The sequence below is a fragment of the Sitophilus oryzae genome, unplaced genomic scaffold, assembly GCF_002938485.1.
Source record: "Sitophilus oryzae breed Bouriz unplaced genomic scaffold, Soryzae_2.0 scaffold_1297_pilon_pilon, whole genome shotgun sequence".
Lineage (NCBI taxonomy): Eukaryota > Metazoa > Arthropoda > Insecta > Coleoptera > Curculionidae > Sitophilus > Sitophilus oryzae.
In genome coordinates this window covers 2380557-2452645 of record NW_022145945.1, presented here as the reverse complement: position 1 = coordinate 2452645, position 72089 = coordinate 2380557, and the positions used below count along the sequence as shown (strand labels likewise).

The 72089-nt window shown below is 31.3% G+C and overlaps 2 protein-coding genes across 2 annotated transcripts; both read left to right on the top strand.

Annotated features, from left to right (window-relative positions):
- Positions 1 to 17720: 17720 nt before the first annotated feature.
- On the top strand, positions 17721 to 47175 carry LOC115874549 (sorting nexin lst-4). The gene is made up of 7 exons (XM_030889725.1): positions 17721 to 18054; positions 34507 to 34828; positions 34902 to 35125; positions 35186 to 35365; positions 39936 to 40376; positions 43199 to 43492; positions 46341 to 47175. Exons 2-7 carry the CDS (start codon positions 34689 to 34691, stop codon positions 46724 to 46726), a joined length of 1665 nt encoding a protein of 554 aa, XP_030745585.1. The 5' UTR covers positions 17721 to 18054; positions 34507 to 34688; the 3' UTR covers positions 46727 to 47175.
- Positions 47176 to 51064: 3889 nt separating this feature from the next.
- LOC115874550 (tetraspanin-11-like) lies at positions 51065 to 62307 on the top strand. The gene is made up of 6 exons (XM_030889726.1): positions 51065 to 51182; positions 51247 to 51398; positions 56463 to 56654; positions 56725 to 56895; positions 59361 to 59516; positions 61994 to 62307. The coding sequence occupies exons 2-6, from the start codon at positions 51324 to 51326 to the stop codon at positions 62180 to 62182; spliced, it is 783 nt and encodes a 260-aa protein (XP_030745586.1). The 5' UTR covers positions 51065 to 51182; positions 51247 to 51323; the 3' UTR covers positions 62183 to 62307.
- Positions 62308 to 72089: the final 9782 nt, after the last annotated feature.

Here is a 72089-nt window from a genome sequence, read left to right as displayed (position 1 = left end):
GTTCGGCTTTTTCCGGAATTATGTCGCCAAATACTATTTATTCGAATTTATTATTAATTTCTTTTAATTTTATAAATAAAATACAGTGTGTTGCATACAAGAAACTTTATTTTATATAAGGACATGTATGAAATACCTATGGAACATTCATAGTATCAATTTCGATGTTAGTCTGTCATTTTAATTCACAAGTAAATTGTATTTTCTGTTATTTTTTACATGTCGTTTGTTGAAATCTTTTTTTTTCAAACGTCACAAAAGTACTAATTTTTGCGACGTGATTGACACTATGAAAAAGTCATTTTAAGACCTAGGCATAATGGGCAATCAATATGGCTAACCATAAAAGTACGCGAAAATATATTATTAAACCACAGATAAAGGAAACAAGTTTAGATTGAAAAGTGCCCATAAGGACAACTCAGATACTTTTTGGCGCTATTCTTACAACGGTCGCTCTTCAAAGCTTTTGATAATTTCAGAGCGGTTCGGCTTTTTCCGGAATTATGTCGCCAAATACTATTTATTTAAATTTATTATTTTTTTTAATCTTTTAAATAAAATACAGTGTGTTGCATATAAGAAACTTTATTTTATATAAGGACATGTATGAAATACCTATGGAACATTGGAAACCGACGTTATGCCAAGATGGTTTTTGCAGTTCACAGTTCACACAGCTTAAGTTTTTTAATACCACTTTTTCACAATTATCAGGGGTTTGAGTAAATAAAATTTAAATTAAACTTACAAGATAACAATAGTTACTTTGAAAATGGACGCTTTAAACACTTTTCGTTATTTTTTCATTGCGGGCGATTTAAATTTTGAAAGATTTTATAATTTTTGAAGATTCTGACTTTGACAAGAGAAAATTCTTTCGGAAAAATTTTTTGGTTTAACCCTTTGAATAAGAAGATTAAGGAAGGAGCATATCAAAAATCTTAGATACACCGCGATGGGCCTCAAATATGGCCGACTTAAATTCCGGTTTATCAGTGCCGTTCTAATTTTATTTAAAAAATGTAAAACTATGATGTAGGGTAGACGTGGGGTAGACTCAATAATTTGTTATTTTATTTTACGTTGTGAATAAATGTTGGTAGTTATTAAAATTATTATAAAAATATATAATTCTAATAAAAATAGATAAGTTATAATAAGTATTTATTAACACAAACATCCGATACGCTACTGAAGCAGGTAAGTCAAATTAACGTATCAAAATTCTTTGACATCTGATCTTTGACAAGTAGTAAATAAAAGCTAAAATGCAAGAAAATATATAATTTAGTTAATTTAAGTGAATTTCATAAATTATCTGTTTACTACACGTATGTATATTATATAGTCACTTACTAGCGAAAAGTTGTTCCATTATTTCACTCAATTTTTGCCGAGATCTACCGCACGCTACAAAACCAACTATTTTAGAGTCTTTTTCGATAAATCGCGATAATGTCACTGTTAATTTAAGTTCTGTCACAATTTCACTCTAGGGTGGGGATCCTTGACAGTTCTGTTTGACGATTCATTTGACACATTTGAATTTGATTTGAAATTTTGTGGATTTGTCAGTCTTTACGGAGCTTATTTTATGTTATTTATTATTTATTCTACTACTGATAGTTGTATAAAGGTAGTAAATCTAGATGGAAATTGTGGCAGAACTTAAATTAACAGTGACACTATCGCGATTTATCGAAAAAAACTCTAAAATAGTTGGTTGTGTAGCGTGCAGTAGATCTCGGGAAAAATCGAGTGAAATAATGAAACAATTTTTCGCTAGTAAGTGACTATATAATATACATATGTGTAGTAAACCGATCATTTATGAAATTCACTTAAATTAACTAATTATATATTTTTTCTTGCATTTTTGCTTTTATTTACTACTTGTCAAAGATTAGATGTCAAAGAATTTAGATACGTCAACTTGATTTACCAGATTTACCTGCTTCAGTAGCGTATCGGATGTTTGGGTTAATAAATAATTATTATAACTTATCTATTATTAGAATTATATACTTTTGTAACAATTTTAACTACCAACATTTATTCACAACGTCAAATAAAACAACATATTATTGAGTCTACCCCACGTCTACCCTACATCATAGTTTAACATTTTTTAAATAAAATTAGAACGGCACTGATAAACCGGAATTTAAGTCGGCCATATTTGAGGCCCATCGCGGTGGACCTAAGATTTTTGATATGCTCCTTCCTTAGTCTTCTTATTCAAAGGTTTAACCAAACCAAACCTAAACAATTATTATACGTTTTAGCGGGAAGCCGAGCATTCCAATCTAAATTTATTTCCTTTATCTATGAGTAATTATCAGATAGTAATTATTAATTTTGAAGTTTCACTTGATATAATGTCAATTTAACAGAACGTCAATGTCACGGTTTTTATACACGTATCTGTTTAAAAAAACTAGTGTTCTTGAATAGTGGTATTTAAATATTTTAAATGTTTTTTTTCTTTGTTCTTTGTATTTTTTTTGCTTCCGACGACGGGAAGAGATGTACTTCCCGAAACAAAAAAGAAAAAAAAATTTGGTTATTAGTAAATCACTGCTGACATTTCGTAATATGACATTGTCAGGTGCGATTCTCTAAATTAATAATCTTTGTACTTCCTGTTTACAAGATCCCTGTATCTGTAGTGTATATTCTTATATTGGACTCCCGGTATACATGATACCAACCATTACACCAAATGCAACAATAGTTATTCGTTTAATTAGTGTAAAAAGGACATATTTGTTGCACGACGCATGAATTTTGCGACTCAAGACGAAGTCGGGAGATGCAATCATGCTGAGGTCAACAAATATGCTTTTTGCACATGTTGCACACATCATTTTTTCTACGATCGAATTGAAATTCTTATTTAAATGTTTATTAAAAAGTTTTTACAGTGTGTCTGTACACTTACACTGAATAATATTACCACTAACAATGACACTTTTTTTATAGTATAATATACCCTGCTGGCAACCGAAACCTTGGGTCGGCGTTTACATGTATAAAAGTGAGTCGCTATGGTAATCTAGTAAGTCAGAGAAAGCAAAAATACGAAGTATTTATTGCATAACCACTTAATGTGACGCTAGATTCCATGAGCTTGGGAAAATACTTGCCTTCTGTCTTTATTCAGTACATCTTATTTTGCTAAGCGTATTGACCGTACTCTTCGTACATATGAAAATCGGCACCCAAGACCAGAAATGCCAGTCCTAATATATAATAAGATTTTTTGGAGTTCATTTTAATTTTCATGTCGCAGTTTTTAATGTCGAATTTCATTTCCAGTAGTCTTTTGAATTTTATTTTCATTTCTGCTCATGGAGATCACGGGTTCTTATCCTTCGCTTAAAACTCTTTTCCGGAATGATGCTGCGAGGTGATAGTACTGGTATTTGGTTTATCTTTTTTTTTTTGGTCTATCTAGGATTTGACAAGTTTTTACAAAAATTTACAATTTTTTTCTCTTTAGTTAAAGTCGTCTTTAATAATGTCAAGGTGTTTTTTGCGCTAGTGCAAACAATAAGTTACTTTTTGAACTAGTGTAAAAATGTGACTTTTAATAGAGTAGATAATGTAAGAAATAGCTACAGTTTGCACGATCGTAGAAAAATTTATTTTTTCATAAAATATCGATCTTTGATATATCGATGTATCTACACATACCTAAGCCATTGTAATTGAGTATTCGTTGTCCAGGTAGAAATCCATGAAAAAAATCCAAACCGGTAGCTAATTCTTCAGGAATTTGATCTTTTGTCTGTAATTGGGGCGAATTTTTCAGCTCAAAACGTGTTTCGTAATTAAAAGTGGGACTCTTTTATGACTATATCGTTTTATTTTTACCTTTTCTGTTTTAAATTTGCTGGAAAATACCTACTAATAAACAATACGCATTCCATTCCACTTGTAAATCAAATACCTATCGATATTTCATCGTCGAGTTGATTTCGGATTTTTGAAATTAAACGTATTTCGTAATAATTAAATGCCCGATATTGTGTCCATTATTCCTACCTACTTTAATTAGGATATTATTTTCTCTGTTTTCTAAGGCTTCTTAATTAAAAATCATGTTTTTTATAGATTGAATTCATATTTTTGAACTTATTTATTTATATTTAATAATTTTAAATCGGGATTCAGATATGGGCTTGAAAACAATAATTATTGATCTCATATACAGGATCCGGCAATAGTGCGTCGGGCATCTGTAGCTTATAGAATAAAGAACTTGAGAATTTTGATTAAGTGCAAGCCTAAAGTATGTACTAGGATGTATTTCAGGAAAATAGTTCTATATATATATATACTATAGAGTGGCTTAAAAAAGTAAGTGCATCGGGATGTTTTTTTAATGGAACACCCTGTATATTATTGCCATTTTTGGCTTCCGTTCAGGGCCCGTATTCTGTAACTCTGAAAACGCTAAGCGCTTTTAGACGCTCACCGTATATGACGTTAATTTTCGCTGAGCGCGCACTTAACGATTTCGGTATTCTCGTCTGACGCGCTTAGCGTCTTTACTGATTGCGCTGAGCGCTTTGAAAACGATTGCCTTAAAGGATCGTTTTGCTTGGTCAGTGAAAATCGAAAAAATTGTGATTTTGGGCGTTATCTTGCTCTTTAGTGAAAATTACTACTTCTTCTATAAATTCCTCAATAAGTAATTGATAATGTACGACTTGGCAGCTATAAATATTGTTCAAAACATCGAAAATGCTGAGAAGCGTCTTCAACGCTTCACAAAAATAGCTTCATATAACTCATAGACTAATGTCACGTACTAGAGATAGATTGGACACTGATATAAAACAAATAAGTCCGTCATTTAGAGCCACCTGGTGATCCGGGAGAAACTAATGGGGAGTTTTGGCATAACATAATTTTACCGTTCCGTTACTTATTAACGCTAACTAAAACGGTAACGTTATTCAAGCGCAAAATTATTCCTTGTAAAATATAAAATAATAAATAGAGACTCGTTTACTATATTTTATGTTTTATTAGATCATTAGAAGTATAACATATTCAAAACTAAAAATAACATTATGAATAGATACATTTTAAACACCAACATAGAGTACATAGCACCTATTTTTTTGATTTAACAAATAAATTATAATATAGTAAAAAATATTATAGACTACTAATTCTTAAAGCACTATATTACCAACTATGTACTTACTTATTTATGATTAAGCATTTTTTTTATTTCGTTCATAAATGTATTATTCATCTAAGCTGTCTAAAAGGTCTTTGCTAAAAAAAGTTTATTATCTCACACGAAAATGATGGTCGATTGTAAATATCAAAATGCACAAACTAATAAAAACACAAACTATAAACACAAATCACCGAACTTTCCGGCAAATCAGGAATATCTGAATTAATAATTATTTAAAATAAATTAACGGATCACCAACATTTTGACAACTAAGTGACAACTAGACCAAAACTAGACCATAGATGGTAGTAAATATAGAGGCTGTCATGTCATCTTCATATATAAATTAGAAATCTGTACTTTAATGTCTTTTGCGCCGTCTGGCGATGCGGAAGAAACTAAATTTGTAGTTCCATAAAATTACCATTGAGTGTCTAGGGCATGATATAACTCAACAATAGGTTATGAAATTCACGTAACATTGACATTTTTCATTGTTACATCCGTCAGTTATCAACTTTTGACTATTAGATTAGCTACATTAGAAATTGTGATGTTGCCAATATCTGCTCAACGCGTATTCAGAACACGATTCGCATGGCAACGAGAATACCAAAATCGACTGCCTTGCGTTTCGCTGATCTAATGGTGCGTTTAGACTTGAGCACGCACGAGCTGAGCGTGCGCGCACGGCTTTCGTGCGCGCTCGCGGCTCCGTTCAAATTAAAAACATATCTTTCGACGAATGAAGTGATCCACTTGTGCGCGCACAGCAGACTTGTGTTGGTGAAAATAATGGACGACCAAGAAATAGCCGCGGCTGCATTCATTGTTATGCACAGCTTAATTATTAAAAAGAAGAAAAATAAAAAAAATGTAAATTGAAATAAATACATTAAAACAACAAATGATACATTTTTCAATACTTGCCATACCTTTTCCTGTACCCATACTACTTTTTATTTTATTTTTTTCTCTCCTGAATGATCCCAGAAGGCTTTTCATTTTTTTTGTGCTTCATTAATATCGACATGTTCAATATTAATTTTATTTACAAGGTCTTGCCATGCGTCATTTTTTTTGGATTTTGAATAATATAAAGAATGTTTAACATCCCATAATATCGGCAACTTTCCATATTCTTGAATTAATAATAACGAGGATTCATTGGTCCACTCCATAATTTTAATAAAGAAAACGAAAAAATCACAGACGCACGCACGCATGCAGACAAAACAAATTGCCGGTCCAAACTGAGCGTTCGCGCACACATAAAAATCCCTTTGAGCACGCACCAAAAACCGACACCAGACGGCTCACGTTCGCGGCTCCTCGCGCATAGACAGATTCAGAGTAAGCGTGCACGCACAGCCGTTTACACTTGAGCCTTCGCGTAGGATCAGTGCGTGCGTGCTCAAGTCTAAACGCACAATAATACTTGCGCTCACTGCTTTGAAAGCGTAACGTTTTTATGTCAAAGTTACAGAATACGGGCCCTGATCACTTTAGACAAAGATAATTCTACTACTGTGTTAACTATAATATTCTTTGCTTTAGATAATCTTAAAATATGAGTAAATATATTTCGATAGTTTCAGAGATATTTTGAAATAAATAAAAATTATATTATATTTTTCAGCCTTTCTTAAAAAAAATTAAAAATAGAAGAACTGTACTTACTTTGATATTAATATGGTAATCGTAAATCATACAGGATGTTCAAAATCCTACGTCAAACTTTCTAAAATATAAAATATTTTTTTTTTTTTTTTAAATGGAACATCCTGTATATTATTTTTTTATTAGATGGAGAGTTAAAAAAGAGCGTTTTTTGTATTTAAAGTATTTCAAAATTTTTAATGGTTTCGGAGATACACGCAGTATTATTTCATATTATGGCTCTTTCGACGGTAAAATACGAGAGAAAAATCATTGGGCGGCTTTGATAAAAATTCACTGTGGAAAATGCCTTATGAAATACAAAATCACGAATATCTTAACCGTTAAAAATTCTGAAATATTCTAAATACAAAAAATGTTTATTTTTTAATTCTCCATCTATTGTAAAAAGAATATACAGTGGTTCATTAAAAAAAACAAAGAAAAATTATTATTTTATATTTTACAAAGTTTGACATAGCATTTTGAACATCTTGTATGATTTACAATTAACATATTTATAGAAAAGTAAGTATAGGCCACATGTTTTTTAGACATTTATTTTTTAAACGTCAAATTTCACAGATACCTGATATTAACAAAGGATGTATTCCGTTGCTTACCTTGGTTTTGGTTTTATATTCTGTTTCTATTGCTTTCCTGAAAGTTTTCTTATTACGGAACACGGTTCCTGAAAAATTCGGTTATAACTGTCACCGAACTAACCAGCGCGAGAAGGCTGGTTTTTCTGCATGTTTTTCTGGTTTTGTCTGTCAATCAATGGCATTTATGAGACAGCAAATATTGGAAGTAAACAAGCAAATATTGGAAGTTCGAGTGAAATTCTCATTTAATTTCTAAAATTTATAATAATATTTTGTATTTACATCCAAAAGCAATGGGGGTAGGCAGTAAAGCAGTAAGGTAAATAAATTTCATTAACTAAGTAGAATTACTTTTTAGGACCATTTAAACTTATCATGCAGCCCTTGTTTCTTAAAGTCAGGAGCATTTAAAGAAAACATGAAAAACAAGACAAGTAATCGTGAATGTTTTGTAAGCTATAAAAATATAAATATTGATTAGATTTGTTTATTTATTATTGATCTGTTTTAATATTGGACCTGCAAATATTCACTTGAGCTGTCTAACGAGTTTAACAGTTTATTAATAGAGAAATATTTTTCAATATTAAACTCCATTGAAAAGAAGAAGCAAACGTAAAAGCAGAGAATAGGTACATTAAAAATGCATAAAAGATAAATTTTATAATACAGGTATTGAAATTTAGAAAGCGTCAACATTTGACGTTTCCAGTATTTTACCAAAGCGTTTCCTATCAAACCGATGTTCTTCAGGAACCGCTCTTTACCGTAGTTTACCGGTCTGGTTCGTCTGGTTTTGCAACGGAGTACAGCATTAGTTTAAAGCAAAAACTAATGCCAAAGTCAAATTTGATCTAAACCAATAAACTTAAAAAACATATTTTTTGATAATACAAAATCAGTTACTCGGATTCAAGTCCAATCAATTAACTCTGAAGCAAAGTTTTTAGTAATTAAATTTTGCCTATTTTTCAAGCTTATGGCGACATCTTTGGAGTCCTTGTCAAACTTAAGTTTGCAACACGCAAGAAACCTCTGATTTATATTTTCGTTTCAGAATAACAACTAACAACTTTGAATGCAAAAGTTTTTCGATTAGAATTCTTGTTGGATGATGACATAGATCATAACTGAGTAATAATATAAATAAACTTCATGTAAAAATATAATGTTATATTATACAAGGTGTAAAATTCTTAGTAGTTCAATGGTTAGCCTTTTTTATATCTATGAATTTATTTAATTAAGTCCTGTTAAAAGTTTTAAAGGTATGTCCATCATTTTTATATTTAATATTAAAATGACTGTTTAAAACTTACAAAATAAAATAGTTCAGGAAAATATAAGCGCGAGTTGGTAAATGAAACCATATCGCAGCGATCTGGTTATAAATTATTTTTTAAAATGCTAGGTATATATCAATTGGTATTGTTAAACTTTTTTCGCTGTAACAGTATTGTTTGTAACTGGACGTAACAATCATTTGAATAGAACTCTCCTATACAAAATTAAACGCGTACAAATACTAGTTGTGCCTTTTGTTAGGTAGGGCCTTTTAACTAACCGGAAAAAGAAATCTGAACAGAACCATAATAGAAAATCGAAAGCCATCACCTAAATGAATCAAACGATTTAAGGATAATCAAATATGGCAAAGACACCGTTGAAAGCTACAAAATAAGGTAGTGTTGGTGTGGTTATAATTAGGGATGGGATTTTTCCGATATATCGATAACTATCCATATATCAATACCTATCCATATATCGATACCTATCCATATATCGATACCTATCATGATATGTATTGATAGCATTTCTAGTAGTATGGATTATTGATAACTTATTGTAACTACCGTATGATCGAAAAAAAACCGCGTCAGCGATGGCTATGAAATAAAGATCGCTGTCATTTTATATGTAAAATTATATGGAGAATGTCATTGATGTTCATTACTCCATTGAAACTGGACGCCGTTTTTTTTCGATCATGCGGTAGTTTGACTACATTTTTGTGTATATTTCATTTAGCTTATTTTTCAAAAAAATGGAACATCCTATATGTATATACAGGGTGGTCCGAATTGTATTCCGGAAACTTCGACAGCATATTCTGCAGATAAAAATAAGTAAAAAAGTTCGTATAAATGTGTGTCCTAAAATGCTTAGTTTCGGAGATACAGGGTGTAGAAGTTTCATTTTTATTTCGATTTTTTCCAAATAATTTCTGAAGTAACGTCAATATTTGGATGAAAATTGGTATCTGGGAGTATTGTGACACGAGAAATTTGATTTTAATGTCAAAATTACTCCTATTTGTAGGGGGCGCCACCTACATGTGTTTTAACTGTTTTGAAGAGTAATAATTTTTCGACCGTACCTGTATAAAACCACTGACTAAAAAAATATACATTTTCATGACTTTTTATGTAAAAAATGTCTCTTGGTAAAAATCGCTACGCGCAACTGTTTTCAAGATATTTAGAATGGAAATAGTCAATACATGTCATTATTGACAAAAAATAAGTACACGTTGAGTATAGTTATTTGACTGAAATAATAAATTTTTATTTTTTTAAATTAATCATAAGTTTTTCTGCGAAAAAATGATGATTAAACAATTTCTTTTGTACTTTTGACACAAAAAGATTTCAAATTTATGATTTCAGTCTAATTACTATTTAGTCATCATGTTTAATTTATGTCAATGATGACAGGTATTGATAATTTCGATTCCAAATATCTCGAGAACCATTACTCGTAGCGATTTTTACCAAGAGACCTTTTTTAAAAAAAAGTCGCAAATGTATATTTTTTTACAGGTGAGGGTTGGAACCTTTGGTGTTACACAGCAAAATAAAACACTAAATCACCACAATACACCAAAACACTTGCTGTGTGCACTAAAGTGTTTTGGTGTATTGTGGTGATTTAGTGTTTTATTTTGCTATATTTTTTTACTCAGTAGTTTTATACAGGTACCGACGAAAAGTTATTACTCTTCAAAACAGTTAAAACACATGTAGGTGGCGCCACCTACAAATGGGAGTCATATTGACATCAAAATCCAAATTTCTCATGTCAAAAAACACCCATCCACCAATTTTCATCCAAATATTGACGTTACTTTAGAGATTATTTGGAAAAAATCGAAATAAAAATGAAACTTCTACACCCTGTATGGAACTTTTTTACTTATTTTTATCTGCGGAATATGCTGCCGAAGTTTTCGGAATACAATTTGGACCACTCTGTATATTGTCAAGATCTATGTGGCGCCATCTGTCGGAGAAGCGAGGAACTAAAGCGCAACGTGTAAAAAAATGGCAAATTCGCAAGAAAGTAAAAGAAATACTACAGAATTCTAGAATAGAATTTTCCGGAAGATCCACTTCTATATAAAAGAGGCGCGACCGGCAGTTGGGACAGTTTGAAGTTTGATAATACCGCGTTTTAAATTGTGAATTAATTGGCGAAGGTGCCAGAAACGTTAGAGTAATAGTAGTTGCATAGATTGTGTTGTAAATAGTATAAGTTGTGTGTACAGAGTGAGAAAAATAAATTCGTTAAGTATTTTATCGTGAGTTTGAATTAGTGGACCCACGGAATCCGTAACAATATAAAAAAAAACAAAAAAAAAGCCTGAATATTAGTTATACATTTCAGAATTGTTAATATACAGTATGTCGTATATCCCCGGATTGTCTTTACAAAATGATTTTTTTTTTATTATCGACATTTTGAGAAACATACATTATTCATAAACATTTTTGCTTTTTTTATATGGTTAATCCCATTTATACTTTTTTCAAATTTCTATACTGTTTTAGAGGGAAAAAAAATATGACGTTAATTAAAATTCTATCAATAAAAATCTATCAAAGGATGAAAACGAAATTATTTTTATTTTTACGAAACACGTTTTTATTTTTAAAATTCAGCTACATTTTCATGTTTTTTTCTTTTGGTATGGAAGTTTGGAAAAGTGTAAACGGGATTAGCCATTTAAGAAAAAACATTTTTTTATTAAGGATGCATTTTTCTTAATAATTCAATAATAAAAAAGTTTTTCCACTTGGGACACTGCATAAAATAATATTTTTATTCAAAGAGGTATATTATATTTTCAGTTCTCCTTAAAATTTCATAAGACTATTTTTTCTGATATATCGATATCGATAACTATCGATAGTTATTGAGTTCAAAATTATCGGTATATCGATACTTATTGATACACATATACAGGGTGTACCAGAAATAAGTGCAGATATTTTAACTGGTAGTATACTTCAACCCCAGAAACACGCCTATGAGGTCTTTTTCGCAAAAAAAAAATTTGAAAATTCCAAATTTTTGGAAAAAAATTTTGGATTATTTTTTAGTTTTTAGTTAAAAAAACATAATTTCTTGATAATATGGCAACATAGGTATTAGATTAAATTTACAAGAAAGAAAATCCAGAACAGATCCAGTGGTTTTCAAAATTTTAGCAAAAAATCATTTTTTTTGGAAATTTTTAAAGTAAAATAACTTTGTTATTTTGGACTTATTTGAAAAACGATAAAGAGAAAATATGTTTCTTTTATCGAGATCTACCACCCCTTAAAATATTTGCACTTATTTCTGGGACACCCTGTATATCGTTAGTAATAGATAGTTATCAAAATATATAGATAGTTATCAATAGTTATCGATATATTAAGAGTTATCGATAACATATCGATGACTAAAATATATCGATAGGTGAATTGCAATACTTATCGATAGGTAAAATCCATTATTGCCCATCCCTAGTTATAATCAATAGGCTTTGTCTATTGTCCTAATAAAATTAGATGCTATTGTATGGCTATTGTTTAGAAGTTAATATATTGCATGATATTTAAGAAATTTAGTTAATATTCAAACCAAATTTACTTTTAAAAAACATATTCACAACTTCGCTGTAAAATTAACAAGAGAGCCAATATCTGGACAGTTCAAAATTTGCATGCGAGTTCCTATGTTTCCAAAGACGATGTACTACCCGGTAGATGTATTAAACGATACATATATTTACAAATTATTGTTGACTTTAATCATTGTTATTCCATGAATGTTACAAGGCAAGAAATGATTTTAGTGGGCGGTTTACCTTCGCATAAAATTGTTAATATAGTCTGCAAATATTGAATTTGTTATCGATAATTTTATAATTATGATAATTTTATATAGTAGTGTATCAGTAAAGCGAATGTCATATTATGCAATAAGTTTGTTTTAATTTTAACCTTTTTTATGTTTATAAAATACAGAAATGAAATGACGTTTATAAAATAATTTATGAATTAGTTACTTACATTTAAAATTCATACAGATATTAAAAAACATATACAGGATGAGTCTTAAATAAGTTCAAATATTTTCAGGGCTGGTAGATCTCGATAGAAGAAACATATTTTATCTTTACTATTTTTCAAATAAGTCCAAAATAACCGAGTTATTTAAGTTTGAAAATTAAAAAAATTATATTTTTTTTGGAAAAATTTTGAGAGCCACCGGATTTTTTCTGTATTTGCATGCCTTTTAGTGCCGTAACCATAGAGAAAAGCTGGAACTATGGTAATATCAGGGTGCAGCCACACTATCCTAAAAACGGCGTATCGGCGTAACGGCGTAACGACCTTGAATCGATTTCCAGTAATTCTATTGGCTGAAATTTTTGACAGATGAATTTGACAGATAAAATTTCTGACAGATGAATGTTTCAGCCGATAGAATTACTGGAAATCTATTCAAGGTCATTACGCCGTTACGCCGATACGCCGTTTTTAGGATAGTGTGGCTGCACCCTCAGAGATTAAGAAATTATACCTGCGGTGAACAGGCAGTTCTAAAAAGTTGTCGAAAAATATACAGGGAAATTTAAAAGAAAATGCACGATTTTCAACATCTTTTTTTTGCGAAGAAAATTCTCATAGACGTGTTCCTGGGGTCGAAATATACCAAGGACTGTATATATTCTAAAGGACTGTTCGATCGCGTCAAATAGTGATAAATAATAGTAGCCGCTGTCGTAGTCGCCGTGGATGCTTACGTCATGCAGGGACCAGCGCTCCACAGTGCAGCGGATGGTTATTCTAGCGGGACAAAATCTCAGGAAAGATGTTTGGGACTTAAAATTTAAGAACGTAGCAAACGGTCTAATATATAGCAACCATATGGTTAAATTTATTTATTTATTAATAAATTAATTTATTAATAAATAAACAAATACAAGATAATAAAAATTATGATATTATTAGTACATGACACACAAAAACCGTACTGTAAAATATTGCCAAATACATAAAATTACGATATCAGGTAAAATACTTTTTAGATATTTTAATTTAACACTCGGTAATTGTAAATTCATATACAGGGTGTCCCAGAAATAAGTGCAAATATTTTAACTGGTAGTATAGTTCAACCCTTAGACTAAAACTTCTAGACGGAGCAAGTCATTCATAAATCTACTACAACCGTGTTCCACTTAGCCTGCTTAGAATGGAATCACGGAGGTTAAAATATCAATGAAAAGCCTTGAGTGGGGATAAGAACTTGGGACAGCAAATTTGGCGCGGCGATACTGGCCGGACTAATCCAATGGCGTACTAGTTTTCGCAATTTCCGAAATATGAATTTAATTAAATTAATATAAAATTAAAATCGATCTTTAAAAAATTGTGTTAGCTAGTATAAATCTCAAAATGTTATTTTTATTTTGATTTACATTTATACAAGACGCCTTAAATTTAAAAGCATAGCATTTTAAAATGTCTTTATTTTATTAATTACCGATTTAACATAACATTTTTTTTCAAATTACTACCATATTAGTTATAATTTTCAAGCTATGTATAAAACTCCGATTTATATATCAATTTAATTTTTATGTATATTTACTAACAGGTGCATTTTTTATTTAATGCTTTATAAAATATTTTTTCATTATTTTATAATCCTAAAACTTTGAAACCAAATTAAAAATAAATTTAAATATCTTTTATGCATGATTTAAATCATGTTCAGTGAATCTTGATTAGCACATACCTTGTGTTTTTCACAAGTGGTTCGCTCCTATAACTTTTTGATTTTTTCCAAATAAAAAAATGAAATTTTGTATGTTACTAAATGACATAAATCGGGATTGATTGTTTTCAATTACTTGTTTCACCGGAAATGATTTAAACTTTTGAATTTTAAATGGTGCTCTAGGAAATTTTTTTCACTTTATTTGATAAAAAATTACATCATGACCATAGCATTCTAGAGTGAAATTTAAAAAATACCAATAAAAAACAACTACAATATAAACAAGCAGGTTTAACTTTGACAATTAATGACAATCGACAGTAATTTTACAATAAGTTTTTACAAATTAGTTGAAGGGTTGTTTTTTACCCTAACTTTAAAACACCCTGTGCAATAATTTCAAGAGCAAATTTTCCTAAAACATTATTTTTTAGTGAGAACCCCCATCCTGAATATCATCAGTCATGTTAACACACGCCTTGGTTAATTTTTAAGAGCAAAATGAACTGGCCACAAACATTTTGCAATGTTTTCGATTATTATAGTTACTTTTTAATGTTATTCTTCATTCATCTACCCGAAGCCCCATCTCGGGATATTAAAATATAACATCATATGCAAATTGTTGCTGGCAATTTCATTTCGCTCTTAAAAATGAACCAAGGCATGTGTTGACATGAGTTAAAAACAAAATGCTCAGGAGACATGGTTTTGATCGAAAAATACTGTTTTACGAAAAGTCACTTACTAAATTATTGCTCAGGATGTTTTAAAGTTAGCGTAAAAAACAGCCGTACAATTAACCCTGTATAATAAACCAAATACTGAAGTTTATAAAAAAGTGAATTTATTAATTAAAGTTGATATATAAAGTTTGCCAAGAATATCATTAAAATAGGGCTAAAAGTAAAAGAAATGTCACATTAAACTTGACGAAAAAATTATCCGTTGGGTTTTTATTACATCTGAGTGTATATTAAAAATATATTTAAAAAATACATAAACAGACACATACATAAAATATAAAATATAGGAATTATTAATATATTCGACTATAAGATGGGTATTTACTTTGTAGGAGCGAAAAAAAACGGGAATCCATGACACTTATCATTAATTGTTTTTGATCAGAAATTTTGAAGGCAACACTGGCGCCTTTTTTTGCGATCATACGATTTTTACGGGAGCATTGCATTAGACAACATAACAAAGAACAAAATGTAGGTATTTCCAATTTACAGATGGTTTACACTGGGCCTACCTAAAGTACCTTTTTTTTGTCTAGGTAAATATTTTTCTTTGTTGTGGTTTATGATTATGATGCAATCTTCCTATGAAACTTCTCATGTAAATAACCATCAACTATAAAATTATTTATATTTTATATAGTATGTAATTACTAAGTTCCAATGTGGTTAAATAATAATTTCTTTAGTTCATCAATCTTGATTTAAAATGAAATGTAACGCTACTGTTTGGAAAGAATCACGTATTTTATGGTAGGTCAGTACTTGCCTGTGAAATGACACATCAGGATTTTTCGAACTATTTTTCTTGCAAACTTGGCACATATCAACCATGATTATACAATATTTATAATTTTTATATCGAATGTCACTATTTAAAATAATAAATTCACTCTTTTCAGTCAGAAAACACAAAAACACCCACAACGAAATAATCGCAAACACACGTGCCGCCAGTTTACTACGTCCAGATAAGAATTCCAATGTTGCCACGTTGACTGAACTATTTTCTGCTGATTAGATTAAATTATTTATTTTTCTATTTTTATTTAAGAGAACTGTTGTTTTACTTGCTTTAATCACTTAGTAAATGCTTATTATATACCATATAATAATTTTTAAACGTAGCATCAATTATAATTTATTGAATAACTTAAAGATAAGTATGTATAATGAATATTCCCTGTTATAACGATAAACTGCATGATATGGCACATTTGTCCCGCAAGACCATTAGACCGTATCTCATCGAAGGAGCCAAACAATGGATCGGCTCGCGCTCTCTATTGTCTTACTCTAAGGTTCAACCCCAGAAACATGCCTATGAGGTTTTTTTCACGAAAAAAAAATTTTGAAAATATTTTTAATTTCCAAGCTTTTTATTCTAGAAGCTATACCGGGTGCGTCTCAAAAGTGGCTCACCCCTATAACTTTTTTATTTTTCCAGATAAAAAAACGAAATTTGCTATGTTAGTACATGATATAAATTAGGATTGATTGACGTATTCAATTGTTTTTGGTGACTTCCTGCCTCACCGGAAATGACTACAACTTTCGATTTTTAAATCGCACCAAAATGACATTCTAAATAGAATGATACATCATATGTGAACTTTTGACATTTTCGCTTAATAAAAAATCGTATTTTAAATTTCAATCCGGCCGAGTACCTTGGCTATGTAAAAAACACTAATCCTTAATCAAGAAGCCTTGGAAAAATAGATTTGATCGTCTAATGTTTTAGTGTCATGTCCTGACCGGTTAAAAGATGCCCGAATCGTATTTTTAATCATATCTCAAACTTTTCAAATGGAAGGGGGGTGGCCATTAGCATATTTGGAAAAAACATTTTTTTACGATTAATTTGATACCACACCCTTGGAATTTCCAGTCAAATTTTCGTTATGGACCGCAAGTTATGGTTTTAAATAAACCATATGTGAAAATGTCAAACGTTGACATATGATATGTCATTCATGAGGGTGCCATTTAAAAATCAAAAGTTCTAGTCATTTCCGATGAAACCGTAAGTGACCGAACACATTATATATAATATGTCATATAAAAACTATATGACATAAAAAAACTAACATACCAAATCTCGTTTTTTTTAACTAAAAAAATAAAAAAGGGTGATTATAAGGGTGAGCCACTTTTCAGACGCACCCGGTAGATGCATTGCCGGATGAGTCTGTATGAATATCAAATTTGAGAGATACCTGAGAACAATAATCCAAAGTAAAAAATTACGCAGACATCAAATTTCATCTTATTCAATTAAAAAAAACCCATGAGATGCGTTTTTTATTTCTGCGACACTGTATAAGATCCAATCGATCTTGAAAATCCTCTTGCCGATTCGCTTCCGCATATTTCACGCCTAAATATCGATTATTTTTCTTATTCTACCGGACTAACGACTAAAACCGCGCACTACGCGCTCTTTAAACTCCAGTCACGTTTTGGAACATCAATGTCAGTGCGATAGTCTAGAACCAAGCTTACACGCGCACGATTTGCTTGCTCGTCTTTTCAATAAGTTTTCCACCAAAACAAAAGAAAAACTCCTTGAACGAGCGTTTGATTCCGATTTTATCGCAATTTTTCTCCGGAAATTTCATATTGCCAATCAGTGACATCTAGTATCGAGTTAACAATGAGCCCTGACAAATAACCGAAGCAGATTCCTTGTTGTTTTAGTACTACTGAGCCTGCGCGGTTTGTGATGGTATTGTTTCTACTGCGAGGAGCCGGTAACGCACATGGGTACTCGTGGTGAAGCCCTGTATTGGTGAGTAGGGTATAATGGGGTGTTTTTTTATATTAAAATGCAATTTCAAACAAAAAATTGTTTTTTATAATTTATAACATTTTTTAATAATTTTTATACACTCAGATGCAAAAAAACGGAACTGAGATTTTTTTCATCAAGTTTACATTTATATTTGTTTTACTTTTAGCCTTATTTTCGTGATTTTTTTAGCAAACTGTATATAAATCTGTCAACATTAATTCATAAACTCAGTTTTTTATAAACTTTAATTACAGGGTAACTTTAAAAGATCATGTGCAATAATTTCGTGAGTTTCAGTTTTTTTAAAACATTATTTTTCGATCAGAACCATTATCTCCTGAGCATTTTCTTTTTTGAGTCACGTCAACATATATGCATTGCTTAATTTTTAAGAGCGAAATGAACTTGCTAACAACATTTTGCAATTTTTAGCCGACCATACTTAGGTATTAGCCGACCATTTTAGCCGACCAATAGGTATGGTAGGTAGGCTATTAAGATCGACAAAAAAAAAGTTTTTTAAATTTCACTCAAAATGAGTTATTCGGGTCATAAATGACCTAAATACAAAATATTTTCATGGTGTCTGTCTGTCTGTCCGTCTGTAACACGATAACTCAAAAACCGCTAAACCGATTTTAACCAAATTTGGTACAAAAATACTGTGGCACCCGAGAATCTGGCCATTAGTTTTGGTGGGGGTGGGGGGTTGGTAAGGGGGTATGGGAGGGGGTTAAAAATTTAAAAAAATCGTAACTCCAAAATCACAGTAGCTAGCGAAACGCGGTTTTCAATTTAAGATTAGGAATATTTTTTTTTTTAGAATTTTAGAATGAGTGGGAGGGGGGTTAATCACTTCGACCTTACAGATCCATTGTGTCCCCCTTTCTTGAATCATAACTCATCATACAGTCCCAGGGCTTTGACAAAAGCCAGTATCTGGGACGGTTTTATAGAGGGTAGTTCTCCATCTCCAATATCAGTCGTACCAAAATTCATGGCACGAATGGTTGTCGTCTCGGCGCACTCAGTGATGAGGTGTACTGGTGTTTCACCATCTTCCCCACAGAATCTGCATTCGCCGTTTCTTTCGTTCTTAGTTTCAATCTACTGAGGTGTTCATTGAGGAGACAGTGTCCTGTTAAACCCCGTGACAATCCGAAGATTGTTCTTACCCAGAGCCAGGAAGATCTGTGATTTTTCTTGATCATAAGCCCTCAGAAACTTCTTCGAGTGTCTTAGACCATTGCAAGATTTCCATTCCAGGTTGCGGATGGAATCTTTCAAGTTCTTGAGTTCCGCCTTGAGTTGGTTACCACTTGGAAAGCAGAACGGTTCTGGTCCAGTTAGTGGAGTGTTCGCTCCTTTCCTAGCTAGATTATTTGCTTTTTCATTGCCTTCTATCCCTTGGTGAGCAGGCACCCAGTGTAGGAGGACTTTGTTTTCTTTGCCTAATTTATTCAGCTTCTCTATGCATTCTTTGACCAATTTCGAATTGATTGATACTGAGTTGATCGCCTTAGGAATAATATTTGCAACAAAATTTGTAATAACATCAAAATCAGTCAAAGTCGCAGTTTTTGGGATAAAAAAAATTGGAAAAATACCTTTACTTTGAAACTAAAAGGACTGCCTACCAACTTTTTATTAACATATTTTAATATACGTGCCTCCCGGCGCCAATTTTTTCAACTACCATTACTTTATGATGTTATTTTTTTATATCACGAGGTGGCTTTGGTCACTATTGTCATAATGTTATATCGACACTGATTAGAACTATATATTAAAATTTAAAAAACTTTAAAAAGTAACAATATAGGCTTGGTTTTAATAAATACTAGTAACACTAACAGAACTAAGGATATTAAAAAAAATAACTGTAATAACTAAGTGTACAAAAAACAAAAAAACTGTAAATAATAATCTAATACTTTGAATTGCCTTCCCCGACTGCTATAACTGTTTGTAGATGTCTGTTCATCCTGGCAAATATATTGTGTTAAGTTTTCCCATTCTTCTTCAAGGACCAAGCGAATATTCATAAGTTCGACCATCTTCAACAAGATCAATGACTTTTGCACAATTTTCGACACTAAGAACCATATTCAATCGTACACAACAATAATCACCAAAGCCACCTCGTCATTATGAAGAATAACATCAAAAAGTAACGATAATTGGAAAAATTGCAAAATGTTTGTGGCAAGTTCATTTTGCTCTTAAAAATTAACCAAGGCATGTGTTGACATGAGTCAAAAAAGAAAATATTCAGAAAACATGGTTCTGACCGAAAAATAACGTTTTAGGAAAATTTGCACAAGAAATTATTGCACAGTGTTTTAAAAATAGGATAAAAAACAACTGTTTAATTATTAACCCTGTATAATAAGTCAAATATTAAAAATGTTTACAATAAATTGAGTTTACGAATTAAAGTTAATATACAGGGTGTCCCAGGCTGAGCGTGCATCAGAAGTTTTCAGAGAACTACAACATCTAGCTTAGAGATTTTTTGCACATCATAGTTTCATAACGAGATCTATCGATTAAAAATATTTTCAATATGGCGGCACTTCCGGAAATACCGGAAGTAGACAGCAATTTTCTTATTTCAAATGGATGCCCCCATTTTTTATTATGTACTTAAATTCACTGTAAAATTTTATGAATTTTGATATTCAACACTCTATATCTAACATTAACCATTTTTGAGAAAAAAAATATTTAAAATTTTTGAACGAAAAAAAACTACCTGTCAAAAATATATGTGTACAGCCTAAACGTCAAATTTAGTGATTACCAGAGCCACTGCGCCATGAGAAGACATGTGGTTATCTATTTCAAAAATTAAATTGTTCCAATGTCATATAATAATGACCGCAGCTGTCATAGAATTGAGCGATTAAAAAATTATCATAAATCATTTTTTCAAATGGAAACCGACTTTTTTTATTTCACTAGTGAAAAGGTTTTTCAATTCTTTACTTTTTAACTATAAATGTTCCTATACCTAAAAGAAATTGTTTTTGAGTTATTTAAGATTTAGTTTTAAAGCATATATTTTTCTTGATTTTAACCAGTAACCTATGACTTTAACCGTCAAGTGATGTAAAACAATAGATCTGGCCATGTCATATTGTGACGCTTTCTTCAAAAAGCAGCATCATTTTCGAGCCCACTTTGCGCCGTTTTTTTTTCGATCATACGGAATATACGAGATATATTTTTATAAATACACTTTTTAAACTCTTAAGGCAGGCAGTATTTATACTATAGGAAATTCAAATAATTCGTTTTCTGACAGATGGAAATAAAATTTCTGACCGTTTGACACTTAATGTTAAAGGAAGCTAGATAAAATCAAGAAAAATATACGTTTTCAAACTCAATCTTAAATAACTTAAAAACAATTTATTTTAGGTATAGGAACATAGTTAAAAAGTAACGAATTGAAAACCGTTTCATTAGTGAAATGAAAAAAGTGGGTTTCTATTTGAAAAAAATGATTTATGATAATTTTTTAATCACTCAATTCCATGACAGTTACCGCCATTATTATATGACATTTGAACAATTTAATTTTTGAAATAGATAGCCACATGTCTTCCCTTTATGTCACAGTGGCTGTGGTAGTCACTAAATTTGACTTTTAGGCTGTACAAATTTTTTTGACAGATGGTTTTTTTCGTCCAAAAATTTTAAATAATTTTTTTCTCAAAAACGGTTAATGTTAGATATACAGTGTTTAACATCAATATTCATAGAATTTTACAGAGAATTTAAGTATGTAATAAAAAATGAAGGTACCCATTTAAAATAAGAAAGTTGCGGTCAACTTCCGGTATTTCCGGAAGTGCCGCCATATTGAAAATATTTTGATGTGCAAAAAATCTCCGATCTATATATTTTGGTTCTCTAGAAACTTCTAATGCACGCTCAGCCTGGAACACCCTGTATATACAGTTTGCTAAAAAAAATCCACAAAAACATTTTTAAACCAGCCCAAAAATGTTCCCGTTGCGGTTTTTTTGTATCTGAGTGATATTCTGTGTTTATACCAAAACTAATACAATACCACAAACTAAATTAGGTTAGTCTGTGACAATACTCAACAAAATAGGAACGTTTGAAAAGTAGTCTGCGAAGGGTCTGGCCAAATATTGACAAAATTTCGATTTCAAATTTATTTTTTACTTCTCGAACCTATCTGAATTTCCTCTATAAAACTTTGGTCATGAGTATTTTGATGTTGGTTTATATAAAACCGGAAATTTTTGGTGATATCTTATACAAGATATAATTGAAAACACTTTTACAGAATGGTTGACAAATGCTAAGAAATATAAACATTTGTTTTTTGCTGCTCTTGACCAAAATGGTCTACAAAATTTACTGAATAAATCAGTTAAATTCGGTAGGTAATGCACATTTTTAATTCTGTGCAAAATTTTAAAGATTATCTTGCAGATGTGTTTTTTTTATTTTTTCTGTCCTTGGCGTTCGACATTCATAGACAATTACAATTACCTTGACCCCTTTCATGTCAAATAAAAATATTATATTTCGTAAGAGGAAAGGTTAATACGTACAGGTGCAGTAATACAATATTATGTAGGAGTGTACACGCGTAGGATTTCTTATAAACTGAGTAATATATCGATTTCAGTAAGTTTCACAATTTATAATATTTTCTTGTTATAATTTAAAATCAGACAGACTTGAATTCAAATACCATCTTCTATACAGACGAGAGAAGTAAAGATAAAATACAAATTTATAGGTAATTAAGAGTCTATTACGCTGTACTGTTCAGGTGGCTCTCAGGGCTCGGGTAAAGCGTGTGTATGGCCGAAAGAAATATATATATATATATATGACATTTCAGAAATCTGCCTAAGGCTTAGCCCGAACCTGTCGTGTTAAGCCATACCAAAGCCATACCTAAAATATCAAACACAGGCGCTTTGATTAAGGCTTGATTATGGCTTGCAGAGTTTCGGCATTTGCCATAAAATAGCGAGCAATTTGTTATAAAACCATATAAATTATATATCACTGTAATAACAAAACTTCAATATATTTCCTTATTGTAACGGAATCTTAAATTATGTCATTATTTTCGAGAAAAATTAGCCCAAACATAAGGAATATTTCGATGATGTTTGACCATCAAAATCTTAAAAATAAAAAGTTGTAGAAAAATGTGCTACAATACGGATATAGTATAATCCTTTATATCTTTAATTTCCTTCTTCATTTGTGTAAAAATACCTAGCTAGTTTTACATAAAACGTTAAATGCCGAACGCTTATTTTGCTACTTTTTCGGAACAGTGAAATTGAACTCTTAATCCAACATTACTATATTAAAATGAGATAATAAATCTATAAAAGACCAAACCAAATCAAACCTAAGTAACACTTACCAGTAGTCAACTAGGTTGATGCTATACAATATTGTTATGTAGTACCTACCACATACTTAATCTTATTTCTAACACTAAACATAATATAAAACATTAAATTTCATTTAGCAAACTAACGTAAAATATGAACCACGTTGCCGAGAAGATGAGCTATATTTCATTTACATTTATAAATTTATAAATTTAAGAATTATCACACAAACAATAATATATTTTTAATTGCATTGCAATAAAATATTAAAACTATTGTAATAATATTCCTACATATTAAATGAAAATGTTTATCGTATAATGACTGCTAGTCATTTTATTAGTATTAAAACAGTTTTAAAATTACATTTCTGTGAAATATGGCAACATTATCACCTGGTGTATGCATACAAAAAAGTTAAGCTTGTATTAATAAATATTTTAGAAATACTCTATGTTAACTTTTTTCTTTGGGCTACTAAAAAACCTTAGATTAAGAATAAAAATAAAAAAACCTAGTAGCAAAATTGGTGCGTAAAACTATGCCCGCTACCCTAGTTGAACTGATCTAAAATGTTTTTTAGCTGGAAAAATAAATAATACAAGTTAGACCTTTGAAGATATCAAAATATTTAGGTACTTTTTTTATTTTTTTTTAAATTTTCCCAAATTATACTTCCTAACACTTTTAGAATAATTAAATAATAGATTTTTCGTATACTCGCTATTTAAACCCGTGTATTTGTATATACCAGTTGTTTACAATATTCTTCGATGGTGGCAGCACCGGCGGAGAATGCAACAAGCCTATAGAGAGAACACTGATTAAACTCTCTGATTAAATTCTAAAACAATGCTGTATGTGGTTGGCTTCCTTTATTTCTACTTTACAACTATATTTTGCCTTTCCAACATTACAGATAGGTAATCTTAGCTGTTTTAGAAAAACTTCTCAAAGCATTTGTATTTATTTGGGTTAGAAAACTTAAACCTTTCATAGCTTATATTTCATACGGGAGGTATATTATAAAAGTTCTTCGCTGTTAGGCTTCAACTTCTATTAAATAATCCTTATATTACAGTTGAGGGTTGGAACCTTTGGTGTTACACAGCAAAATAAAAACACTAAATCACCACAATACACCAAAACACTTTTACTTTTACACTGGACGCGCGTTTCGCTAACCATGTTAGCATCATCAGCAGATGATTATAAACTAAAGTACAATCTACAAGTTGAGCGTTTATATATTCGCCCAGTGGGCACCGAGTGGGCGTGGCAAAATCTAGCCAAGCGAGTCAGAGCCCACTGAGCGTAACAGTTAAATTTCCGCCACTAGAGTAGTAGGAACAAAGAACTTGAAGGAACTGAATCGTTGTCTCTGTTCATACTATCTTTATATTTATTAATTCTGATGCTTTCATATGCATCTAATAATAGTTAGTTAGTTAGTTAAAATAAACTATTGAAATTTAAAACTGGGTATTTTGATTTGACCTATAATTTTAAATATTATTTTATTTTGCCATTTAACTCCGCCTAACAGAAGGCCAAACAGCTGTGACGTAAAAGTCTAATACGACATCGAACAAAGGCATATTGACAGAGATATATATACATACTTACTGCCGTTACTCGGTGACGAGCATTTGACACGCATCAAAATATGGTTATGGAAGGTGTTTCCTTTCATGAGCTTTTCTGTGACTGAAAAGCCCGATACGTGATGTTATCTCCCTTCCGCACTCCGGGACATTCAAAAATCTTATTACTTTGTTGCCTCTTTACTTTTTGATACTCCCACAGAAAATCATAATAGTGCTGTAAAAATCGGAGAAGAACTATTAGAATATGTAGCGGAATTCAATTGCCTCGGCAGTTGATTTCGGAAAAGGCCAATATCGACTCTGAAATTCAGCACAGAATTAGCAGCGCCTCAAGAGCATTCTGGAAATTAAAAGACAGCGTTTTCTACAATCATGACTTGAACACAAAAACGAAACTTGCAGTGTACCGAGCAATAATAATTCCCTCCATGCTATATGGAAGCGAAACTTGGATGCCTTGCGCCGCCGCGCCGCCGGCACATGAACGCATGAGTTGCTACAGACACACCTATAGACAACTGTTAAGAATCAAATATTATCACCATGTCTTAAATGTATCGGTCCTTGAAAAAGCTAGCTGCTAAAGCCATGATTACTAAGTCCTGCTTAAGATGGGCTGGTCACTGGTATGAAAGAAAACCGCCTATCGAAATATATTCTTTACGATGAGCTTGTAAATGGTTGGTTGTCGTTGTTAACTGAGTTTCCAATTCTTCTCCATTGCGTTCTATTGTGCGGTGCTTCCCCGCCATTAATTCAGTGTCCCCTTTAAGTTTTCATGGAAAATATCCTTGTTCCTTTTGAATTGTCCATCCGGTTTCCTCTTACCATCTACAAGCTCACCGGAAAGAAGAGATTTCGGTAGGCGGTTTTCTTGCATCCTGCATACGTGACCTGTCCATCTTAAGCGGAATTTAGTAATCATGACTTCAGCGTTCTAGCACCTAGCTTTTTCAAAGACCGATACTCTTGAGACATGGTGATACCATTCGATTCGTAACAGTTGTCTGAGATATGTCTGTTGCAACTTGTTTAATGCGTTCATGTTCTGGCTTTCATATAACATGGCGGGGATTATTATTGCTCCGTAAGCAAAGAAAGTTGATAAGGTTGAATTAGAAAATTGAATTATATTATATGACAACAGAAGTTTAATCATGGTATTAAATATTACTTGAATTGAATTACTCTATTTGAAGAATTACTCTATACATCAGATTTAGTATAAATGTTGATAAATAATATCGAACAAATTCAGTAATGCAGCCAAAGATCAGGCATATGGCTGGCGAAAAAATGACTGGTTTAAATAAATTTTACGTCATCGTCATTGAACAAACTAAAAACAAATAAATTATTCCATATCGCGTAAACCGAATGTGTTAGCAAGGTCGCACATCAGTTTGATAAGAAAAAAATAATTATTTATAACATAGTAAACATTTTTTTCGTAATATTTCTTTATTTTTATACCTAAGTGTATGTTATACAGGGTGGTTCCAACTGTATTCCGTTAACTTCAGCAGCATATTCTGCAGATAAAAAAGTTCGTATAAATGTATGTCCTAAAATGTTTAGTTTCGGAGATACAGGGTGTAGAAGATTCATTTGTATTTCGATTTTTTCCAAATAAATTCGGAAGCAACGTCAATATTTCGATGAAAATTGGTGTCTAGGAGTTTTTTAACATGATAAATTTGATTTTGATGTCAATATGACTCGTATTTGTAGGGGGCGCCACCTACATGTGTTTTATGGTTTTAACTGTTTTGAAGAGTAATAACTTTTCGCCCGTACCCGTATAGAACAACTAAGTGAAAAATATACATTTCTGTGATTTTTTACGTAAAAAATGTTTCTTGTTAAAAATTGCTACGAGCAACCGTTCTCAAGATATTTAGAATGAAAATAGTCAATACATGTCATTATTGACAAAAAAATAAACATAGTAAAGTAGATAATTATTTGACTAAGATGATAAATTTGGGTATTGATAATTTACGTTCCAAATATCTCGAGAATCATTACTCGTAGCAATTTTTACCAAGATTCCTTTTTTAAGTAAAAAACGTCTTAAATGTATATTTTTTACTCAGTAGTTTTATAAAGGTACGGACGAAAAATTATTACCCTTCAAACCAGTTAGAAAATATGTAGGTGGCGCACCCTACAAGTAGAAGTCATAGTGACATCAAAATCAAATTTCTCACGTGAAAAAACTCCCAGACGCCAATTTTTATACAAATATTGACGTTACTTCAGAAATAATTTGAAAAAAATCGAAATAAAAATGAAATTTCTACACCCTGTATCTCCGAAACTAAAAGCATTTTAGGACATACATTTATACAATTTTTTTACCTATTTTTATTTGCAGAATATGCTGCCGAAGTTTCCGGAATACAGTTCAGACCACCCTGTATAAAAATTTATGTTACAATAATTATTATATGTGGTGTTTTATAGCTAACTAATTAAATATTCGTTTTAGAGCAAAAGAGCAAAAAATGTTGGGCATTATTAGGCACTTTTTTAATCATCATAGTATACGTTTTGGTATACGTTTTGTTTTCAAATATTGCACGCTAAATGTTGTACCAGTCGGCAAGCGAATACCATTTGAAATGTAGTAATTAGTATAAAGAATTTTGGCACTTGAAATTTAAAAGCTACTTAAATGAAAGTTATTTTCAGAACAAATATAAATATAAATATCTACACATGTTTTAGTATTTATTTTTCAGTTAAGAAGAAGAATGTAGATAATGTGGATTTTATTAGTATTAATAAGAGTATATTAAACTTAATTTAATAAAATGCCAACTATGTAATTTATGATATAGGATATAATATGAAAAGGATTATTAAATAAAATAAAACAAATGTGAACTAAATAAAAATACCCTAGTATTGAGAAAATAACGGCGCCATAGTAGCTTTAAAACTAGTAATTACTTCTGTACGATTTTTGGTAAAAATTGATTTAAAACTTGTCAATCCATATACAGGGTGTCAAAAAATATTGTATCTAACTTCGGTAGGTGATTCTACAGATAAAAATAAAACAAAAAAAATATATAAACATATGCCTAAAAATGCTTCCCGAAGAAATTACAGCCCTCCAAAGGTTAATAATTAAAAATAAAATATTTTGTTTATTCTTAAGGAAAATTAAAGATTTTTTTATGTAAAAAGGTGCTCTTCGTTTATGCAGTTTATGTTACTTTTATTCTTTTATCTATGGTTACTTTTAATTTTTTAGATTTATGCGCCACTGTGGTTATTTGGTGAATCCTTATTCTTCTCATTTTTATGTCCACTTTTTCAAATAAAGTCCCATAAGAGATATTTCGCCTCATCTCTACACTCCCTAGCAATGACTAAAGAATCCAAGGACAAATAACACCCGAAAGCAAATTGTGCCGATGTCACCAAACAGTGCCGTGGCACATATTTTTCTTAATCTAGCTGTTTGAAGCAATATTTATATTTTTTGATAATTGTTTTGACTACGCCTATGGTGTATCATACTAATAATTAATTAAAAATAGTATCGACGTATAGCACACATCAATAATTCAATAAGAAAACGCTAAAAAGTTGGAGTTTACTGTTTATTTACCTATGAAACGTAACTCCTGGCTCTTTCTTATCGCTGCTGCTTTTACACTTGAAAACTGAACAACCAATCACCACTGTAATAAAGTTTATACAAAGTTTACTACGCACACAAACTATTAAAAATCGCTAAAATTGTCGTTGGTGACCAAATGATAACTCATTGTTTGCCATCAAAAGAATGGCCTATAAGGTCACAAATTCTACTGCAGCCCGTATATGGGCGTTACGTGTCCTTATATTCTTTAGTCATTGCTCCATAGTTTTAAGCGAAAATGTCAAAAGTTGACATATGGTATGTCATTAGTAGAGGGAGATGGCCGATTCTGCGCCAGGAGCAAGGAGCAGGAAGTTACGTCAAGCAATCAGCTAAGAACATAGAAAATAGGTTAATAAACAAGAATAAACAGGTTTAAACAGGAAACAACAGCTTTAAAACAGAAATAAACGGGTTTGAACAAAAAATGAACAGGTGTTGTTTGAAGCTAAAAAAGCGGTTCAAAGCAGTTCAAAAGCGGTTGTTTCCTGTTTAAACCCGTTTATTCTTGTTTATTAGCCTATTTCACATGTTCTTATGTTATTTTTTCACCTGACGTCACTTCCTGCTCCTTGCTCCTGGCGCAGAATCGGCTATCTCTAAAAATCAAAATTTGTAGTCATTTGCTGTGAAACAGGAAGTGGCCCAAAAAGAGAATTGAATACACCAATCAATCCTAATTTATGTCATATACTAAAATACCAAATCTGGTTTTTTCTCTGAAAAAATAAAAAAGTTATAGGGGGTGAGCCACTTTGAGACGCACCCGTTATTCGTATCCAATTGATATAACCGAATTAGATATCAAAAATGGATAAATCCAAGTTAATTTGTCACCTTAATTAAAGTCCCAGTAAATCCCAGAGCGATGTCACGAAATAGACGCAAAAAGCGACTCCACCCTGGCATTTTACCTGGCTCCATTATTTTCCCGGTGTCTTTTAAATGTTAAGGCGAAAATAGCTCGACTGACCTAAATATCCAAGTGCCTAGCCTTTAAAATAAACGATTTTTATGGCATCAATCTATATAGGTATTTCGCTGCGATTCAAAAATAGCTTTACGATCTTCAAAGTTAAACAGGAAAACTCGACATAGTGCATCACGTCTTTTAAAATATTACTGAAATTGCATTAAAATTAAAAAATAGCTTTTGTTAACATATTACAATTTTTTGTAATACCCTGTATATTTTAATTTTTTTTTTGTAAAAAGTTTAAAAAATATGCATCATATTATATTTATCTAGTTAGCCTTTTAAATTAAATTGTAACAAGTAATAATATTATGGCAGCTTAGAAATTCATCAGCCCCGGATCTACAATTTTTTTCAACCGGGGCAAAAAATTGATAGTAGCGCCCCCTGTCTCCAGCGCCAACCTTTGAAATAAATTAATTTAAAAAACTTACAAATATCTAAATATACAGTTCATATCAAATAAACTTTTAGTCACGTGATTAAGCTTGATGGGCACAGCGTTGTCCACTTTTATATATTTTCTTTTAATCAAAATATTTTAGGTAACAAAAATAAATTAATTATAAATATATAAACAGTTATTATTTACATCAACAGAACTCACCTTCTTAACAGCACTTAAGGGACTTAAAGGGCCATTACTGCTGCTTTCCCATAATAAATTTGCGATGAGTTTGTTACAGCTATTAAGCTATCTTGTACACTTCGCACTAAAAGAGGTTCTAAAAAGAACAATGTTCGACTGCAAGGTCTGCTAGTAAACATTTTCGAGCTTAAAGTATCAAAACACTATTTATTTAACCCAAAAACTCGTAATACAAAACTAAAGTCTTAAAACGAATGACAATGTCAGGAAATAAATAAATAAATGCGGCAACTTGACATTTTTTACAGCAGAGCTACCACCTGAATCCCCAGCGCGAATGTTAAATTCTAGTTAGTCAGCACGGCGTCGAATATGTCCATGGTTGGCACCAATGAATTTAAAAATCGCGCTCTCGATTACGTAACTAAAAAAGGCTAAAAGTTTAATTGATATGAAATATAGGTATTTTTCGTAAACGGGACAGTTAACAGACTAACTGGACGTTTTAAAATTAAATGAATACTCGATAGAAGAACGTTAAGGTGCATATTAGGCGCTTTGTGGAGCAATTTTTTTGATTTTCAACCATATTATATTATGATTTTGGCGCCCCCTGACACTGGCACCCGTGGCAGGCGCCCCGGTTTGCCCCCCCCCCTTAGATCCGGGACTGAAATTCATTATGTACAATTATTATGTAAATTGATATACAAGTTCATACCAAATAAACTTTTAGTCACGTGATTAAGTTTGACCGGCACAGCGTTGCCCACTTTTATATATTTTCTTTTCACGAAACAAAAATAAATTATTTATAAATAATATATAGTCTGTCCAACGAGAAGATCCTTGACAGTGATAGATGTGTCTGTCATTTTAATTTCAAAGTAGTTTATTTTATTTTACAAAGAAATAAGTTGGTACAACTGGAACGCATAGCAGGATATATTTAAAATTTGATTGACAAGATGACAAGTGATTACTTCAAAATATTGTGAAAAAAACTGTATAAAACTGAAAAAATGTAATCGAGTTATTTTATTTAATAAAAACGGTATGTGTTAATACAAAACAAACAAGAACAAGACACTACATACCAAAAAAAATATAAAAAAGAACTATTATTTACTTTCAAGCTTTATGAAACTACCCGCATTTATGATTATATTTATCAATATAACTTATGTACAAGTACAAATTTGTAATATTCCACAGGAATAAATAAAACAACATAGGTAAATAAAACAAACTATTTTAATAATAATAACACCTACCAAATTTTATACCTTAAAGGTTGATTAATTAACTTTAATCTTAATTTTTTTAAACCAGGACCTTTGGCATTATTTTTCTGCAGTACTAAAATTCATTATTTACCTCTCGTGTGATGTCGATATTTTACAACTACTCCAGTTTTTAGTATATGTTTAGTTTGATCCTTCTACCATATACGAGATGCACTTATCTACGACGAAATGGTATACAAACTTTATAGATGGCAACTTCATTGGTGTATAAGACTTTCTGCCTGGACAGCGAGTATTAACCATAAACTAGGGTCTACAGTTAATTTTCACTCGATTTTTCCTCCACTTGACTTCAAAAGACACAAAACACACGTAATAATACGAATCAAAATGCATCATCTTCCAAAACGCAGGGTATTTAACAAAAGTTGACAGAAAATTATAACCTATAATTTGGCAAGACTTTGACAAGCGTCAAAAATGACAAAAATCTAAAGGCGAGTTCATACGCATCGGTGTCCGTTTGTCGTTCATCATTCCGTCAAACCAATAAAAATGAAATACGATCTGTCATTTTTTAAATAAACCAATAAAACTGGTTAAAAACAACAAGACACGACGTATGACGGATTTATATTTAAACCCATCCATAGATAACTTAAAAATTATTAGAAACTTTTTTTAGTAAAATAAATAGATTGGTATGGGACGTCATCTGCTTTTCTTCTGTCATCGTCTGTCGAAATCTTACCTGAGAAAAAAAACAGAGTATAAACGGTTATTATTTACATCAACAAACACTCACCTTCTTAACAGCACTTAAGGGACATAAAGGGTCATTACTACCGTTTTCCCCTGCAAAATATTCGTTGTGATGAGTTTTTAACGGCTATTAAATAAGCTATCTTGTATACTTCGCAGTCTTCGCACTAAAAGAGGTTCTAAAAAGAACAATGTTCGACTGCAAGGTCCGTTAGTAAACATTTTTGAGCTTAAAGTATCACAACTCTATTTATTTAAACCAAATAAAAAACTCGTAATACAAAACCGTAAAATAATTAATACAAAACTAGTGTCAGCCGTGTCAGCTAGTGTAAAAACAAATGGCAATGTCAGGAAGTAAATAAATGACATTTTTTGCAGCAGTGCTACCATCTGAATTCCCAGCGCGAAATTTAAATTCCAATTAGTTAGCCCGACACCGAATATACCCATGGTTGACAACAGTGAATTTAAAAATTGGGCCCCCGATTGCGTAACTAAAAGAAGAATATATCTTTATAAACTATGGAGTCTAAAATAGGAGCCCTCCATAATATAAACAAGGCTAAAAGTTATGGCACGTTATGGTAAAGTTTAATTGGTATCAAAATAAATATGTAATCATTTCTAGAGCCACAATTTGAAAAGTAGCGATCGGGAAAACGTGAAGTACCGTAAAACGGGGCTACTTCGGACAGTTTTTGAGGTTTTTTGTAAGTTTCTTGACCTAAGTGTGTTTAAATTCAACCAATAATTTTTGTGTGGGTTACTATATCCTTCCCCTATGTCTAACTAAAAAAAATGTTAAACTTTCTTTTTCTAACGTATATATTTTTTTGTTTGAAAAGTGTCCGAAGTTATCCCCATAGGTGGGCTAACTTCGGACATGCCTTTAAAAATGTGTAAATTTGATGTTATACCAGTTAAAAGGAAACTTCGGACAAAAATATAAGTTTTAAAAAAACATCAAGTTCATTTTTTATTAAAAACTCAAAAAATTAATAACTCCAAACATTATTTAAGACATTTTTATTAAAAAAGATTGATTATTTCTAAAAATATCAGTCAAAAACTTTGCCTCTTCTTCGATACTCAGCACTGGTTGCTGTCCTGGATTCTTATCATGAATCCCCTTAATTTTATCCCCAATTGTGGATTTGGGAATCCTATAATACTCAGACGCCTCTCTTAAGGTTTTTCGCTTGGCTTTGACATTTGCTACTGCTTGCTGTAACCTCCCTGATGAATAATTTTGGTAGGGGCGACTCCCCAGTTGCTTTTTGTAACTTCGAACTATGTCCGAAGTTAGCCGTCAAAATATGATTTTTTTGCTTACGACCATCTGGGGAAAAAAATTGAACGACTAAAAATCTTCAAATTACATAAAACATTTTCAGATAATATACCTACTGAATACTGGAAAAAGTACGACTTTATGAATAATAGGTTTAGTTGTACGCCAGTTACTTTTTCCACTTTAAAAAAACAACAAAAATTGCATATTTACAAAAATTGACGTAAAAAATACGCCGGGCCCGAAAAACACTCGGTACTTAAGAAACGTGTGAGGGCAACTGTTTTAAATTTTAAACACGTTCCAGTCCACACGCGGCCGCTTTGATGATTTCGCTACCCTCCTCAATTTTTCTCTTTCAAGGACCCGTTGTCCGAATTTACCCGTGTTGTCCGAAGTAGCCCCGGTTTACGTATATATTAAAAAAAATAGTGTTCTATTTGAGACCTTCGTACAATATGATTTTTACATTTTATATGTAAAATTATATCCGAAATTTCATCGATCGTCATTTCCAATCCAACTGGACAACGTTTTTTTTTCGATCGTACGGTATTTTTTTTACATAAGAAACATTTCCAATGCTTTATTTTCATTGTAAAAAGAAATATTTTTTTCATTATTATTTGTACTATTGCCATCTACTGGCAAATAGAAGAAGCTTGAGCATGTATAAAATAGCTTTCTTTTTAGTAAAATGTCAATGTCAGCTGATTCATAGATTCCACATCCTTATTCGATTAGCCTGGAATAAAGGTATAGTGTATATTCATCCTTTACTTTCTCGTATCTTTAAATGAAAACAATAATGACAGAAAGCTATTCCAAGTTTAGAGGAATATAATGTCACTGTCAAATGTGTCATGGATTATAAATTACATACATTATTTTCGTCAATGCTCTGATAATTCTTTTTGTAGGAGTTGTTTATGAGAAATAACTGCGATTTGTGCGTGGCGAAAACACTATGTGAAAACAATATTGTGTATATTTTCCTGGAAACTATACGTACAAATAGTGCTAGTGATCTGTAGTGGTTGGTGTCCAACAAGTAGTTAAATTCTTCTAATATTAATAATTGGAGTCTAAATACAAGAGAACAATGTCTACGTTCAAAGTAAAGGTTCTTTATGACTTCCAAGGCGAGCCGGGAACAGCTGAAATGTCAGTGTATGCCGGAGAAACACTCTCTGTAACTCGTACTGATGTTGGGGAAGGATGGTGGGAAGGTCTAAATCCACAGTAAGTACAGGTTTTTGGCAAAAACGCATGGTTATAGGGTACAGAAAATTAAACGGAACATTTTATTTGCTAGGGGTCAATCAGGCCTGTTTCCCGAAGCTTATGTAGAAAGAATCGAATCGGGTCCACCTAATATACCTCCCCCTATGCCTCCTGCACAGTCAGGATGGGGCTCATCAACAACAGATAACCAAGATGATGAATGGGACGATGACTGGGATGACGATAATACATATTCGGAAATAGGCAATTCAAACAACAGTAATAATAAAAATAAAGTAGAACAAAGTTTTTACGGTATGTATTATTTAAATACTAAACTAGTGTTTTTTTATTCTTGCTTATTTTTTTTTACAGCAAATGAACCAAACCAAAACTTTAATAATCAGGTTTCCCAGTTACATAGACCAAATTATAATGCCGATAATGTTTCTTTGGCAAGCACTAATATGGGTGATAATAAAGGCACAATTACTAAGAAAAGTTTAAATATTTTTTCTGCATCTGTTAAAAGTGGTCTTGAGGGATATATTTTAGGTAAGTGTTGATTGTGTGTATTTTTATAAGTATTATTTTGTCTCTTTTTACTATAAACATGACTCAAATGCTGGATTATCTTCTTTAAACTTCATTAATCTTATCACAGAAATAACTTTGCTGAAATTGTTTCTAAGCGTACTGAAGTAATAACTGTAAATCAATAAATTTTGATATAATATGGATTATTTTTGAACATTTTTAATGTAAAACCGCCCAAAAATTAGTCTCTATTTTTATGTGATATATGTACATTTTTACAATTCAAATATGATTAGGGTGTTAAACCCTTAATTTTTTAGGAAAAGATACAACTTATTAATGAAGGACAATTACTGTTCATTACAGTAAAATAAAGATGTTAATGAGTATATGAGTCATATTGAAATTAAATGACCTTTCTGAGAGCAATGCACCTAAATACATATGCACTTAAGTATATGTATACTCTTGTTTTGATTAATATTCAAAATAATAGACTAGACATATAAGTGATTAGACAACGAACATTAAGAAAAATGTTAATCAGTCAAAAACATATTCAAAGGCTTGTTTAATTCTGGATATTTTAAAAAGAGCAAATAAAGATTTTTAATTTTTTCTATTCCAAAACTTGTTATAAAAGAAATAATATAATTTAATTTATTTGTGATTTAAAAATATTGTTTTATTCACCAGAGAAGGAATATAAAGTTGGCTGTACTTAAACTGCCGTTAAACGGTAGCTTACTAAAATGCCGTTAATAGGTATGACGTCGTTGATGTGACGCACTTGATGGCTTCATGAAATATAGGGATTTTATAAGGACTAACCAACGCTATCCACCCTACCAAATAATCAACTTAACCAACGTAACTAACCTCGACACTTATAAAAAATATAAACACACGATAAAAAATATAAAAAACAAATATAAATTAGTAAAAACCAACTAACCCCACCAAATAACCAACTAACCAATGAATTAACACCGTCCAAATAACCACGCTAACCAACCCGCCAAATAACTAAATCAATCCAACCAAAAAGAGTGAAACCAATGCAATAAGATCACGTTATAAGCAAAAAAAAAAATAAAAAAGTCTTGGTCGACGTGAGATTTAAACCACGAACCATTCGCTCACGAAGCGATAGCCTCAGCCACGGAGCCACAGGTGCTCTTGCAAAATGCTTATAGTTAGGCATTACTTTCCGCCGACATGAACGACGTCACAATACCTATTAACCGCATTTTAGTAGGCTACAGTTTAACGGCTGTTTAAGTACATCGTATAAAGTTTTCTTATTAGGTTCTTCTGAAATTAATTCCATTTTTTTTGAAATTTATAATTAATTATATTTTAATAAAATGACGGACACAACTGTTAATACTACGGACCTATGGACCATGGATCTTTCTGTTGGACTATTTGTGTCATTGTTTAATTCAAAAATTGACATATCTTTATTAATATTGACAAATAATAATAAGTAAATGCCAAACTAACAACATAATTATTAGCATAGATAAATGAAACAAGTTTAGATTGGAAAGTGCCCATAAGGACGATGTAAACACTATTTGGCCCTATTCTTGCAACGGTCGCCGCCCAAAGCTTTTGAAAATTTCGGAGCGGTATGGCTTTTTCCGGAATCATATCGCCAAATATTGTTTATTCAAATTTATTATTTTTTTTTAATTTTATAAATAAAATACAGTGTGTTGCATACAAAAAACTTTATTTTATATAAGGACACTAGCGTGTACCCGCGACTTCGTTCGCGTCGAATTAATCATTTGTAAAGGTGATGATAAAGCAAAGCAAGAATTTCCATTAACATACAAACTGGAGCAGAATCGTTGTTAATCAATTACCCAACTTTTTATCAACACCCTTTATGATTTCTTAAAAAATTTCAAAATATGTAAAAAAACAAAATAAATTATGCGTGTCCAAGCGTTTTCCCGAAAGACTAACCGTTTTTTAAATAACAAATATTGTAATATTTGAGGGGCGTTTTCACCCTCTTGGAATTTGAGATTCGAGAAACCCCTCCTTATCGAACCTCTACACCCCACAGTCAATCCGTTTGCCAAAAATCAGCTTTAAACGTTAAGCAGTTTAAGCAGAATCGCGATTACTCAGTGGTCATATTTTATGAAACACCCTGTATAAATTTTTAAAAAATCTTAAAATATGTAAAACAACAAAATAAAATATAAGTGTTTAAGAGTTTTTCGGAAAAACTCACCGGTTTTTAAATAAAAAATATTCTAATATTTGAGGGATGGTTTCGCCCCCTTAGAATTCGAGTTTCGAAAAATCCCTTCTTATCGAACCTCTACACCCTAAAGTCAATCCGTTTTCCAAAAATCAGCTACGTCAAGCGCTATAAGCAGGATCGTGATTAATCAATGACCAGATTTTTCGAAACACCTTGTACACATTTTTTAAAAATCTTAAAATATGTAAAAAACAAAATAAAATATACGTGTTTAAGCGCTTTTTCGGAAACTTGACCGTTTTTTAAATAAAAAATATTGTAATATTTGAGGGGTGGTTTCACCCTCTTGGAACTGCAATTTCGAAAAATCCCTTCTTATCGAACCTCTACATCCTAGAATCAACCTGTATGCCAAAATTGAGTTTCTTACGTTGAGTGGTTTAAGCAGGATCGTGATTAATCAGTATGTCAGTCACTTAAGGATTTTATATATTAGTATAGATGTATCATGTATGAAATACCTATGAAACATTGGAAACTGACGTTATGCCACGATCCACGATGGTTTTTGCAGTTCACAGTACACAGCACAATTTCTTAAGTTTTTAATGCCATTTTTTCGCAATTATCACAGGTTTGAGTATATAAAACTCACAAGATAGCAATAATTGCTTTGAAAATGGACGCTTTAAACACTTTTCGGAATCTTTTCAATGAGAGCGGTTTAAATTTTGAAAGATTTTATAATTTTTGAAGATTCTGACTTTGACAAGAGATATGGACAATTATTTCTGTTTTTATTTGCGGTTGTTCTTAGCAACCGCTACAGCACCGCCAGATCACGTACAACGGTCGCGATCCAAAACCATTTCGCGACCCAAAATTTTGACGGACATTTTAATCTAAATTTATTTCCTTTATCTATGATTATTAGTTAACACTTGGTTAACACTAAACGTAAGTCTTGATGGATTGGTTTACTATTTCTCAGGTTAATATATATTATGTCTCATAAATTTTCACTAGTGAAAAATAATTTTTTCATGATTTTAGTCTGGTAGCAGCCACTACAAGTAACTATATTTGAAACCTTCCAAAGATTCATAATTATCTCACTGATATTTTGGTATGGGCATAATGTCTTTCCTAGATTTATTCACTTTTTATTAAACCAATTACGATAATTAGAAATAATGAAAAGTAGACATAGAAATGCGCCATAAACATCGACAAGTTTATAGTTTAATTGTTGATTGAAGAAATAAGAAGATGTGCAACCTTATGGTCGATTTCGTGGCACAAAACATGTCCGAGGTGTAGCTGGCGTTACCGTTACATGTCCGAGATTTAGTTTAGTTCTGCGCAGCTGCGCGCTGATAGTCGTTTACATCGCAGCCGATAAAGAATACTGTACTGTAGTGCCGGTGGTTGCTGGAGACAGTGTTGCCAGAACTACGGATTAATTCATAGATTCACGGATTTTGGGTGCAGTACGTTAATAATAGGGATTTTTTATTATTAGTAAACAATTTAATGTAATATTATATGATTAAACAAAGAACGGAGTCAAGGGTTGGTTTGGAAATGAAGATCGTTGTTATTTGATATGTAAAATATTATGGTAAATGTCAATAGTCGTAATTTCCAAGCCAACTAAATGACTTTTCGATCATAGGAAATATTCAGTACCTACAAAAGAATTTTTATTTTTGTTGTGTATATTTAACACGAATAAATTTCCAATATATAAACGCGGATTTTCCATCCAAAGATATTTTCGCCAAACGAATTGCAGATATTACACATTTTAATATGGCAACACTGTCGCTTTCGTTTCTACACCATCTTCGATATGTCTTCGCTAGCCAAATCAGAGAAAATGAGTGTTTTATGCGTTGACTGCAGAACAAGTAGGAGCTCCACCGTACAGCACTTGAGACGTAAGGTGAAATCAAATCAGTCTTGTCACGAATTTCCCCATTAGGTTGCGTATCTTCCCAATTCTTTCAATCGACGGTTTAATGTCAAACAAAAGTAACAAATCGGTGTTTTAAGGTGGCTACTAATCTCCTCCTCTTCAGTCTTTAATGTATTTGATTCTTCTTTTTTAGTATTTTTGTTGAATAAAAAACCACGTTAATAAAATAATCTATTTCAAAATATTTTATTTACATCTACAAAAGAAATAATTCTAAACAAGCTATTGTTAACTTAAGGCAAAGTATTCAGAATAATATTTATTCTGTAAACATTACTATATGATAGATGTCATTAGTTGTCTGTCATTTTAACTTTAAACTAGCTTTATTTCTGGCATCTGTAGATGATGTATTTAAATAATTCTGTTTTTATGCTCCATTTCAGGAACTACAAAAGATGGAGGTAGTTCGATATCAAAAAGAATTCGTATATATCGAGACAGCGACGACATTCTAGGCCGTTGGGAACCTCTCACGCAACCCTACACAGTCCAAATTGCATCGCCGAAAAAAGCCACCAAAATGGGCGGCTTGAAGTCTTTCATCGCCTACCAACTGACACCCTCGTTCACCAACATCGAAGTATCGAGAAGATACAAGCATTTTGATTGGTTGCACGCCAGACTTACGGAGAAGTTCAATTTAGTAGCTATTCCACCGTTGCCAGATAAACAGGTGTCTGGTAGATACGAGGAGATGTTTATAGAGCATAGGAGAGCACAGTTGCAGGAATTCATTAATTATATGTGCAGGCATCCGGTGCTATCGTTGTGCGAGGTGTGGAACCATTTTCTGACGTGTACGGATGAGAAACAATGGAAACAAGGTACAGTATATTTACCCTAGTTCATTTGCGTGGTCTCTATTTGTCACTTCATTTGGTGGTATTTTAATGCATGCGACAGAGATAAAATTAAATGACAGGTTGACAGACAGAGAAACAAAATAAAAAGCGGCATACAGTGTTGCCGGTTTTTACGTTTGTAGGAAAATGTGTGTAGAAAAAATAAACTATTTTAAAAACTTTCATGTATACTACTGAAATGAAGGTAATATACAGGGTGGTCCGAACTGTATTCCGGAAACTTCGGCAGCATATTCTGCAGATAAAAATAAGTAAAAAGGTTCGTATAAATGGTCTAAATTACTTACTTTCGCAGATACTGGGCTTAGAAGTTTCATTTTTATTTCGATTTTTTCCAAATAATTTCTGAAGTAACGTCAATATTTGGATGAAAGTTGGTGTTTGGGAGTTTTTTTGACATGAGAAATTTGATTTTGATGTCTATATGACTGCTATTTGTAGAGGGCGCCACCTACATGTGTTTTAACTGTTTTGAAAAGTATGTAATAACTTTTCATCCATACCTGTATAAAACTAATCAGTGAAAAAATATACATTTCTGTGTTTTTTTAAATAAAAAATATCTCTTACTAAAAATCGCTACGAATAACTGTTTTCAAGATATTTAGAATGGAAATAGTAATTATTATTGACAAAAAATAATCAAGTTGAGTAGATAGTTATTTTACTGAAATGATAAATTTGCTCTTAATTTTTTTAAATTAATCATTAATTTTTCTTCAAAAAAATGATGATAAAACAGTTTCTGTTGAACTTTTGACACAAAATCATTTCAAATTTATTATATAAGTCTAATAACTATTTAGTCAATATGTTTAATTTATGTCAATGATTTCGATTTCAAATACCTCGATAACTATTACTCATAGCGATTTTTACCAAGAGACCTTTTTTACGTAAAAAACGTCGTAAATTTATATTTGTTTACTCAGTAGTTTTATACAGGTACAGACGAAAACTTATTACTCTTCATAACTGTTAAAACACATGTAGGTGGCGCCCTCTACAAATAGCAGTCATATTGACATCAAAATCAAATTTCTCATGTCAAAAAACTCCCAAGCATATTGTTTCATCCAAATATTGACGTTACTTCAGAAATTATTTGGAAAAAATCGAAATAAAGATGAAACTTCTACACCCTGCATCTCCAAAACTAAGTAATTTAGGGCATACATTTATAGGAACTTTTTTACTTATTTTTATCTGTCTTAGAATATGCTGCCGAAGTTTTCGAAATACACTTCGGACCACCCTGTATATAAGCTAACTATAATATATTACAGCTGTAGTAAAATGAGTAAGTAATTGTGAAAAATAAAGTTCCAACCCTGGATGCGATATTTTTTGTAAACGCCTACTTGTGCGGTTTGAACTTTTAATGCAAAATCCGGCAATACCGCATATAAGAAACGTATCAACCCAATTTTTATCTCTTTTTATACATTTGATTTTCCATTACACTGTCGACATCGCTGTTTTACATGTTAAAATCCAGACCACACAGTTCTGATGACCAGATCGGTATAAGTTTTTAATTTTGAAATAACTGTGCAATACTGACTTTTGCACATAATCAGTAATAGCCAAAATGTAATTCTAATACAAATTAAATTTTTTTAGCTGTTAATAATTTGAAGAATACTGTTGAGGTTTAAAATGTTGACTAATCAATCGAAAAATAATAAAATATATAAAATTTTATTATTTTCGATTCTACAGAAAAAAAAATCTAAACACATTGTGATAAATAATCATTGACTATACAGGGTGTGTCTCAAAAGTGGTTTATCCCCTATAACTTTTTTATTTTTTCATATAAAAAACGAGTTTTGGTATGTTAGTATATGACATAAAATAGGATTGATTGACGTATTCAATTGTTTCTGGTCACTTCCTGTTTCACCGGAAATGACTACAAATTTTGATTTTTAAATAGCACCCTCGGTATTTTTTTACTTTATGCTATAGAAAATGACATTCTGAATAGAATGACATATCATATGTCAACTTTTGACATTTTTGCTTTAAAAAAAATTGTATTTTAAATTATAATCTAGAGTTCCATGGCTGTGTTAAAACACTAATTTTTAATCAAGGAGATCGTCTAATGTTTTTCGTGTCTTGTTCTGGTCGGTTTAAAGATGCTCAAATCGTAGCTTTAATCATATCTCAATTTTTTCAAATGGAAGGAGGGTGGCTCATTAGCATATTTGAAAAAGCATTTTTCTACGAATTATTTGGTACCACACACTTGGTATTTCGAGTCAAATTGTCGTTATGAGCCGCATGTTACAATTTCAAATAAACCATATGAGAAAATGTCAAAAGTTGACCTATGATATGTCATTCTATTCAGAGTCTCATTTTCTATCGAATAAAGTAAACAAAAAACTAGGGTGTCATTTAAAAATCAAAAGTTGTAGTCATTTCCAATGAAACCGGAAGTCACAAAAAACAATTCAATGCGTCAATCAATCCTAATTTATGTCTATACTAACATACCAAATCTCGATATTTTATCTGAAAAAATAAAAAGGTTACAGGGGGTGAGCTACTTTTAAGACGCACCCAGTATAAATGTTATTCATAAAACAATATATACACAATCGACAATAAAATATCGACAATGTCAAATGAAAACCATGATTCCTCCTCTTTTATATTATGTGTGAAAAAATATGGTCACGTGCATGTCATATTTGAATATCACAACTTTATAAGTTAACAGAATGACAATGATTTCCCCCCTATAAAATATTTAGATATTTTATAATTTTAAGGTAAAAGAAATGCAGAAAAAGACCAACTAATAGGCGCTAGCTTTTGCCTGTCCGTCGATGCTCCAGAAAAAGAGCTGATGAACTCGCTGGTAGATGTAAAAATTGAGGAAAACATGAGGTATATGGAGAAAATGGACCAGTGCATTAAAAATCTAATGCAAACCGCACAAGATCAACAGAAAAAGTGCGAAAACATGTACAAAAGAGAATTTAGTAGGGTCGGAGAATCATTCTTTGCCTTGGGAAGTGCTTTTGAGTATAATCAGCAAGGAATGTATTCCAAAGCTTCTGTAGGTAAGTAAAAATTATTTTTTAGCTATAAACGGTTGCCATTTGATTGTTGTATTTGATGAAAATGAATAAAAATATCAGCTGAGCTTAATTATATTTCTTGTCTCAATGTGACGTAATAGCAAAGTTTATTTATTTTATTTTATTTATTTCCTATAGTATAAGATATTGATGATTAAAAGCCCAGTTTACTCCTTGAAAAGCGCTGACTCAATTTCAAATGTCAAAGACCTAATTTTTGAACTAAATTCAAAGGTAAAGTCGGTGAATAACCTATTAAAACCTGGCCTAGTGTGTACAACCCATAGACTTAAAATAAAATATAGACTACACTATTTACATCTCAACGCGGTCAAACAATTTTTTTTGTACACATGTCTACTTCTGGGTACACTCGACCGAGCCTTCCTCATCCAGCCTATGTTGTCACGTCTTTAATATTATCAATATTTTTTTTCTTGTTATACACATATATTGAGATATTAATACTACAGTTTATTAAAGTAGGTTTTAATATTCCATAGATGTATTAAATAGTCCATATACTACTAAATTATAAGTCGGATACTGTTTAAAAAGGATAAGTTCTTTACAATATGACAACAGCGATTAGAGGCGAGGGAGCCTATTCATTCATTTATTACCTTGTACGCGTCGCACGTGTGCGGTAAAGCTTTGTTGCCCTATAACTTTTTTATTTTTTTTCAGATAAAAAAAACAGATTTGTATGTTAGTAGGTATATGACATAAATTAGGATTTATTGACGTATTCAATTGTTTTTGATCTCTTCCTGTTTCACTGAAATGATTACATCTTTTGATTTTTAAAGGCACCCTCGGTATATTGCTACCTTATTCGATAAAAAATGACACTCTGAATAGAATGACATATCATATGTCAACTTTTGACATTGTCGCTTAAAAACAAATCGTATTTTAAATTTCAATCCAGGGTGCCATGGTGTTGTTAAAAACACTAAGTTTTAATCAAGGAGCTTTGGAAAAATAGTTTTGATCGTCTAATAGGTTTCGTGTCTTGTCTAGGCCGGTTAAAAGATGTACAAATCGTATTTTTAATCATACATATGTCAATTTTTTCAAATGGAACAAGGGTGACTCATTAGCATATTTGGAAAAAGCATTTTTTTTATAAATATATTGATACCACACACTTGGTATTTCGAGTCAAATTGTCGTTATGAACCGCGTGTTACAATTACAATTAAACCATATGCGAAAATGTCAAAAGTTGACATATGATATGTCATTCTATTCAGAGTGTCATTTTCTATCGAATAAAGTAGAAATATACCGAGGGTGCCATTTAAAAATTAAAAGTTATAGTCATTTCCGATAATGTTATAGTCATTCTTAATAAAATATAAAAGAATTTAAATACGATATATTTTTAATTTAATTATAGCTTCATTAAAATAAAAAAATTACCCGGCTATGATACGGAGAGTTCAGGTGTACTTGAGAAACGAAAGACAGTGTTGTGTTTCTCGGCAGAGTCGTCAGGGAACGACCGTTACGACAGAGACAACCTATCTATCGCTCGTGTCGCACTTGTTATAACCTAAAACAATAACACAACAATAACAAGACATTGTCTGACCGCATGTTTCAGCTATTTATGAATGAGATGCTCAGTCTATATTTTATTTTAAGTCTATGGTACCACCGGGTTACTAGTGATTTTATCTTGCGAGGAAAATTGCATCTTGGCTTCGAGGGTTTATGCTAAAAAATATCTAAATAAAAATCTTCCTGATAAGCGTTCCTTTGAAAAACTACTTGTTCTATTTCACAGAGCTTGTAGTGTGGTTTATAAAAAAAAACCTATTAGGCAGAAACCTGTCGTTGGTAGTGAAGGAAATGAATTTGCCGTAATTGGCTCTTTTATAGAAAATCCATATATCTACAAGGCATCGTAAAATAAGTCAAAGAACTGCTTCTTCGTTTTTCGTGATAAAATAATAAATACACATTGAACAAATATTATTTATTAAACAATTGTAGGTAAAGTAAATAAAAGTAAACTGCTATAAATTTAAATAAAGTCCATAAACTAATTTCGATTTTGAAAATAGCTACTAACTGTCACTAGAAACTTGCCATGACAATACCAGCCCTGTTGGTTACCATTTTCTTGAAAAATTGCTCTTTATTCAAAATTTGAGCTGGATAGGTATAGGAAACCCTAATATAGTTTGAAAGAGCATTTAAATCTGTTTTGACTTATTTTAAAAAATACGAGTATTGCATTTGAAATAACTTTTTATGTAAGTTTTTATGTAAAATAAATATTTAAAATAGACCAGCAATTTTTGATACCCCTATATACATTAAACGAAGCAATCAAATATTTCAGTAAAGTTTATTTCTCTGGTTTAAAAGCCAGCCCAAGATCTAATTCTGAAAAGTAATGTACGGGGTGTTGACAATCTTTTTTATTATAGCATGCATATTTGCCTCAAAAATCAAAGATTTTAAACATATTTAACCCTTATAATAAATGCCTTTTTTAAGCTCAAGAATCCAAAAATGAAATAAAATATCGGGTGTTCCGTAAGAAAAAATATATCTTTGGTATGGATCTTAGTTCTAAAACACCCTATATATTTCAAAATAATTTTAAATTGTGCACATAGCGTCCCCACATATGCCCATAAAATATTTTGTTTCTACATTTTTCCGTTTTCGTAAAATCAACCGAGGCGAATGAGAACCCTGTATATAAAGTATAGTCGAAAATGTAATTTTGTTGCTCTATACTAAATATATGCCACTATTTTTTTAATTTTCTGTCTCTAAATGAAATAAAAATGAGTAATTTATTTTATTGTAGATGTTAAAAATATCGGAACTACGTATCTAACCATAGCTAAGCTATATGAAGAGCAAGGTAAGATAGATTGGCAACCACTCTTTGACAAACTGTACATTTACAAAGGCATAACGGCAAATTTGCCTGAAGTGCTTAACATGCAAAGAATGGCCGAACAGAAGAAAAAAGACTGCGAAAGAAATCCACAAGTTCAACAGATGGCGCTAACCGATGTGCGAAGACGAGCCGACGTCATAACCTATACGGTTTTTGCCGAATTAAACCATTTTCAACAAGAGAGAGATCAGGATTTGAAAAGAGCTCTCAAAGATTTCTTGCAGGATCAGTTGAATTTTTACAAGAACATAGTAACGAAGATCGAGGATACGCTAAGTCAATTTGAGTAGTAAAAAATAGTTAGGTTAGGAACAAAGGTATTTGAATCACTCTTTTTCCATATCTCCTGTCTTGCCTTATCATTAAAAAATAGCAAAGCCTTTAGAGAACAGGGTTATTCATTCCTTAAAATGCCAAACTAAGATGAATGGAATTTATTTTGACGTCAAATGTCTTTTTTTTTATTAAATCCACATCTCAGTAAGTAAAGTTATGATCGAGAAAAAAAACAGCATCACATTGGCTTTTGAAATGACAATCCATGGATAATTTCTGTCAGTTCGACCTGTATACAGGGTGGTCCAAATTGTATTCCGGAAACTTTGGAAGCATATGAATAAGTATATATGCTTAGTTTCGGAGATGCAAGGTGTAGAAATTTCATTTTTATTTCGATTTTTTCAAATTTCTAAAGCAACGTCAATATTTTGATGAAAATTAGTATCTGGGAGTTTTTTGACATGATAAATTTGATTTTGATGTCAATATGACTCCTACTTTTAGAGGGCGCCACCTACATATTTTTAACTGGTTTGAAGAGTAGTAACTTTTAGTCCATACCTACTATATAAAACTACTGAGTAAAGAATTATACATTTGTGACATTTTTTACGTCAAAAAAGTTTCTTGGTAAAAATCGCTACGAGTAATGGTTCTCGAGTTATTTGGAACCGAAATTATCAATACCTGTCATTCACATAAATTATAAACATTCGTTGACTAAATAGTTATTAGACTGAAATCATAAATTTGAAATGTTTTTGTGCCAAAAGTTCAACAGAAACTGTTTTATTGTCAATTTTTTCGAAGAAAATTTTATGATTAGGTAATTAAAAAAAAAGTTCCCCAATTTATCATTTCAGTCAAATAACTATCTACTCAACATGTTTATTTTTTGTTAATATTGACATGTATTGATTATTTCCGTTCTAAATATCTTGAGAACGTTTGCTCTTAGCGATTTTTTGACCAAGAGACATTTTTTACGTAGAAAATCACAGAAATGTATATTTTTTTACTCAGTACTTTTATACAGGTACGGACGAAAAGTTATTACTCTACAAAACAATTAAACACATGTAGATGGCGTCCCTTACAAATAGGAGTCATATTGACATCAAAATCAAATTTCTCACATCAAAAAACTCCCAGATTCCAATTTTCGTCCAAATATTGACCTTAGTTCAGAAATTATTTGGAAAAAATCGAAATAAAAATGAAACTTCTACAACCTGTATCTCCGAAACTAAGCATTTTAGGACATACATTTACATGCACTTTTTTACATATTTTTATCTGCAGAATATGCTGCCGAAGCTTCCGAAATATCATTGATCAACAACAACAAATATTGATCACTTTTTCGACCAGTGTGATGCCGTTTTTGAGCGTCAAATATTTATAAATTATAGCTTTATGTTACACAGTGGTGTATGTAAGCATTTTTATGTGCTGTAAGTGTATTTTTTAAAAATATTGATGGTATATTAAGATCTAGATGTCCATATATAAATATGAATTCTCTACTAATTTATTACGTTCATCTGTGACAAAAGTTCATTTAATATAGTAATTTATTTTTATTAAAAAAAATAATCTCAAAATTCATATACAGGGTGCGCCAAAAAGTTTATGAGGAATTTTCTCGGTCCCTGTATATTTGTCGATGAAAACGTTTTCCATTCGATGTGAATTTTTTGGCACGCCGTGTATTTGCAATCGTGGTGGCATTCTTAACCTATTTTAAAAATATACAAAGTCATTTGTGATCATCATTTTTATACATTACTTTTTTTTAATTGTAGATATAAAGAAGCATTGATTAATTTTAAACATTTGTACAAATTATTGTTATTTATATTTTATTATCTAATCAGTAAGAAAGTATACCCTATGTATTATATTATTTTACTATTGCTATGAAAATCTTATTTTACTGTTAAAATTATTAATTTTTCGATTAATCGAAAGAAGAAACGTATTATTTAGTATTTAGCAACTTTATATAAATTGTATATTTTATTATAGTATTTATTGTAATAAATAATAAACTAATTATAAATAAAGGTATCGTTTATTTACTACTTAATGAATAGCATTAAGGATAGTTTATTTTATTTTCATCAAAATATATTATCTGGAAAAGATATCACAGTATGCGACAGAGATAAATATAAATTACCGTTTGACAGACAGAGACAAAATAAAAATGTTTCCGGTTTTTTACATTTGTAGGAAAATGTATGTAAATAAAATAAACTATTTTAAAAACATTCATGTATACTACTGAAATGAAGACAAGATATCTAAGCTAAATATAATCTGTTACAGCTGTAGTAAAATGAGCAACTAATTGTGTAAAATAAAGTTCCAACTGTAGATGCAACATTTTTCATAAACGCCTAATTATGTTGTTTGAAATTTTGATGCAAAATCCGGCAATACCGCATAGAATAAGTGTATCAACCAAACTTTTATCTCTTTTTAATATATTTGATTTTCCATTAAGCTGTCTGTGTCACTGTCTTACACGTTAAAACCCAGACCATCGGTATGTACTGCTGACATTCTTCACATTGAAAGTGGTTCCAATTTTTTTTGGTGGTCATATATTAAAAAACGTATAGTATAGATCATGACATAGTGGTATTTTTGAAATGTATATTTATAAAATTATATTTTAAAATTTGCTTTACATATTTGAACAGTTCAAATAGAAAGGATTGTATACGCAAAGTTTACAAAATAAATATTTTATGTTGTAAACTTTGGTATAGGCTGCGTTAATATAGTTCACCCTGTATATAGAGATCATTCCCCAAGTAGCATTTTCACGACTTGCGACCACATGTTTACTAAACACAACGTTAGACGCCATATTAGTTTTGTATTTCTGTGAATTAGGATTTTAAACAACGTTGCAGTTTGTACTAAATTAGGCTTCTAGCCAACGTCGATATCCAACGTCGTTTCGACCCAAAAATTATTCTCCAAACTAGTGCAGACTAGGGTTGGCACGAGGTTGTGCCGACGTTGCGCCCCGACGTTTGGTCGCGTGACACAACGTTGTCCCGACGTCCAAATGCTGCTTGGGTCCAACAATAACTATATTAATTATCAACGATTGTCATGTCCCAAAGGCCATTATTTTGTCATACAGTACTTATTGTTTCTTTAGGTATTTTTAAATCATACTTTTAGCCGACCATACCAGTGGGTATGGTATGCTATTAAGATCGGCAAAAAAAAAGTTTTTTTAATTTCACTCAAAATGAGTTATTTGGGTCATAAATGACCTAAATACAAAATATTTTCATGGTGTCTGTCCGTCTGTCCTTCTGTCTGTCTGTCCGTCTGTAACACGATAACTCAAAAACCGCTAAACCGATTTTAACCAAATTTGGCACAAAAATACTGTGGCACCCGAGAATCTGGCCATTAGTTTTTGGTGAGGGTGGGGGGTTGGTAAGGGAGTATGGGAGGGGGTAAAAATTTTAAAAAATCGTAGCTCCAAAATTACAGTAGCTAGCGAAACGCTGTTTTCAATTTAAGATTAGGAATAATATTTGCAACAAAATTTATAATAACATCAAAATTAGTCAAAGTCGCAGTTTTTTGAGATAAAAAAAAATGGAAAAATTCCTTTACTTTGAAACTAAAAGAACTGCCTACCAACTTTTTATTAACATATGTTTTAGTATGGGCGGCTATACGTGCCTCCCGGCGCCAATTTTTGTCCTTAATAAAGCCTTCAAACAATACTAAATCAGTTATTACTGTTAAGAATTTACCTATAGCTAACTAGAATAAGAGCTAACTATATTATACACGGTGAGTCATAAATAAGTGCAAATATTTTAAGGGGTAGTATTTCAACCTCAGAAACACGATGTTTTTTTTCGCGAAAAGTTTTCTGTAAATTTTTTATAGTTTTCAATTAGAAAACATAATTTCTTGATAATATGGTAGTAGATAAATCCAGAAATAATTTTTTTGGAAATTTTCAAAATAAAATATCTCGGTTATCTTGGATTTATTTAAAAAACGGTAAAGAGATAATATTATTTTTCTTTTAGGGAGATCTACCAGCGCTGAAAATATTTGTACTTATTTAAGAATTAATCTCGACTATGATAACGTTTTTATGCGATTGTACGAGATACACAAATTTTCGAAATTCTTCATTCATAGTCCTATGACAATCTATGACAATTATCTATGGTTGGAAGTTTTTGTTTAAAAAAAATATTAAATTTTAGATATTATTACCCAAACAACTTATTAGAATTACACCTACATGCATACATGAAGCGTAGTCATTCATGTATTGCCTACTGTATTAAACAAAATCTAAAAATAAAAACTGATTCAAAAATAATGTATCGAACTACTATTTTGAATAAAAATATTTAGAATTGCCTGCAAGTATGCACGAGAGAAATATCATTCGTTTATCGAAAATCCGAGGTATTTTTAAAATATTTTGTACCTTTTTGTCTTAGATAACAAATTAATCATAATTTTTTTTTAGTTTTAGATCGTTACAGCTTATGTAAAGATTAGAAAAAATCAGGATGGATATTGAAAACGAATAACAACATCTACAGAATGAGTTCAGAAGACGGTTGTTGTAGAATTAGCGTGATAAAGGCTATTCTCTATGCCTACCAGTTTGTTTTTTTGGTGAGTACCTACCTTTCACAAAGAAATAAGTAAAACTAGAATAAATACCCTTGATAGAATAAACATCACGTTTTTGTTTATTTTTAGTTTAACGAATAAAAATAATTCCAATATTATTATTATATTATTTCAGTATGATGGAAAATGTATAGATAATTACACATTGTCCGTTAATTATTTAGAAACTAGTGATATTTATATTTTTGTTTTGTTTCGGAAAATTGTTTATTTTTTACACAGGGTGAGTCAACAATCGAGTAAAGTCCATTATATTATTTTCTTCAAGATTTACAAAAAATGTTAAATAGAACAGTTATAGGGAAGGTTAAGAGTCTATTACGCTGTACTGTTCGGGTCGCTCTCAGGGGTCGGGTAAAGCCTTAGATTAAGAATAAGGTAAAGCGGATGTGTGGCCGAAGGAAATATATAATATATATTATACAGGGTTGTTCACCACATACGACACGGAGTATTGTAGCTAAACGAATAGATTTTTACAAGTTTTGGGTTCGTTGAAGCACTATTAGAGCTACAATTTAAAAATATTTTTACATGATACAGAGTGTCCCAAATAAATAAAAAATATCAAAGTTGTATTTTTTTAAATGGAACACCCTGTATATTATTACATTTTTAGTTTTTATGATTAAAATAAAGGTAAATTTGATTAAGGTTTATCACTCTTAAACCTTACCGTTTTTTAAATATTTTCAATTTTGTGAAATTGCAGTAAAAATTTTAAGGCTTCATTTCTTCAAGGGTATCAAAGTTTTTAATACTAGATATTTACTGAAGTTTAATTATTGATCAGTTATTGTGTTGCAATAATAAAAATAATACTACCTCATACAGAGTGTCTAAAAATTTATTTTAAATAATTTCCAGCTTTAAATGGCAATAACTTGTTTAATTTAAATAGAACACCCTGTATGTTTTAGGAGAATCAGATGCACAATTTAATTGTTCATCAAATTGTATTATACCATTTTTACCTATCCCTTCAAGTTTTCGTAGAAAATGCATTTTCTTATAATTTAGACCTCATTTATCAAAATACCCATGGAATATTGACATTTTAGATTGTTTTTAAAGCAACAAATGTACAGGTGCTAAAAACGATAATATTATGCCAGTATTGGTATACAACAATAAAACTATTGTTACGTTTTTCGTCGGTTCCGTGTGGATAGAAAGTCACAATTTATTTAAACACTATTTATTTAACACTAATTAACAAAAACAATAACGATAAAAGACTTATAGAACTATTTACAAACGATTTATAACTAAGAATTTATTTTGAATTTTAGCGCGTCAACTGCACTGGTATATTTATAACTGCCCCCTAGGCCACAGCCGCCGGCTTTTATACCGACAGGTAAAGAACTCTAGAATAGTCCATAGATCGTTAGGTGCGTAGAGAAGGTTTTCGAATGTTCTCGTATGTACTAGTCCATTCCAGTGGGACTCGATTCTTCTCGAACGAATGAATCATTACGGTGTCTATTCTTTAATGCGATGTTAAGGTCATCTGAGGGCGGGACATATAGTTAGGTTAGGTCGAGTCCACACGGGTCCGCAACACTATTTATATTTTTATAAAAGAGAAACATTAATTAAATATACCGCCATTATTTCCGCCAAAATATTAATTATATACATATTTAATTGTATTAGTTAATAAATTATTCTAAATAAATGTGGATTTGGAATCAGAAATCTATATAATAATAAGTTATGAAAATGAACGTCTCTATGGTTATAAATAAGCATCCGTCAAAAAATGAAATAACATTTTTAAGGTGTTACTTTTTACCACGCTGTCTAATACACATACAAAATTAAGGTTTTTAGTATTTGGAGCAATTATTATTAATCAACGCAAACAGTCAATTAATGTAGTTTGAATACTGGAATCATATTATTTTGTTCTCTTTTACAAATATTTAAACATTTTTTTTATTTTTTAATAACATAAACGAACTATATCGACAATATTAGTATCTGTACCATTTAAAAATTTGTTACATGTTTAAAAATAATCAAAAATGTCAATATTCCATGGGTATATTGATTTTTGAGGTCTAAATTATAAGAAAATGTAGGTAAAATATGATACAATACAATTTGATAGACAATTAAATTGTGCATCTGATTCTTGTAAAATATACAGGGTGTTCCATTTAAATTAAACAAGTTATTGCCGTTTATAGCTAATTATTATTTAATATAAAATTTTAGACACTCTGTATAAGGTAGTATAATTTTTATTAATGAAACACAAAATTTAGTAAATAGACAATATCAGTACAATATTTGGTTTTAAAAACTTAAATACGCCTGGAGAAATAAAGCATTAAAATTATTATTGTATTTTGACAAAAACCTAAATATTTCAAAAAGGGCAAGATTAAAATGCGGTAAACTTTAATCAAATTTACCTTTATTTTAATCGTAGAAACTAAAAATGTAATAATATACAGGGTGTTCCATTTAAAAAAATACAACTTTGATATTTTTTATTTATTTGGGCCACTCTGTATCTTGTAAAAATATTTTTAAATTGTAGCTCTAATAGTCCTTCAATGAATCCAAAACGTACAATTTGCAAAAATCTAAGAGTTAAGCTACAATACTCCGCGTCGTATGTGGTGAACAACCCTGTATTTCAGAAATCTGCCTAAGGCCAAAAACTTAGCTCGATCCTGTCGTGTTAAGCCACATCCAAAATTCCAAACACACGTGCTTTGATTAAGGCTTGATTAAGGTTTGCAGAGCTTCAGCATTTGCCATAAAATAGCGAGCAATTTGTTACAAAACCATATAAATTATATATCACTGTAATCACAAAACTTCAATCTATTTCCGTATTGTAACGGAATTTTAAACTATGTCTTTAATTTCGAGAAAATTTAGTCCAAACATAAGGAATATTTTGTTAATGTTTGACCACCAAAATTTTAAAAATAAAGAAGTTGTCTAAAAATGTGCTACAATACGGATATAGTATAATCCTTTATCTTTAATTTCCTTCTTTATTTGCGGAAAATATCTAGGCAGTTTTATATAAAACGTTAAATGGCGAACGCTTATTTTGCTACTTTTTCGGACTAGTGAAATGGACTCTTAAAATACACATTTTAAAATTATTGCAGAGTATACAGGGTATTTCAAAAAAGCGTGGCGGATATAACATGTTTTTAATGGAACATCCTATTTTTTATTTTATTTTTAGATTCTGCGAAAAAATTCTGTATCTTTTCCATATTTAATGTTATAAACGTAAAATTAATAGATTTTATAATAATTCAATTTGTTTAAACAAATGTTAGATTTCGGTATGGTAAAAAAATGTACCTATAAGTTATGTTATTGTTTCTGAAGTTGGAGTACCTACTCAAATTTGGTAGGAGAGTTTTATAGAGACGAAGAAAAAAATTAGTATCAAGATATTTGAGTTAAATGCTACAGGGTGTTGTAAAAAAGTTGTAACTTTGAAAAAAATGGACCGATTTCGTTGATTTTTTTACCATATTAAAATCGTTTTTCGTAGATTGATCTGATTTTTCTAAATTTTGTATGAGATTTAGTTTTATATGTTATACCGGGTGTGAAAAAAAGGAATGTAATTTTTGTAAATTTTTTGTTGCTGCCATTATGCAAAAAAATAAAATTAACTAGAATTATAAGTTCTGGGTATAACTAAGACTAATATCTCGGGACGTATTTGGAATTTTTACGATAACTCATCTGGAATAAAAGATAATCAATTTTTACTCTAACTTGTATTTTTTCTACCTTTCTTATGAGATATGCTAACAAAACTGAAATTAACTTTAAAATTGTAGGATATTCGTTACTTTTACAACGTGAAATTAAAAAAAAATGATTTAACTAACGCAGTTTAATACAGGATCTCTTAAAAATACGACCAGCGAAAAAGTAAAATTATTGTTTTAATATTCTGAACTTAGGTTAATATAAGGTTAATATAAAAGCTAAGTATTTGGTATTTTTGTAAAAACTCTTTTTGTGCCTAAAAATCTTTAATCGCTCTTAATCGCTCTAACTTAAAGTGCTTAAAAACAAGAGCGAGCAAAAATTTTTGAATGTGGAAGAATTGGCGAGTGCTATCAGGGACGAATGGGAATCTATTCCCCAGGATTTTATCAGGAACTTGGTGGATAGTATGCCTAGAAGAACAGCCGAACTTCTGCGGATGAGGCGGACCTACGCGGTATTGATGAATAATGTAAAACTCACATTCACTTTTTATGTAACATGTTCCTACATTATAAAATTAATTTCAGTTTTGTTAGCATATCTCTTAAGAAAGGTGGAAAAAATACAAGTTAGAGTAAAACTTGATTATCTTTTATTCCAGATGAGTTATCGTAAAAATTCCAAATACCTCCCGAGATATTAGTCTTAGCTATACCCAGAACTCTTATAATTCTAGTTAATTTTTTTTTTGGCAAAATGGCAGCAACACAAAAATTACAAAAATTACATTCCTTTTTTTCACACCTTGTATATCATAGAAAACTATATCTCATACAAAATTTAGAAAAGGCAGATCAATCTACGAAAAACGATCTTAAATATGCTAAAAAATCAATAAAATTGGTCCATTTTTTTCAAAGTTACAACTCGTTGAAAATGAGTAAAAAATCGCTGTGGTATTTAATTTGACGGGCAGTTAATTTATGAATTTCTTCGAAGTAATGATAATTGAAAAAATTGCAAATTGTTGGTGGCAAGTTCATTTCGCTCTTAAAAATTAACCAAGGCATGAGACAAAAATAATGCCCAAGAGACATAGTTCTGACAGAAAAATAATGTTTTAGGAAAATTTGCTGTCGAAATTATTGTACAGGGTATTTTAAAGTAAGGGTAAAAAACACCATTCGATAAACTCTTGTATAATAAAGCCCAATACTAAAGGTTAAAAATAAAGTTGATGTATTTATATACAGTTTTCCAAAAAAAAATCATGAAAATTTGGCTAAAAATAAAAAAACTGAAAATTGAGTGTATTATTATATATTGTATATTTATTTCTAGTTAACTGGGATAGGAATAATTGGAGTTGGAGTATGGAAGTACCTGGAATCGTACCATTATTTTACAGTAGTTGATTTGGACATGTACTCATCTGTGTTATATATGTTTATCATAACTGGTTCTCTAGTCATTTGTGCCTTTATTTTTGGATTCTGTGCCATACCAAAGAACAGAACTAAGCTTATATTTGTAGTAAGTATGATTTCAGCCGCTTCTAATTTGTTAAATAAAATTTATAATTACTTATGTGTATCTTTTTTAGTTTATTTTAGTGTTGGTATTAGTGTTTCTATTAGAGTCCTTAGTTGCCATATTAGCCTACGTGTATCAACACAGTGTCATAGAGGATGTCAACTCGAGATTGAATTCGTCTTTTCTTGAAAATTACGAGCAAAATGCCAAGACACAATCCATTAATTATATACAAGAAAATGTAAGTTTGTATTTTTTTTTCGTTTAAAACTTTGAAATCGTTCTTTCGGTGTAACTATATATTTTTACTTTTTTCTTGTATTTTAGATAATTCTTTGAGCAATTCTGTGTTTATTTTGTATTATATCTTGTTTATTTTATAATTATTAATCTTTGAAAGTGCCTTTTATACACACGAAAATCGGCACCCATAGACGCGGTCGCTGCCGACCGTGTACAGGGTAGCTCGAATTCGACGCTCATCATTGGGATTTCGGAAATCGTAAGAGATATACAGGATCGGTTAAATGGAGGCAAAGTTGCGCAATTTGATGCTCAATAAAATGCCGTATTGCATTGTGAAAAATTCCGTATACTTCCGAATATATTCGAAAAAAAAGGAATTTTCAATTTTGTTTTCTATTGTTTCCTGGCTTTATTTGTTAAGATAACTTAAAATGAAAAACACATTTTCATGGCCACTTTTTCTGCTCTATAACTCTGTGTGATTAAATATTGACTCTGACGTTTCGACTTCTGGCCACCATCATCAACTTAATTTTTTTAAATACGGACCCGACTTTTTTCAATTTAATTAAATCCTTTCATCACTCTTAAAACACTATATACAGTCACTTTGATATTTTCCGATGTTTCGTACAGAAAATTCCATCACCAGAATATTTTATACGGCATTTTATTGAGCATCAAATTGCGCAACTTTACCTCCATTTAACCGATCCTGTATCTCTTACGGTTTTCCGAAATCCTAATGATGAGCGTCGAATTCGAGCCACCCTGTACATTAATATGATTTAACATAATGTGTTGAAATTATACCGGATGCGTCTCAAAAGTGGCTCACCTCTATAAATTTTTATTTTTTCAGATAAAAAATGCAAAAATTAATTTACGTATTCAATTGTGTTCGGTCACTTCCTGTTTCACCGGAAATGACAACTTTTGATTTATTTAAATGACACCCTCTGTATTTTTTTACTTAATATGATAGAAAATGACACTCTCAATAGAATGACATATCATATATTATATCTTTTATAGTATTTAAATTTCAATGTAGTGCCATCGCTGTGTTAAAAACACTAATTTTTAATCAAGGAGTCTTGGAAAAATAGATTTGATTGTCTGATGTTTTTCGTGTCTTGTCCTGGCCGGTTAAAAGATTTCAAAATCATATTTTTAATCATACTAAGGGCTGGCAAAGGTCGAGATTTCCTTATGTAAGAAGAGTACAATGCGTTTATAATGTACTGAACAAAGAGAGAACAGTAAACACGTTGCCAAACGTACGAAATAAATCGAGAAACTGTGCTGTGCACATTGCTAATAGATGTGGAAGGGGATATAGCAGATTTGTCGTAAGTTTTGTTCGGGTTCTTACTATTAGCGATTCTGAACCGTCCTAGAACTCTACAGCGCATAGGCAAATGAAATAATTTCTACATATTTTCTTCTGCACATGCGTATCACAGTTCTAGGATGGTTCAGAATCGGTAATAAGAAAAAACCGAAGTAAGCTGTAGTTGACCGGTCGACCCAATCAGTACCTCTGTCAGTAGTTCTAGGGAAAGCTGTACATCATGCGTTCAGCTTCACGGTTTAATTACGTCTCGTGATACTTTATTTGTTTATTTATAAACGAGTTGTTGTAATTTTCCCTATAGCTTGAAAAGTTTTTAAGTGCAAGCAAGAAACACTTGCATTTTTGGTAAAAATAAGTGGAAATGAGTTGGTTTTCGACAGTGGTAGAACTCTGAATTCAAAAATCGATATCTCGGTTTTTTCAAAAACTTTCTTAATATTTCTGATGTATTTTCTTCGTAAAATCTTTATCAATAAACAAATTACACGATTGCTGAAAATTGCTATGCTCTAAAAGTAAATGGATGGGTTGTTTACAATTTTTGAATGGAAGAAAACAACCTTATCGAATTTTTCTTATGTAAACATATTGTAAAAGATCCTATCATCAAAATAAAAAAAAGTTTCAATATCTAAAGTGTTTCTTGAGTTATGGCGTGTTATGTGTTAAAAAGTCGAGTCTTTAAATTATCGCGATTACTGACGTTTTTTCATTATAAAAAATGACACCTTAAAGATATCCTTATAATTCCATTTCAGATGCTCAGAAACATTTCTAATGATTTTATCCAGTTATCTTTTCGAAAAAAAAGTCTTTTAAAAATAAGCGGTTTGCGATCGTGATTTTACTTTACTCGATAGGGAAAGGCGTACCGGCAACGCCGCAACAGCACTCCGTCGCATTTCTCTCACGCCGACTTAATAAGATCCCTATGCGTTTTACTTCCACACATGTAAATACCGACCCAAGAGTAACAGTTGCCAGCACGGTATATCATTTTGTCAAATGGAATAAGGGTAGCTCATTAGCATATTTTTAAAAAGCATTTTTTTGGAATAATTTGGTACCACATCCTTGGTTTTAATTGCAATATGTAATTTTAGTTAAAATGTTGTGGAGCGCAAAGCTATACTGACTGGAAGTATAGTAAATGGCTATATGGACATCCAGAAATACTCAACAAAGTTCCTGATTCTTGCTGTAAGACGGTCTCTCCGAGGTGTGGTTATAGAAATCATCCATCCAACATTTATTATGCGGTAAGTTTAGGTTCTTAGCGTCTAGCACGTATAAAACTATTTGTTACGCTTAAAAATCTATTTGTTATAAGCTTGATTTACATGCATCCGTTAAGCTTGATTTTCATGCATCGCATCGGTTGTCCGACGATACGGCCATACAATATTAATTTTATTGGTAGAATTTAAAGACTCTGATTGGTTAGAAAATAACGCAGTTTTTAAATTTATTGCATTTTCATGCCTCCGTTTATCGGATATATGTTATTTTATATTTTCGTTTCCATAACGATTTTGCTATTTTACTTATATTTTTATTAAGGTTAGATTAAATTTGTCAAAACGTCCGTTATCGTATGAACGGGTCCGTTGACTGACTGAAGTAAAATATTTACGGATGAAAAGTGGCGCGAAAACGCTATGACCCATCAGATCACTATCGGACAAACGTACCAACGTATAAAGCCGGAGTCTCATGTATCCGAAATCCGATGACACGACGATCCGACGGTGCTCCCATTGGTCGAAATATGTTTACACCAATTTTTATCCGATATTTTTAACTACTCGTCTGACGTCGTATAAAGTTAAATTTTGTTTAACTTTTGTACGATATCGTGTTTTTTAACCTCACTTTTTTTGAAAATATTGGTTCTTAAAAACAAGTTTAGTGGGAAGTGGGCAATTTCGGGATATTTGGCGAGGAAGTTATTTTTATAAGTTTTTCTCCAATAATACATGTAATAATGTTGATACTGTTGATAGGAATGACAGGTCTAAATGTCAAAACTGTCAAATTTCGGAACGAACTTTCGGATGTATGTGACAGGCTTTTTTTTATTTCAAAGGATAACTTCAAATTTCGGATGTCGTACCATCGGATTTCGGATGCATGAGACTCCGGCTTAATGCTTGATTTTCATGAATCCGTTATCCGACGATACGATGATACGATATTGATTTTATTGGTTGAATTTAAAGACTTCGGTTGGTTAGAAACGATTAACCAATCGAAGCCTTTAAATTCAACCAATAAAATTAATATCGTATCAACGTATCGTCGGACAACGGATGCATGAAAATCAAGCTTAACTGATGCATGAAAATCAATCTTTATACGTTGATACGAGGGTCCGACGGTGCACTGATTGGTCATAGCATTTTCGCGCCAGTTTTCATCCGTAAATATTTTACTTCAGCCCGTTAACGGATCCGTTTTTGTGGATCCGTTCATACGATAACGGACGTTTTGACACTTTTTTGACAAATTTAATCTAACCTTAATAAAAATATAAGTAAAATAGCAAAATCGTTATGGAAACGAAAAAATAAAATTACACCAACGTATATCCGATAAACGGAGGCCAGAAAATGCAATAAATTTAAAAACTGCGTTATTTTATAACCAATCAAAGTCTTTAAATTCTACCAGTAAAAGTAATATCGTATCAACGTATCGTCGGACAACGGATGCATGAAAATCAAGCTTTACACGTAAGAAATTTTTTTTACGCACATTTTTTTTTAACTTGTTATTAGTTAATTAATATACACGGTAGTCCGAACTGTATTCCGGAAATTTTGGCAATATATTTTGCAGATAAAAATTAGTAAAAAAGTTCGTATAAATGTATATTCTAAAATGCATAGTATGGGAAATACAGGGTGTAGAATTTTCATTTTTATTTGATTTTGATATCAATATGACTCCTAAATGTAGGGGGCGCCACCTCTACATGTGTTTTAACTGTTTTGAAGAGTAATAACTTTTCGTCCGTACCTGTATAAAACTACTGAGTGAAAAAATACATTTCCGTGAGTTTTTACGTAAAAACAACTGTTCTCAAGATATTTAGAATGGAAATAGTCAATACATGTTATTATTGACAAAAAAATAAACACGTTGAGTAGATAGTTAATTTAGTGAAATAATAAATTTGGGAAATTTTCATTTTTTTAAATTAATTATAAATTTTTCTTCGAGAAAATGATAATAAAACAGTTTCTGTTGAACTTTTGACATAAAAACATTTCAAATTTATGATTTCAGTCTAATATCTATTTAGTCAAAATGTTTAATTAATGTCAATGATGACAGGTATTGATATTTTCGATTTCAAATATCTCGACAACTATTCTCGTAGATATTTTTACCAAGAGACCTTTTTACGTAAAAAACGTCGTATATGTATATTTTTCAACAGTTTTATACAGATACGGACATTTATTACTCTTCAAACCCGTTAAAGAATATCTAAGTGGCGCCCTCTATAAGTAGGGCGCCAGACACCAATTTTCATCTAAATATTGACGTTACTTCAGAAATTATTTGGAAAAAATCGAAATAAAAATGAAACTTCTACACCCTGTATTTCCCAAACTAAGCATTTTAAAACATACATTTATACGAACTTTTTTACTTATTTTTATCTACAGAATATGCTGCCGAAGTTTCCGAAATACAGTTCGGACCACCCTGTATAATTGTTACATTTTAGGGATGCGATGAAAGGGTAAGTGAACCTTTGAAGTTCAACCTTCTACTGATTTGCGCCGTCTCACTGGGAGTCAGTGTTCTCCAAGTGATTGGAGTTGTTTGCAGTATCAAGTTGTTTCTGAAATTGGAAGCTGAAGACAGGAACTACAATCCTCAGGTCAATGGAAACGAAACACTTATTCCTCCATAAATTTAGCCAAAAGTAAACTTAGCTATTTAGAAAAACTGTGTTATTGTGTCAGTTATAGAAATAAAAGAATGCCTTTATGTAAAACATTTCCAAAATATTTAAATAAATGTATGTTTTGGTGTCTATCTGGTCGAATGAAAATTATGTCACAGTAGCTGAAGTTATTTGTATTTTTGTTAAACATTTAAAGTAAATTATAAAAATATAAATACTTAAAAAAAATATGTAGTAGGGCAGTATTCAGATTTAAAATTTTACTTAAAAATACAATCACGAACAACGGTCAGTGTCAAGAAGTTGATGGATGATGGACATGTAAAGATCCAACTAAAATATCATTTCACTGCCTATCGTGATAGCGTTTTTATTCTAATCCACGTTATTTGGGGTATTAATAAAAGTACTCTGTATTAGATAGTACTTTTACAGGGTGATTCTCTAACTAGGAATAAATTCCGGAAGTAAAAGATATTTGATTTTTCAGAACTACAGTATGTCCCCGGATTGTCTTTACAAGAAGAAAAAAAAACTTTTTTATTATTGACATTTTGAGAAAAATGCATTCTTAATCAAAATTATTGCTTGTTTTAAAATGGTTAATCTCGTTTATGCTTTTCCAAATTTCCATACAGTTTTTGAAAAAATTAAGAAAAACATGAAAATATGGTTGAATTTTTTCCAAGGCCTAAAAATGAAAAGGCGTTTAATTAATATTATCGTTTCAGTTTGGTGGAATTTAACACTTTTACCTGTCTTAAGCCGGAGTCACATGCATCCGAATGCCGATGACACGACGATCTGACGGTGCTCCTATTGGTCGAAATATTTTGACACCAGTTTTTATCCGATATTTTTAACTAATCGTCCGACGTCGTATAAAGTTAAATTTTGTTTAACTTTTGTACGATATCGTGTGTTTTTTAACCTCACTTTTTTTGAAAACATTGGTTTTTAAAAACAAGTTTAGGGGGAAGTGGGCAATTTCGGGATATTTGACGAAGAAGTTATTCTTATAAGGGTTTCTCCAATAATACATGATATGAATCTATATTCCACGCAGCAGAATAACAGGTCTAAATGTCAAATTTCGGAACGAACTTTCGGATGTATGTGACAGGCTTTTTTTATTTCACACGATAACTTCAAATTTCGGATGTCGTATCATCGGATTTCGGATACATGAAATTCCGGCTTTAAGCTTGATTTTCATGCATCCGTTATACGTTGATATGATAGTCCGACGATGCTCTGATTGGTCATAGCATTTTCGCGCCACTTTTCATCCGTAAATATTTTACTTCAACCCGTCAACGGACCCGTTCATACGATAACGGACGTTTTGACACTTTTTTGACAAATTTAATCTAGCCTTAATAAAAATATAAGTAAAATAGCAAAATCGTTATGGAAACGAAAATATAAAATAACACCAACATATATCCGATAAACGGAGGCATGAAAATGCAATAAATTTAAAAACTGCGTTATTTTCTAACCAATCAAAATCTTTAAATTCTACCAATAAAATTAATATCGTATCATCGTATCATCGGACAACGGATGCATGAAAATCAAGCTTTATTCATTTACATTATTCTTTAAACTCAATATTTGTCTTAATTGTAATTTTACGTACCTTTTAAAAATAGTTGTAAACAATTAGGGTTGTTATATCAAAAAATAGAAAAAATCGATGACGTCTGATCGCATATTTGAGACAAGCCATATAATATTTTCTCACGGGAAGAAAAGCGCAATTTAAGATCCATATATTAAGAAAACAAATATCTCTGAATTAGTGAATTTATTCCAAGATGCAGAATCATCCTGTATAGGTATTTAAAAACTGTGGCAAATTATTTAATATCTAAAAATATAGATATAGATGCGACCTTTATTAGAAGTAAAAGAGAGTATACCGGGTGCGTATCAAAAGTGGCTCACCCCTATAACTTTTTTAATTTTTCAGATAAAAAACGAGATTTGGTATATTAGTATATTCAATTGTTTTCGGTCGCTTTGCGAAGAATACAACAAGGATTTTTTTTTACTTTATTCGATAGAAAATGACACTCTGAATAGAATGACATATCGTATGTCAACTTTTGACATTTTCACTTAAAAAACAATCCTATTATAAATTTCAATCTAGAGCGCCATGGCTGTGTTAAAATCCTTATTTTTGACCAAGCAACCTTGGAAAAATACATTTGATTGTCTAACGTTTTCCGTCTTTTGTCCTGGCTCCTGGCGGTTAAAAAGATGCCCAAATAGCATTTTTTGATTTGGAACAAGTCTTTTATACAAATAATTTGGTACCGCACCGTTGGTATTTCGAGTCAAAAATTCTCGTTATATTTATGTATCCCATGGCAATCTAAATTAAAATTTAAAATGCTATCTTTTTAATTGAAAATGTTAAAAGTTGACATATGCTATGTTATACTATTCAGAATACCATTTTCTATCAAATGAAGTAAAAAAATACCGAGGGTGCCATTTAAAAATCAAAAGTTGTAGTCATTTCCGGTGAAACAGGAAGTGACCAAAAATAATTGAATACGTCAATCAATCCAAATTTATATCATATACTAACATACCAAAATCGTTTTTTTTTTTATCTGAAAAAATAAAGAAGTTATAGGGGTGAGCCATTTTTGAGACGCACCCGGTATTCTTTGTGTGTGTTATAAAGCCATTAATAATAATTTTAAAATTGAGTTAAAAAAACTTAATTATATACTTAGTATGATCATAGATAAGGTATTTGAAGAGTAATCCTAGTCGAATATAATAATTATATAGAAACGAATGTTCGATACCTAAAGCTTTAATAATAGTAGTGATGGATGTTTATATTTAGAATAGTTTTTGTTATGTAGTGTTAATAAATACATAATCCATTAAATAATTTAATGCTGTTAAAAAATATTTATTATAGAAATAAAATACTTTAAAAAATATTCGATTTCTTTTCATACTTATAGACTAATTTCTTTAAATTTTGTTTTTATATACATACTACCAATGACTAAAGAATATAAGAACATGTAACGCCCATATACGGGCTGCAGCAGAAATCTGTGACCTTAGAGACCTTTCTTTTGATGGCAAACAATGAGTCATCATTTGGTCACCAACGACAATTTTAGCGATTTTTAATAGTTTGTGTGTAGTAAACTTTGTATAAACTTTATTACAATGGTGATTATAGTTGTTCAGCTTTCAAGTGTAAAAGCAGCAGCGCCAGCGATAAGAAAGAGCCAGGAGTTACTTTTCATAGGTAAATAAACAGTCCACTCCAACTTTTTAGCGTTTTCTTATTGAATTCGATAATTATTCTTCAATTTCAATTAACATCTATATGTACTTGATATGTGCTATACGTCGATACTAGTTTTGTACCTTTTGTTAACATTTTAATACTTTTTTTTCGTAATTAATTAGGATGATACACCATAGGCGTAGTCAAAACAATTATAAAAACATATAAATATTGCTTCAAACAGCTAGGTTAAGAAAAATATGTGCCACGGCACTGTTTGGTGACATCGGCACAATTTGCTCTCGGGTGTTATTTGTCCTTGGATTCTTTAGTCATTGCATACTACCAAATACGTTTAAATAAAATATACGACGGCCTCCCCATAAGAGCAATGAGAGGATTTACGTCCCAGTATTGAAGGAGGACAGAAAATCGAGTCGAATGTTCAAGACATAGGTTCATCCTTGTTTAGTCAAACCTCCTACAAACCAAGGATAGACTTATGTAGGAAATGCATTGAGATTCTATAGCCAACCTTCAATATCGGGACATGAATTTAAGCGGTACCCTCCGTATACTTTATTTTAAACGTATTTGCATACTACAAACTAAAGTAATCTGTGGATATACAGGGTGACCCAAATTCGAGCATGACCATTGTATGCAATTCTATGTCCAATAAACGTGTGTCTTGAAAATTAAGTTAAGATATTCAGAAAAAATTGAAATATTGTAAATGGTTTTTATTTCTTTTCGGCTTTATTTGAAGAGATATTTTAAAATAAATGAAACTCTTCTAGTTACTTTTTCTTTTTAATGTTATTAATAATCGTAAAATCCATGAATGAAATACCATTACTAACTTTATTTCTTTTTAAATAAGAACCTGAATTTTTCAATTTTCTCTTTTAACGGCTTCCAAGAATGAACTGCGTGATCAAAGGTTCCAGTCTCCAGAAGATGGACTCAGCGCCTTCAAAAACGCAATATTGAAGATCATCATCATAATTTTCAGCTTATTCGACCATTTCCAATTATGGTAGAGCCTCACTCACATATTTCGATACTATTTTTGTAGTTGGGTCCATTGTTGTCTATTTTTGGCTATACGGGCCCAAATAATCCCTGCTAATTTCCTAATATCATGGTCCCATCTCAGGTTCGGTCTTCTTCTAGGTCTCTTAATTCTTCGTGGGTACCATGCTGTAATTTTTGTGGTCCATCTGTTGTCTGTTCTTCTTGCCAGGTGTCCTGCCTATTGCGATTTGAAAGATTTGACTCCTGCGGGTGACACCTATTATCTAGGTCTTTTGTCGTATCCACTCTATTCTTTTACGGTCTCTCTTGACTATTCCCAGCATATTTCGTTCCATTGAGCGTTGCAGATTCATATGATGTCCGTTTTAAGTGTCCAGATTTCGCATTCTAGATTTGAATATGATTGAGTTTCTTCCATAAGTCCTCCATGCTTGAGTCTTATTGGAAAAGTTTATATTTTTCTTTAAAAACAATAAATTTTTATTGACTTAACTGTTCGATAAAATGATAACAGCCTGTATATACGACGCCTGTACCATATATATTTTTTTATTAATATCTATAATAAATAAGGAGTTTTGTGGAATGCGAAAAATAAATTATTTTACGGAGCTACGGGGATAACGATTACACTACAAAATAAACAAAATCATACTGTCTCATGTTTGCTATCCACCTGTTATCAGTTTTATTAAAACAAGTGTGCTAAGATAAGCGACAGAGATAAGTCGAAATGGTTGTTAATTGAGATAAAAATGACTAATCTTCTATTTTATGAAAAATTACTAATAACGCTCAGATAAATATTTTATTTGTTACATTACAGTAGTTACATATCGGATGCGCCTCAAAAGTGGCTCGCCCCTATAACTTTTTTATTTTTTCAGATAAAAAACAAAATTTGGTATGTTAGTATATGGCATAAATTAGGATTGATTGGTGTATTCAATTGTTTTTGGTCACTTCCTGTTTCACCGGAAATGACTACAACTTTTGATTTTTAAATGGCACCCTCGGTATATTTTTACTTTATTCCGATATTTATTAGTACCGACATTCTGAATAGAATGACATATCATATGTCAACTTTTGACATTCTCGCTTAATAAAAAATTGTATATTAAAATGCAATCTAGAGTACCATGGCTATGTTAAAAACACCAATTCTTCATCAACGAGCCTTGGAAAAATAGATTTGATGGTCTAATGTTTTTAGTGGCTTGCCCTGGCCAGTTAGAAAATTCTCAAATCGTATTTTTAATCATAACTCAATTTTTTCAAATGGAACGAGGGTGGCTCATTAGCATATTTGGTAAAAGCATTTTTTACGAATAATTTGATACCACACACTTGGTATTCAATTCAAATTTTTGTTACGAACCACAAGTTATAATTTCAAATAAACTATATGCGAAAATGTCAAAAGTTGACATATGATGTGTCATTCTATTCAGAGTGACATTTTCTATCCAATAAAGTAAAAAAATACCGGTGGTGCCATTTAAAAATCAAAAGTTGTAGTCATTTCCGATGAAACCGGAAGTGACCGAAAACAATTGAATACGTCAATCAATCCTAATTTATGTCATATACTAATATACCAAATTTCGTTTTTTTAACTAAAAAAATAAAGAAGTTATAGGGGTGAGCCACTTTTGAGACGCACCCGGTATAGTAACAAAAGAATAATTAAGAGTAGGTACTTAAACATATTAAAGTATCACATAGAAAGAAGAGGTTAGACAAAATCATGAAAAAATGTGATTTAAAGAAAATCTGAAAAAAGATAATAAATCCGTTTTTTTTCAATAATTGTATACAAGGTGTTCGAAAAATGCACCATCAATTTCATTGTATGCGCGTTGATTAAAGAAATAAGAAGATAACCTTATGGGCGATTTCGTGGCACAAAACCTGTCCGAGATGTAGATGGCGTTACGGTCAGCCTGTCCGAGATTTAGTTTAGCACTGAGCCGCTGTGCGGTGATCGTCGTTTACAGCGCAGCGGATAAAGATTACTGTACCGTAGTTCTGCTTTTAGTCGACAGAGTGAGTGGTTGTCGGAGACAGTGTTGTAAGAACTACTGATTAATCCGTAGATTTGCGGATTTTGGGTACAGTAATATGGATTTTCTATCATTAAACAATTTAATATAATATTATACAATTTAACAAAGAACGGCGTCAGAGTTACCTTGAAAATAAATATAGCTGTTATTTTATATGTAAAATATTATGGTAAATGTCAATAATTGTAATTTTCAAGCCAACTAAACGACTTTTTTCGATAATATTCAGTGGCTCTACCGTACAGCACTTGAGACGCGAGTGGTTGGTTTGCGTATCCTACCAATTATTTCAATCAACGGTATGCGTATCATCATCATCCTATACAGCCAAACAATTCAACTATATATTTTCATATTTTTTAAATTTTTCTCTGAGACGGTGTATTAGAAATTTGGAAAAGTATAAAAGGGATTAACCATTTTAGAACAAGCAAAAACGTTTATGATTAATGGTTGATTCTCACTATACCTTCCATATCAGCTCCCTTCCGTTTACCTAAAATATTATATCATGTAAATAAATAGGACAATGCTCACTATCCGTTCCGTTTCCCTTCCGTTCTATATCCTTTCCTTCTATATCCTTCGGTTCTATATCCTTCCATACAGTTTTTTGGCGGACGGACTGAAGCGTATCGGAAACAGCGTTGTCAAGTTTTTACATTTGTACCATCTCTGTTAAAATTTTGCTGATATTTATTTATTCTTTCACCTCTTAATTAAATCTATTACCTTTTTCAAAAGATATAAATTTTTAAAATAAAACATTCGTAATGATTTAAATTGTACAATAAAAAGTATGGAACTGATACGGAATGGAAGCTTAAGCCCATATAACACACAATATCCGCAGGATATTCATAGAATGTCGGAATGTCCCATTATAAGATCATCTTATAAAGACGACATCTATAGGATATCCTCCAGACATCCTGAAATCCTGTTGATGTCTCAGAATAGAATATCCTATGGATATCTCTGTCGTATATCTAATGTACATCCAGCTGAGATATCCAAACATGCTCATGATAATAAAATATCCTAACAATATCGTCTAAATATTTAGGAAAAATAAATAATGTACTACTTTTTATATTACATAAAATGCAATAAACCATACAGATAGATATATATTACGTCAAGGCAACACAATATCCTGTTGGTATCTTCTGGATAATCTGGATATTTATGAGCTTGGCCACTCCCAGTAATACAGAGATTTTAAGCACAATCCATCTCGACAGTTGTTTGTTTTTGCATCGTGTATTATTCAGTTCTTTGATTTAGTGAAATTCGAGGTGAATTCGGTCGTTTGTCGATCTTGGATGGGCTTAAAAATGACTGAAACTAACAAAACTGGTTGAGTTGTCGTTGAGTTTGACTTAGTTTTTTCTTATACTCATCCTTGTTCTAGCAGAAATTCTATCCTAACCTCAACTAATGTCGAAAAACGACGAACGACTCAGGGTCTCACAATGAAAAATTTGTGACAAAATTATAGGTGAAAATTTGTTGAAAGGCGCTTGTTCTTTATCTCTAAACCCATTTTCGTGTTTGATCTATTCAAACAGAAATCCGACTTTTGTGTTTAAATTTTGAGTTTCTGGAATGTGTGGAGTTAGAAAGTATAACTGTATCCTGTGTGCTAACTTTGATGTAAACTGTTGCTGGTAGACATAAACTGCTAGACTCCATAAAGGGTAGTATAATCTGGTATAATACCATACGATCGAAAAAAACGGCGTCAGAGGTGGCTTGGAAATGAAGATTGCTCTTATTTTGTATGTAAAATTATATGGGGAATGTCATCGATCGTAATTTTCAAGCCAATTGAACGCCGTTTTTTTTTCGATGGTACAGTATAAATTGAGAGCTTTTAAACTCATACAAATAAACTTCTAAATTTTGACGCAAAATTCATTGACATATATGTAGTTATATTTTAGAGCTGTTAATAAAAATATCCAATGAATAACGTCAAAATGTGGCTAAATAAAACTAAATCGCGAACGTTTTTACTAAAAAGTTTATAGTATAAACTAAGGATGAAGTAAGTATTGTCAAATAACAGTCCTCATATAATGTCCTAAAAATATTCTATAATGCTCCCAACATCATCCTTGTATTATCCTAGAAATATCCCAAATAATCGTAAAAGGCTTGCCTAGGGATGTTTGCTTGCCTAGGGAAGATGACTTTTTTTGTATCATCTGCATATCCCATAAATATCCTCCTCTAGTTTTTGGATATCCCTAAGATATTTACTATATCCTTGGTGGATATCCTCAAGATATCTATAGGATTGTGTTGTGTTATATGGGAGTATAGCGTCAATACAATAAAAAACGGAACGGATATGGAATGGAAACGGAAGGTAGAGAATGAGAATCAACCTTAATGCATTTTTCTCAAAAAGTTCGTGATAAAAAAGTGTTTCCTCTTAAAGGCAATCCGGGGACATACTGATGTATAGAAAAACTTTTTTTCACATTGAAACCTGATGAGGAATCACCAAAACTGAAAATGAACCTTGCATTTTTCGTATACCTTGTATTGTGTAAAATATACAATACGTTTCTGAGTGTGCATATGGCATTTTTCTAAGACTCTCGTGACTCTCAGATCGAGAGATGAAATATCACCACGCCAAATTCAAGTTAAAAACAAATTAAAACAATTCTCTCCTTGCTTAAAGCGGTACCTTTATTTAATTACGTCTCTAGTACGATCTCAACGACACCAAATCAACGATTTCATCTCTTAATTAAGAAGTTTAAGCTTGGTATACATTATACATCCGGCATCAGTTCCGCACGGGTAAAATTCTGTAAGAAAATCCATTTTCCGGTATTTTTTAACGAGTATTTTGAATGAAATGTCGTTACATTTCAAAATTGTATTCCCCCGATAGGTGTCGGTCTCTGACGGATATAGCAAACACTAGCTCACCTGTTTTCTTTGTATACAGGTAAGTGGGGAAGGCTTACGTAGACCTACCTGGTCAGCAGGGTTGGATACAAACCTAAAGGTTTAAATTTATTACGTTCCTTACTACTTGCTATTTTTGCCACTCCTATACAGGGTGATTCACGGCCATGATGGATTTTTTTTTAAATTTGGATGTTTGCATAAAGGCGCTTGCTAGATCTGTCTAAAGTTAGCATCTTTGTAATTTTAAATGGGACACCTAATATATTATTATATTTTTCGCAACTACTTTTATATCTGACAATTTTTCTATTACACTAACCTATACCAATCTTCAATAGTTTTCGAGATAAAAAATGAAACATGTGTAAAATTGACAAAAACATGATCTTGAATAAAAGCATTGGTTATAGTTGGGTTATACCGTATGATCGAATAAAAACGGCGTCAGCGATGACTATGAAATGAAGATCGCTGATGTCATTTTATATGTAAAATTATATGGGAAATGTCATCGATCGTCATTTCCAAGCCAAATGGACACCTTTTTTTTCGATCATACCGGTAGTATATATTACACACCAAGGTGGAAAGTGTTGAACAGAAA

What these genes read in the sequence shown, in the direction of transcription:
- LOC115874549 (XM_030889725.1), top strand. Translation starts at nt 34,689, where the DNA reads ATGTCTACGTTCAAAGTAAAGGTTCTTTATGACTTCCAAGGCGAGCCG. An exon ending in TCTTGAGGGATATATTTTAG is followed by an intron (nt 35,366 to 39,935) that starts GTAAGTGTTGAT and finishes GCTCCATTTCAG; the next exon opens with GAACTACAAAAGATGGAGGT. An exon ending in GTATTCCAAAGCTTCTGTAG is followed by an intron (nt 43,493 to 46,340) that starts GTAAGTAAAAAT and finishes ATTTTATTGTAG; the next exon opens with ATGTTAAAAATATCGGAACT.
- LOC115874550 (XM_030889726.1), top strand. Translation starts at nt 51,324, where the DNA reads ATGAGTTCAGAAGACGGTTGTTGTAGAATTAGCGTGATAAAGGCTATT. An exon ending in GAACTAAGCTTATATTTGTA is followed by an intron (nt 56,655 to 56,724) that starts GTAAGTATGATT and finishes TATCTTTTTTAG; the next exon opens with TTTATTTTAGTGTTGGTATT. An exon ending in CATCCAACATTTATTATGCG is followed by an intron (nt 59,517 to 61,993) that starts GTAAGTTTAGGT and finishes GTTACATTTTAG; the next exon opens with GGATGCGATGAAAGGGTAAG.